At 42.7% G+C, this 72,089-nt stretch overlaps 1 pseudogene; it reads left to right on the top strand.

Annotated features, from left to right (window-relative positions):
• Nucleotides 1-38,878: 38,878 nt before the first annotated feature.
• On the top strand, nt 38,879-57,699 carry LOC131190734 (uncharacterized protein K02A2.6-like; annotated as a pseudogene).
• The last annotated feature ends 14,390 nt before the right edge of the window (nt 57,700-72,089 follow it).

The following is a 72,089-nucleotide window of genomic DNA, read 5'->3' as shown; positions in this document are numbered from 1 at the left end:
ATTTTTATACTTTTTACAGAGTACTTTCAGTTCTCTAATGAACATCTATATGTTGCCTTGTCCAAACAAAGCAGAGAAGGAAACCTGGAAGTGCTTGTTAGAGGGCTTCAGCTATAGGTATGCAGGCCTCATGACATGGATACACAAAACTGAATTGCTGTCAGAATTCACTCTTATTCTGCCTCGGCAAACCAGCAACCAAGTCCAGATTTTCAGTAGCTGCTGCTCTAGAAAACAAGTATTGTTCCAAAACAAATGACGAAAGAGGAATGAAAGTTGCTGTTTCAAAAATAAAATCTATATTATTCATTCATTGGACACACAAATTCCTTGTGTGTCCAACCACACTTGGTCAATAAAGAATTCAATTCAATCCTATCCTATCCTATCCTATCCTATCCTATCCATTAAATTTATCGTCTTAATTGCAGCACTTTTTTAAAAAAGTAAGAAGCAAGACAAGCATAACCCAGCAAGCGATATAGTAACTATCAATGCTGGAGAGCAATAAAACAAAACAATATATATCCAGCAGGATCAGGTGGCCATAAAGGCAGGTCTCTGGGGCCCCACCAGATGCTCCTGCTTCCTGATGAAACTTGGGGGATGTTGTCTCTGCCAAATCTTAGTGGAAGGGCAGAAATAATCTGGGGAAAATTATAACATGAGTATCCAAGCCACAAGCCAAGGATTTTAAGGGTGATGACAAAAATCTTGAAATGCAGCTCAAGTCAGCTTGCTCCCAATGCAGCTTGCAAAGTAGAAGTGTCACATGGACAAAATGAAACAGCTTCATAATTAATGAGCTGTGTGGCTTCCGAGATGCTTTCAAGAGCAGCCCCATATATAGTGCATTGCAGAAGCCCGAAAAATTCATTTAATAAAGTTGCAAGATTCTATCTTTGTTTTATTTAACATATATTGAACAGCACTTTTTACTTTCCAATAAGCCTTAACCAGCTGGTCCTTCCCCGCAACTTCTAAGATAGAGCGAGGTTGGTACTTAAAGATAGTGATGTTGGCTCATGGAAGGAGATTGGTTGTGGCATCAGGGTTTTTTTTTTCTTGCTTTTTTAATGACATTTGGCTTTATACAAACAACTGTTGTGAACCATCCAGAATTGTGTTTCTTAAGATGTGCTGCCATATATAAGCCTTTTTATAATAAATACTAACTAAACCATATTTGACATTCCAGCCATGGTGCTTAGATATGGTTCTTGAAAGTAAACCTAGCTAGAATAATACACAGAAACTTGGCTTCCCATAATAAGATAATCTTACTTGCGGTGGATGTTTTGCCTTCTTGGGTTCTAAAATTAGAGCTATTTTATTCCCCACCCAGCAACTTAACAAATAGCCCATTATATTTTTCTCAGCTGTAATCATTATGTAACCTATGGTAAACATTTTCCTTCTCTTTCTCTTGTAATCTATCGATAAAACAGTAGATTTCTAAATTTTATTATGCTACTTAATCTAATTATTTGTAATAAAAACTTCTTGGGAGAAATAAGTGCTCAGTAAGTATTGTGTTTCATTATACAAAATGAGGTTTGGTAATATTCCAAGAGTTAGTGTTCTAATAATTCTCAGGAAGCAAACACATTGAAGGATGATAATAACCCCCAATCGTATTCTGAATTTTTAGTAGCCAGATTTCCCTTTACTGTAGCCATGTTGTAATAAAAAGCATACTAGGCAACTACTAAGCCAGTTCTAAAAGATGATTATATTGAATGCCCTTAGATCGGGATGCTGATTTTTTAATATGCAGTTGTTGGAAAGATTAGGGATGATATCCACAATAAAGATGGAGAAATAGATCAGGGAAAATTCCTGCTAAAAGTTCTTCAAAACATGCTCCCCAATCAATGTTTAGGCTCTGTGATTGAGGGATTCATCTACATCAGGGGTGTCAAACTGGCAGCCCATGGGCACAATGCGTCATATGCAGGCCACGCCCCCCCAGCTCTGCAAATGGGAAAAATGTCACAAAACATCACGTGCTGGCAATGTGACGCGGCGAGTTTGACTCTGGTGATCTACATGTCTTATTGAATTGCTTCTGACTTATATCACCATAAAGATGGGTGGGATTAAGACAGGAAATTGTTTTAAAAGCAGTTAGTAAATTTAAGATTGTTTGGGGGAACCAAGTCAGAACCAAGTCTATGAAAATCCTTCAGACATTTATGAACTTAGAATAAAGAGTACAGCAAAATTAGTATATTAAAAAATAAAAGAATATAAGGACAAAGATGTACCTACTCACAAAAAAAAAACTGGCCAGGAAAGAAGACTAAACTATATAATGGTTCTCCATCCATCTCTTGTGAAAAGAACCATTGCAGAAAATGGATGTTTCTTGATTGTGGATGTTTTGAAGTTGCATAAGGCAAACCGGCATATAAAAAAATTTCCCCAACTATTCAAATAAATGAATAGTAGCTTTTGTATGGTAAGGATATGAGCTTTTAAAATACATTTTTGCTGGATGGGCAAATTATGTTGTCTTCATTATCTAAAGAGAGATATGCTTCAGCATAATTCAGCTTCTACATTAAAGTATTCCTTGTTCGCTATTATAGCAATGGTTGGTGTGATGGGAAATCAGCCAATTGTTTATAAAGGGAGCCCCAGGCACCCAAGTGCAACTGTGTGGCTGTGAACTGAGCTATTATGGTTTGCATCCAGATAAAAGATTAAAAGCTTGTCACTCACTAAAATCAAACAGGGTTGATGACCTCACTGCTCTGCTTCTACTCCTGCCAGTGCGTATTTGCCCTTGATCCAGAATTCCTGACTGATTAGTGTTTTGAGGAACAAACCAGCAGGTCTGAAATCTTAATTCCTGGGACTTGAACTTTTTAAAGTACAAATCTAAGAAGAAAGGATAGTGTGGTGGGAGGAAAGCAAGTTAAATTGCTGCTGTAATTTAATCAGCATGAAATCAGGTCTGGAACATCTGAAGCACATTGAGAATAGATTGATCACCTGAGGGAAACAGCTTTCATGAGATAAAGTTTGCTCATTTTAGAGCAGCATATATGAACCATGCTTTTGGGATCATAATCTAATGTAGGTAATCTTCAACCTGACACTGAAACAATGATAAAACGCCAGTTCAGGAAGCTTTCAACTCTGATTTAGTAAGAGTTCAAACCCCCAACTTTGATCTACTAATCTCTCTACTTTTAGAAATCTCTAGTAGTTTCCATGTAGGTACTCTGTTCTTCTCGTCACGTCTCTGACTTGGAAAAGTGCTTGTAAATCCCATCACGCAGTAGAGTCTAGTCATTAACACTTAAACGAAGAAATAGAGAACAGTGGACACACTAACCATATACAACTAACTTCCTTGACAGAACTGGTCAAGAGGAAATATATAATAATCATTACTGTCTGTGGCATGTACAATTAAATAAGGAAACTGAGCATCTGTGATGACAGCTTTAGAGATTTTAATGAAATTAGTTAGCAGTATTCTTGTCAAGGGGGACGCGGTGGCTCAGGGGCTAGGACGTTGAGCTTGTTGATTGAAAGGTTGGCAGTTCAGCGGTTCAAATCCCTAGTGCTGCCGTGTAACGGGGTGAGCTCCTGTTACTTGTCCCAGCTTCTGCCAACCTAGCAATTTCGAAAGCACGTAAAAATGCAAGTAGAAAAAATAGGGACCACCTTTGGTGGGAAGGTAACAGCGTTCTGTGCGCCTTTGGCATTGAGTCATGCCAGCCACATGACCACGGAGACGTCTTCGGACAGCGCTGGCTCTTCGGCTTTGAAACGGAAATGAGCACCGCCCCCTAGAGTCGGCAACGACTAGCACGTATGTGCGAGGGGAACCTTTACCTTTACCTTTTATTCTTGTCAAAAAGATCATCTATGCTGATGAGGAGAAAATAATACCCAAAAATGTTAAGCCTTCTAACTTTTGCAGATGGATACTGGAACTATCTAGGTAAATCACCTAACGATGGCATGTTTTACAGTTAAAAAAACAATCAAAATGGTGGCCATGATGGCTCCAATTGACACTTTGCCTGTTTGTATAGGCATTATCTCTGTTTATGTGCAGCCCATAAAATGAGTAGGGTTTCCTTTACAACAGGGTGTCAAACTCGTATCGCCACGGCATTGTCACATGACATATTGCGACTTTCCCCCCTTCACTAAACCAGGCGTGGGCATGATGCATCTGGCCCACAGGCCTTGAGTTGACACCCATGCTTTACAGCCTCAGGGATGCCATATTTTTTTTTAACCATCTCTGTGGGACCCCCACCACCACATGCAGCAACATTAATACAGCAGTTTCCTTTCCTCGGTAAAGTGCTTCTATTGCCTTATTAAGAGATGCAAAAAATAAATCTTCAGGTCCACGGAGATAACATACACAAAAAGTATCATTTCAGCACAGTATTGAGGAATCATGAATCTAAACATAATCCAATAAAACTGACAGAACAATTCTATTCTACTCTAGCAAAATTAGACAAGAATATTAGGACTATGCAGGATTTCATTTTTGATTCCCCAGAGAGATCTGGGACCATACAAGAGCACAAAAGTGGAATCTGTATTTTTTGGAGTTTCTGCATCTCCCCTCCCCCCAATACTCACCCAGCAAAAGAAAGGGCAGGCATTTAAGTGGGAATCTGGAAAGTAAATCCGATGGCTTCCCTGGGAAGAAGGGTGGAGGCTTATGTGGCTGAAAAGAAAATTTAGTGGGAAGAGCTGTGGGTATGTGGGAATACGTTTTTTTTTCCTTTTTAAATAATGTCCCTCTTCTCATTTAAAGTTCTGGGTAATATTCTCTAAAGCAGAGAAAGTATATGCTACATTAAAGGTATAGTCATAGTATGAGGTCTGGTGTGAATCTATTTTCTTGATCCATCTATATATTTTGACTTTACAGCAGCAATGTTGCACCAAATGAGTAAACATACCATGCTGTTATGCTTCCAGAACTATACATGTCCCCCCTTCCCCCCCCCAGAATCAGTTGTTACAAGATACTACAAGTCAAGATCAGTGGTAGAATTTAATTTTTTTTTACTACCAGTTATGTGGACGTAGCAAGGGAAGGATACTGCAAAATCCTCATTCCCTCCCCATTTCAGGGGAAAGATATTGCAAAATCTCTATTCCCACCCCACTCCAGGGGAAGGATACTGCAAAATCCCCACTCCCTCCCCACTCCTGAGGAAAAGATATTGCAAAATCTCCGTTCCCACCCCACTCTAGGGTCAGCCAGAGGTGGTATTTGCCAGTTCTCCGAACTACTCAAAATTTCTGCTACTGGTTCTCCAGAACCTGTCAGAACCTGCTGAATTTCACCCCTGGTCAAGATACATTTGTGGGAGAAATGTGCTGAAATCTGGCTTGCAATTTTTCAACAGTTTTCTTTGTCTGCAAAAGCTACCTGAGAATAAGAATTGTACACTACATAGCTGGAGATGCTTGGGGGATGGGGGAGAGTGCCAGCTACAGCTGACTTTGTATTTTATTCTCTATCTTTAATGACTGATATTCACTTGTCCCCATCTGAAAAAAGCTCAGTTGGACTTTCGTTGTGATGTTTTCCCTTATGATTTATTCTTAGAGCATCTGAGTTTTCAGATTCTGTTTTAAGCTCCCTTTCTTGTTGGAGGTGAAAGAGGCTTTTATTGTGCCTCTGTGTTGTCTGTTACACATAATTCCCTCACTGTGAGCTCTTGCCTGCTCACACCTTCCATAGGTGTTTTACATACTGGAAGATTCCTCCTGTGTTTTCTCTTGGGAATTAATTGAAGTGTAGGAAGCTGTGGAGCTGAAGGCGCTGCAGAGATTATTGTACAATGAACATTCATGACAGGACAGGACTTCCATGCATACTCTTTGCTATTTCATAACTGAATAATTGCAAACACACCTCACTGTATCTATGAAAATTTCTACGAAATTTTGCTTTCATTGGAAAGAAATTTCAAAAGCGAATTCTTTTTTCAAGAAGCTAAATGAAAATCTGTAGGGAAAAAATGCAGAGCAAATGCAATTTCTTTCATGGGGCATTTATGAAGTTCCCACCTGAACACATAATTCATTTGACTCAAAAAATGGATATAATCAGAAGAGTATTTCTAGCTATACAAAGTAGTTAATGCCATGTTTCTCCTCTCCATGCTTCAGGTTTCTATGCCATGTCCAAAGCTGGCACAAGAAATGTTTTCTCTGGTTGGAAACTACAACAAAAAAAACTATTTTTGATTACAGCTTTTCAGATCTTAGCCTTTGAGTTTAAAATATTACAATTTTCCCACATCTACAAGCATTTGATGCCATTTTACACACTTCTAAAAATGGGAGAAATATTGGTATGTTTCTTTTTATTTATTTATTTTTAAAAATACTAACATGTACTTTTGGTTATTTGAAGCTTGCTGAATAATATTTTTAACTGCTGATTGTAAGGAAGACTTCACAATTAACTTTTAAAATTGTATGATACATGCATAATTTCCAAAAGAAGTCACACAAAGAATGACTGTCAAAATTATTAATATTTCAGTTTTCCAGACTTACTTTCCCAAATGCAAATTTTAAGGGTGACTTCTTATTCACCCATCCAGAATCTGTTGCCCCCAGAAGTGTTCGAACATAAACTTTCAGAAGATACCAGCTGGGAATTCTCAAAAATGTTATTCTGAAAGAATTGTAATGGAAAAGGCTAACATCACCCAGAGTAGGTACTACTCATTGTAATGGAATTCACTTTCCTGAGAACATGATAAGATCCTTCAGTTAGGCCTCCAAATATTGGGAATAAGCAGCAGTACTAAGAAAGTTGGATTAATTATAGCTAAGTTTGAGACACAGGGATTTCCTGTTTTGCATATGCTGTGTTACAGTTCAGTAATAGCAGCCTTGTTAAATGTTTAGATTAATGCTGGACTGAAATCTGCCTTGCAATTTCTCATTTTCTTCCCTTGTGAGAAACAAGCTGTACAAAATAAGCTAACAAAACTTGCTTAGGAGTTTTGCTCATAAGAAGATACTGTTTATATTTCATTAACCGTAACTGGAGCGGGATTAGCATAAGGCAAGTGTTAGATCTGCCATTTGAAAATCTCCTTCTACCATATGAAACCACTTTCTGTGGATGCAAGAGCCAAAAAAACAAAAAGAGGGCAAGGAAAGACCTAATCACATGATATGTAAAAGCCAGCCAGGCTACAAAAATGCCCACAATGCTGGCACAATGTTAGACCAGGCTGAAAATAGTTGTAAAAGAATTTCCAACATATTGAATTAATATTGCATGACACTCCATCTTGCAATTTCTCAGAGATTTTCTTCCCGTGTTTCTCCCTTTTCTACCTTATTCTCAAGAGTATTTGAATATTTTCTTCAGTTTATTTTGATGTTGCTTTTTATTACACACCTTTCTCTTGTTCTCAAATTTCCAGGGTGTTTCACACATTGCAGCACAAACAAGCCTCATAAGGAGAAATACTGTTAAGGCATTTGGGAGAATTTACCAAAAGAGTTGGAAGCCATGGAGGCTGCAGATCAGTGAAGATGTAATTGCACAATGTCCTACATCAGGTTAATACCATGTTGTTCTACAGTAGAAATTTTGCTCTAAAATCTGTATGTATTACACACCACCATCTATAACTAAGGTTTAAGAGCACCAGATTTTCCTACTAAAATTATCCAAGTTTTCTTACCCTTAAATTTCAATCAAGATGCCCAAGCAAGTCTTTTAGCATAACTTATCACTGAACTGTCCATCTGTGCACCATCTTTCAACCATCTTTAGGAAGGCTTTCTCTGGAAGTTATGACTTCACATATACTTGAAGGGTTGCCTTATCCAAGACAGATGGTAGGCTTAGGTCTCTGGGTTTAAAGTTCAAGAGAGAAGTTTGTGGGGGATGTTAGAAAAACTTCTAAGCATTAAGTGCTGTTCAATAAAGGAATCAATTACTGAGAAGAGAAATGGACTGTCTTTCCTCAAAGATGTCCACTGAAAAATTGGATAGCCATCTGCTAGGGATGAAAATTGATACCAAATGTTATCTGAAAACTAACACTAGCCTTTTCATCTGTAGTCCTCCAGAATATGAGAACAAATATCAGTTAAAATTGACCCAACCAGGTTATGCTTATTGGGTAATAGGTACAAGTCATGATATCCCATAGTTTATCTTGCTTTACTCAGAATACTCATTGTTCTTATGATGAATAAGAAAACTGTGCTTCATTATACTTGTATTGGTTTCCTCAAAAGATATGCTACATTTTTTATCTGTAGAAATAGGAGTGTGTATTTTTTGTACCAACTAAAATAATTGGATTGGCCTGATTGGTGCTTTAGAAAAAATGATTCAATGCAGGCTAAATCAAAGGCTGCCTTTTTAATACAAAGCCCTGTTCAATATGTGATTTGTGCCTTTGACAGACTAGAACTGGGCTGTCAAACTCCTGGCCCGCGGGCCAGCTGCGTTACATGCTGGCCACGCCCACGCCTGGTGTAGTGAAGGGGAAAAAAGTCCCGATACATCACGTGACACCGCCTTGATGATTGACACCCCTGGACTAGAATGTACAAAACAACAAGTATACCAGTTTTTTACCTATTTTATCAGATTAGGATTAAATTGGTAACCCATGGATAACTGAGACAATGCACTTGTTCAGTTACAAAAAAGATGCTGTCGCTTTGGACTTCTCTAAATTTTAATTTTTTATAAGGAAAGGGCCTGTAATTTTGCTTTATCTGGAGAAAAATCAGATAATTTATCCAAAACACAATCATTGCAAAACCCCGGAAAAAAGGTCATCATCTCCTCCTCCGCCTCCTCCCCCTCCCCTTCCCCTTCCTCCTCCTCCTCTTCCTCCTCTTCTTAACTCCCCTTCCTTACTCTCTCCAGCATTTTATTTAGTTGAAGGTAGTGGTTGAAGGACCCCTAAGCCCCATCATTCACCGTTGCTTTAAATTAGAACAGTTATTGAATGAGCAGTCATTCAAAGAGGACTACATGTTTTCACTGAGTTTCTGCCAGGATTTGAAAGGCAACCAGCATGTTTGAGTTAATGGCACAAAGAGACAGGTTTCAGGTGACAGCAGTCTAATTTTTCTTCAGCTGAAATGCCTCTTTTGGGGACAAATTATAGGGAGATTCGAGACCTCTCTATGAATGTACTTTTTCTTACAACGGTTTGTTACAACAATATTTGATTATTTAAAGAAGGACAGACAAATTCAAGGGGAATAAGGTCAACACAGGCTGCATTCAGACATTTAAATCCATGATTTGTTTTAGCCATTATTTGTTAAACAAAAATTGTTTCCTGGTTCATGTATTCCTGGTACTAGGCAAAAAATAAAATCGTTTTATAAACTTCATTGGTTAAATTCACACTAAATCAGAACCACTGTACTGGTCTATGACCACAATAAGTTAAAAGTGAAAATGAAATCAGAATCAAACAGAAAACAAATTTATTTATTTATTTATTTATTTATTAATCAAATTTCTAGACCGCCCTTCTCCCGAAGGACTCAGGGCGGTGTACAGCCATATTAAAATACATAGATAGACAATGAATTTAAAATAAATTTTAAAATGAAATATTTAGCCGGCCAATTGAACTAAAAATAATAAAACCAATTAAAATCAGTATAAAATTTAAAATTTAAAATTTGAAAGCTAAAAAATCTAATCCAGTCCTGCGCACCTGAATAAGTGTGTTTTAAGTTCACGGCGGAAGGTTCTAAGGTCCGAGAGTTGGCGAAGTCCTGGGGGGAGCTCGTTCCAGAGGGCGGGAGCCCCAGAGAAGGCCCTTCCTGGGTGTCGCCAGGCGACACTGCCTAGGTGACGGCACCCTGAGGAGTCCCTCTCTGTGGGAGCGCACGGGTCGGTGAGAGGTATTCGGTAGCAGAAGGCGGTCCCGTAAATAGCCCGGCCCTATGCCATGGAGCGCTTTAAAGGTGATCACCAACACCTTGAAGCGCACCCGGAAGGCCACAGGTAGCCAGTGCAGTCTGCGCAGGATAGGTGTCACCCGGGAGCCACGAGGGGCTCCTTCTATCACCCGCACTGGGCTAACTGCAGTCTCCGGATGCCCTTCTAGGGGAGCCCCATGTAGAGAGCATTGCAATAATCTAGGCGAGATGTCACGAGGCGTGAGTGACCGTGCATAGGGCATCCCGGTCTAGAAAGGGGCGCAACTGGCGCACCAGGCGAACCTGGTAAAAAGCTCTCCTGGAGAGGGCCGCCAAATGACCTCCAAAAGACACCCGCCCACCCAGGAGGACGCCCAAGTTGCGTACCCTCTCCATTGGGGCCAATGACCCGCCCCAACAGTCAGCCGCGGCTGCAGCTGACTGTACCGGGATGCCGGCATCCACAGCCACTCTGTCTTGGAGGGATTGAGCCTGAGCCTGTTTCTCCCCATCCAGACCCGTCGGCTTCCAGACACCGGGACAGCACTGATAGCTTCATTGGGGTGGCCGGTGTGGGAAAGTACAGCTGGGTGTCATCAGCGTACAGCTGGTACCTCACACCGAAGCCACTGATGATCTCACCCAGCGGCTTCATATAGATGTTGAACAAGAGGGGTGAGAGAATCGACCCCTGCGGCACCCCACAAGTGAGGTGCCTCGGAGCCGACCTCTGCCCCCCCGTCAACACCGTCTGCGACCGATCGGAGAGATAGGAGGAGAACCACCGATAAACGGTGCCTCCCACTCCCAATCCCTCCAACCGGCGCAGCAGGATACCATGGTCGATGGTATCAAAAGCCGCTGAGAGGTCTAATAGGACCAGGGCAGAGGAACAACCCCTATCCCTGGCCCTCCAGAGATCATCCACCAATGCGACCAAAGCCGTCTCAGTGCTGTAACCGGGCCGGAAACCGGACTGGAACGGGTCTAGATAGACAGTTTCATCCAGGTGCAAGGGAAACTGATATGCTACCATACTCTCTACAACCTTCGCCGTGGCGAAGGTTGGAGACCGGACGATAGTTACTTAAAGCAGGCGGGTCCAAGGCAGGCTTCTTGAGGAGGGGTCTCACCACCGCCTCTTTCAAGGCGGCCGGGAAGACTCCCTCCACCAAGGAAGCACTCGTAATTGCCTGGAGCCAGCCTCGTGTCACCTCCTGGGTGGCCAGCACCAACCAGGAGGGCACGGGTCCAGTAAACATGTGGTGGCATTCAACCTACCCAACAACCTGTCCATGTCCTCGGAGCCACAGGGTCAAACTCATCCCATAAAATATCACCAAGACCACCTCGGACGCCTCCCTGAGTCACTGCAATTTTGGTCCAGACCGTCCCGAGCTGAACGATTTTATCGTATAGATAACGTTAAACTCCTCAGCACGTCCCTGCAACGGGTCATCCGCTCCCCTGGTGAAGGAGGGCAGGTCACCCGAAACAGGGCGGCTGGGCGGTTATCTGCCGACGCAATGAGGGAGGAGGCGTAGCAACGCCTCGCATCCCTCAATGCCACTAGGTAAGTCCTAGTATAGGACTTCACTAGTGTCCGATCAGCCTCGGAACGGCTAGACCTCCAAGAACTCTCCAGGCGTCTTCTCTGGCGCTTCATCCCCCTCAGCTCCTCGGAGAACCAAGGAGCCGTTTGGGACCTGCGCCGGGTCAGAGGCCGCAAAGGCACGACACGATCTAAGGCCCCCGCCGCGGCCCGTTCCCAGGCCGCAACCAGTTCCTCAGCCGTGTCGTGGGCCAGACCTTCAGGAAGTGGCCCAAGCTCCGTCCGGAACCTCTCCGGGTCCATCAGGCGCCTGGGACGGAACCAACGTAATGGCTCCGTCTCCCTGCGGTGTTGAATGGCGGTCAGAAAGTCCAGGCGAAGAAGAGAGTGATCTGACCATGACAAAGGTTCAATAGCTAATTCCTTCAAATCCAGATCTCTCAACCACTGACCAGAGATAAAAATCAGATCCAGAGTGCCACCCCCAACGTAAGTAGGGCCATCAACTACTTGAGTCAGGTCCAAGGCCGTCATGGAAGCCATGAACTCCTGAGCAACTGTCGATGACGAGCCGGAAGATGGCAAATGCTTCTACAGTCCGTTTGCCATGTCTGGAATCATAGGCAGTGTGTCTTAAATGCCAGTAAACAAGGAACTTGAAATAGAAGAGAGCTATCATTCTTCTATCCGCTTGTAAATTTCCTGAAATCATCTGGTCAGTACTCTTTTCACTAAGAATGTCAACAAGACATGTCTTAAGACTGCTGCAGCAGAATATTTTTCTAAACTAACCAATTCCCAACAATGAACAACTGCCTACTCTTCAGTAAGTATATTCATCCCATGTATAAAATGAAAATAAGATTGGTCCCACAGTAGAAATGTAAAATCGACTGCAAAGCAAAAAGGGTTTTTTGTAAAGTGAGAAGGAAAATAAAATAGCTTTGGCTGATGGGAAACAGTGCTGCAAATTTGGCACTGGGTTAGTAGTGAAACTTTTGTCTCTATGGTTTTCAGTATCCAAGATCCACTTTCAACTGCCAAGATAGTATGTAACACTGGGAACATTTAACCCATATCTGGATTCCCCCCATCCCCTTTTCTGGCCTCCGATAACACATTGCAATTCAGTGTACATCCAAGGTGAATAGGAGGAAAGGCCAAATGTATGAAATCTTTGGTATTCAGCCCCCTGTATAGCAGATAAGATGTCATTCCAAGTTCACTCAGAATTTTATCAGCAGGCTCGAGGTTCTGATGTCAGCAAAGCCACTGCAATCAACAGAATATTTGTTCACATTTCTAAAGCTGAATGGTTTTAAGTATTTAATTACCGTATATACTCGAGTATAAGCCGATCCGAATATAAGCCGAGGCACCTAATTTTACCACAAAAACTGGGAAAAACTATTGACTCGAGTATAAGCCGAGGGTGGGAAATGAGGCAGCTACTGGTCAATGTAAAAAATAAAGATAGAGCCAAGTAAAATAACATGAATATTTATTTGAACGAAAAACAATAAAAGTGCAAAAGGGGGAAGGAGGATTCCCAGCTTTAGAAAATTTAGAACTACGCCGCCTTTGGTATGACCTGAGCATAGCTCATAAAATTATCTGCTACAATGTACTTCCTATCAATGACTACTTCAGCTTCAACCACAACAATACACGAGAACACAATAGATTCAAACTTAAAAGTGAACCTCTCCAATCTAGATTGCAGAAAATGTGACTTCAGTAACAGAGTTGTTAATGCCTGGAATGTGCTACCTGACTCTGTGGTCTCTTCCCAAAATCCCCAAAGCCTTAACCAAAGACTATCTAGTATTGACCTCACCCCATTCCTAAGAGGTCTGTAAGGCGTGCATAAGAGCACCAGCGTGCCTACCGTCCCTGTCCTAATGTTCCCTTTAGTTGTATTCCTTTTATGTATTCAATTCATGCTTATATTTATATAATTATTTAATATGTATTTGACAAAATAAAATGAATGAATGAATGAATGAATAGAATAGAATAGAATAAATTTTTATTGGCTAAGTGTGATTGGACACACAAGGAATGAATGAATGAATGAATGAGTGAGTGAGTTACTTCAACAACATTGTCTCACAGAAATTGACAATACAACTGCAAGCATGAAAATGAGTCCTCCTTTAGCTTCCAAGGGACCAGGGTGCCTCTGAAGGTCAGTGCTCTAAGCACTAAGAACCCAGCACAAATCTAAGCCTGTATGCACACCAATAGTGAAAATACCCTGCACAGTGTCTCTTGGCAGAGAAGGTTAATTTTCATAGACGTTGGGGTGGCTCTTTTTTTTTTTTGGCAGGGCAATAAGGGTCTCTAATATCATTAAACCCAAGTGTGAGGAAAAAGACAGCAGCTAAAATGTTAAGGCCAGTTGTGTGACCTTCTCCAATACAGTTGGCCTGGCTGTTTGCCAAAACTTAAAACACCCTCCCATCCCCCCTCCCTGCTAAAGCTTCTTTCTTAAAACAATTGTGGTCTTTGCCTTTCATTGTGCCAATCGACTTTAGAAGTCTGTGTGTGTGTGTGTGAGAGAGAGAGAGAGAGAGAGAGAGAGAGAGAGAGAGGGAGGGAGGGAGTGCAAAAGGGGGAAGGAGGATTCCCAGCTCTAAACAAAGGGAAATCCCGGAATGCCAGCGCGAAAGGCTGTGCTCACGTTCCTCCTCCCTTGCTCAAAAGCCCCAACATGATATTGGAATTGGATGCCATTATATACCTGCTGAGGGGATAATTTGAATAACTTGAAAGATATAAAAGCTCTAAACATATTTGTTTAAAAATCTAAAATCTATACTTAAAATAAATGAATATAAAGTAATAAAGTTCTTTAAAGTTGTAATTCACTTTGCTGCTGAAAAAGAAAAGAAGCTTAACACCTTAAATGGTATTTATTAACTGAAATATCATCAAATCAAATATATAATGAGGTATATTATAATGACCTTTGTTTTCAGAAAGAAGCATGATGGAAGTTTTTCAATAAAGGGGGAAATATAGAAAAAACTTAGTGTCATGCTCATATATCATCTTTACAGATGTTGTTAACACTATACTATGGCAGCATATGATGGTACAATGTTTCAATCAATTTCAGGATGAAAAACTCATCAATGAGGAGGAGGAGTATAATTTATTAACCTTGTATGATATCAGTTTCTCAAGGACTCTAGAAGGACCCGAGGAAGAAATCTCTGCCCCCTCCCCACTTTCCCTTTCCAACCCAGCCTTCCAAGGGACCTTTGAGGAGAAATCTCTGCCCCTCCCCACTTTCCCTTCCCAAGGCAGCCTTCCAAGAGGACCTCTCGAAAAGAGCGAAAGCTTTCTCCTGGCCGTTTTATCACCACCACACACTCCACGCCGGCCATCCTAGGCTGGGTTAGAAACAAGGAGGGGGAAGTTCAAGGACCACATCGATGGCACGAGCTCAGATTGCCGGCTGGGGATGATGGGCGCTGCAGTGCGATCTCGGGAGAGACTAGGGGGGAAGAAAGAATGACTGTTTCCCCACACCCTAGGATTGGGGAAAACATTGACCCCCCCCTTAGTTGCGGGAGAAGGGTTGCGCTTCAAAGCGGTCGCCTCCATCCATCAATCCATCCTTCCTTCCTTACTTCCATCCATCCATCCATCCTTTTTTTTCCCCAGCGAGCGGTGCGTGTGTGTGACATGCAAGCAAGACGTCTCACGGGGCGTGTGTGTGTGTGTGTTTGTAGTGGGGGTCTCGTCCCAGCCACCCACCCACTCGCTCCCTTTCCCTCTTCGGAGCGTGGGCTGTTCCCGTTCGCCTGGCCTCCGTCCTCCGATCTCCTGCGCTGGGAGGCGGCGGCGAGCCAGCGGCAACCGGGCACCGCGGACTTTGGCAAGGAGGAAGGTGGGAGGAAACCGAGCTGCCGGCTGTGGGGGTTGAGGCGTGCAAGAGGTGGCGTGGAAAGGCCTTTTTGTGTGTGTGCGTGTGTGTGCGCGCCTGTGTGCCTAGGGAGGAAGCGGAGCTGCCGGCTGTGTGGGGGTTGAGGCGTGCAGAGGCGCGCCTCCTCCTCTTCCTCCACGCCGCTCCTCTTGCACGCCTCAACCCCACCATCCCCACCCTCTCCAGCGTGAAGGTCACCACCTCCCTCTTCCAGGCGGCGGCGGCGGCGGCTCGGCTCCGGCTCGGCGGGCGCCACAGCCGGCAGCTCCGCTTCCTCCCACGGTCCCAGTCCAGCGAGCGGTGGCGACATGCCGGCGCGCTCCGCTTTCACCGCTCGCTTTCACCGTTGAAACCCTCCTCCTCTTCCAGGCGGCGGCGGGCGGGGAGCCGCCAGCCTTCTCGGCCGGCGCTTTCACCGTTGAAACCCTCCTCCTCAGCCGAGAAGGCTGGCGGCTCCCCGCCCGCCGCGACCTGTTAAGCGGTCCCAATCAGCCGAGCGGTGGCGGAGCGGCGCCGCATGTCGCTTTCACCGCTCGCTGACTGGGACCAGTGGGAGGAAGCGGAGCTGCCGGCTGTGGCGCTCCGCTCGGAGCCGGAGCCGGAGCCGGAGCCGCCACCGCCGCCGCCTGGAAGAGGGAGGAGGTGACCTTCACGCGCGGAGGGGGTGGGGGGTGGTGGGGTTGAGGCGTGCAAGAGGAGCGAGCGTGGAGGAAGAGGAGGAGGCGCGCCTCTGCACGCCTCAACCCCCACACAGCCGGCAGCTCCGCTTCCCTCCCTAGGGCACACAGGCGCGCACACACACGCACACACACACAAAAAGGCCTTTCCACGCCACTCCTCTTGCACGCCTCAACCCCCACAGCCGCAGCTCCGCTTCCTCCCACCTTCCTCCTTGCCAAAGTCCGCGGTGCCCGGTTGCTGGCTCGCCGCCGCCTCCCAGCGCAGGAGATCGGAGGACGGAGGCCAGGCGAACGGGAACACTGCACCACCAGGGCTTCCCGCGCCAATGCACAGCCCGCCAAGTTTGCGCCGTCCGCCCACCAGACACGGGAATGGGGGCGGCCTGGGGCGACAAATCATGAGACCTCGGCGGGCCCGCTCCCCGTCCCTCCCATGGGAGTCCGTTCAGTACCCCCTCCTGTGCGGGGTTCCCGAAGACGTAGACTCGAGTATAAGCCGAGGGGACGTTTTTCAGCACAAAAAACGTGCTGAAAAACTCGGCTTATACTCGAGTATATACGGTAGTTAAGATTTCCATCTTAATTTCGTTCCCATTGTTCTCACAAGTGAAGCTGACCCAAGGCTGATCGGTTACCGTAATAGTACTGAAAAATATTCACTACATATCTCAAACTAATCAGTGTTCACAACTCTAAAACTTGAGGTCTCAACACATGACTTTTTAATATAGCTGCTATGTGCTTCACTGCTAGTAGCAATTGCTAAATGGGTCCCATTAAAGGTCCTAGTGTGGGTTAACTATTAATGCAGCCTTCTAGGATCATGCTCAAAGTCAGTCAGTATAAGCCCCATAAACTACTTGTAACCATAGAATCATCATTCAAAAGAAAGCATAGAGGAAAGTATTAGTATATGCTATAGGGTAATGATGGTAAACCTGTGGCACATGTGCCACAGATGGTATGCAGTGCCCCCTCTGTGGGCACACGAGCCGTCACTCCAGTTCAGCTATGCTTCCCGCTGGTCAGCAGCTTGTCAGGTCTCTGCCGCGCATGCTCAGGGGGCATGCAGGAGGCAGGTGTGGGGGAATGGGGCGCCTATGGGGGGGAAATGCACAGTCATGCACAGGGGCAAGGGGCATGCAAGGGGCACACACACATTGCATTTTGGGGGTTTTGGTGCGCGTGTGTGCATTCACATGCGCATGCACGTGCTTTGGGCACTTGGTCCGGAAAAGATTAGTCATCCCTGCTATAGGGGTTTTCACTGAATCATAGAACCATAAGGTTGGAAAGACTTTGGAGGTCTTCTACTTCTACTGGCCAGTGCAAGGATATTCATACCATCCCAGGCAAATGGCTGTCCAATCTTTTCTTGAAAATCTCTAGTGACGGAGCAACTAGAATTTCAGGAAGCAAGCTACTTCACTGTTCAATAGTTCCCATGTTCATGGTTATTTCAAGATTACACTGCTGTCCATCCCACTGGTTCTTGTCTTTTTTATATTAAGAGAACATAGACTCATTAATCACAGCAACACAAGAAAAGGCACTAAGTACCAGATTCATAGAATAGAATAGAATAGAATAGAATAGAATTTTTATTGGCCAAGTGTGATTGGACACACAAGGAATTTGTCTTGGTGCATATGCTCTCAGTGTACATAAAAGAAAAGATACGGTACAACATTTACAACACAATTGATGGTCAATATATCAATATAAATCATAAGAATTGCCAGCAATAAGTTATAGTCATACAGTCATAAATGGAAAGAGATTGGTGATGGGAACTATGAGAAGATTAATAGTAGTGCAGATTCAGTAAATAGTTTGACAGTGTTGATGGAATTATTTGTTTAGCAGAGTGATGGCCTTTGGGAAAAAACTGTTCTTTTGTCTAGTTGTTCTGGTGTGCAGTGCTCTATAGCATCGTTTTGAGGGTAGTAGTTGAAACAGTTTATGTCCAGGATGAGAAGGGACTGTAAATATTTTCACGGCCCTCTTCTTGATTCATGCAGTATACAGGTCCTCAATGGAAGGCAGGTTGGTAGCAATTATTTTTTCTGCAGTTCTAATTATCCTCTTAAGTCTGTGTTTTTCTTGTTGGGTTGCAGAACCGAACCAGACAGTTATAGAGGTGCAAATGACAGACTCAATAATTCCTCTATAGAATTCCTCTATAATTGCTCTAAAAGCAGGGGTCTATCATACTGGAGAGAACCCAAAGTGTATACTGTGCAAAGAGGCCTCAGAGACAGTCCAAAGCATGGGGGTAGGGTATAGGATGCAGGCAGGAACAGCAAACCAAATGGCACAACAAAATAGCTGGCATTAGATGAAAGATGCCATAGATCAGAGGTGTCAAACTCACATCATCATGGTGGTGTCATGTGACGTATGGAGACTTTTTTCCCCTTCCATAAACCAGGTGTGGGCATGGCCAGTATGTGATACAGTCAGCCCGTGGGCCAGGAGTTTGACAGCCCTGCCATAAGATAGTTATGAAGAATAACTGGACTAAGATCCTGTGGGACTTCCAGATATAGATGAATTGGCAGATAGTTGCCAATCAACTAAACCTTGTAATAGTAGACAAGGGCCTGAAGGCAAGGGTGGTGATAGACATCAGAAAGAAAAAATATGAGCATCTGTAGAAGTACCAGAGCCTGAAGGCAAAACTAGAGAGGATGCGGAAAGTGAAGGCCAAAGTGGTCCCTGTCATAGTAGGAGCATTCAGGGCTGTGACTTCTAAGCTGGGAGAGTGGCTCCAACAGCTCCCAGGAATAATATCAGAGCTTTCAGTCCAGAAGACTGCAGTATATACTAGAACAGCTAAGATACTAAGGTACACAAAACCCTCAAACTCCCAGGCAACAACCTGAGATTGAGGAAGACACATTATACAAAGGTATGAAAATCAATTTTTAATTATATACATAAAATTATTATTAAGAATTTTGATTAAGACACCAAAATCTATAAAAGGCCTGAATTTGAAAGTCAAAAACTTTCACATTATTTGTATATTTCCCTCTGTAGTTGTGCACAGAAGCTTTTTTTCTTATTTTGCAATTTGCAAGCTGCATAGAATTCCATAGGCAAAGGTTATGTCTGTCTCAAGTAAGCATAGATTAATGGAAGATGTTGAAATATAGATCAATGCAAGAAGATTGATTTTTGGTGACTGAAGCAATTTTCCACTTACACAGTTTACAGGACTACATTAGGCAAACAAAGAGAACAGAACAAGTACCCATTTGGGGAACAAGAGATCTTTCTCAGAGTATCACCGGCAAGATAATTAAGTTAGTTCTCTGACATTTGTAGGAAAAAAAATATATATCACATCTGTACATTAAAATAGACAATAATTATTTTTATATAGTTGAAAAATCATATGCACCCTCAGTTTACGGAAAAATATAAATGTCCTGGCTATATTCAACATTAACAGTTCTTTTATACCAAAAGACAGAGGTATAATGGGAAATGATAGTTCCATTCTATGCTGCAGTGGTCAGACTGTACTTGGAATACTGCGCTCATTTCTGGTCACCACAATGTGAGAATAATCCTCAGGAAGTAGAAAAAGTATAGAAAAGAGAACACAGATAGTGATGGGCTTAGATGCTATATCCCCATGATGGCGAACCTATGGCATGTGTGCCACAGGTGCCACGCAGCGCCCTCTCTTGGGCATGCAAGACATCAGTTCAGCTCTGCTGCGCATGTGCCCATGCCCCCACTCTGGCCAGCTGGTCATCGGATCTCTGCCGTCTATGTGACAGGGTGCGCATGCATGCGGGTGTGTGTGTGCATGCACATGTGTGGGGGTCCATGTACTTATGCATGGGGGCAGGGATGCACGCACATGCACAGGGACCGCAAGCGCATTGCATTTTGGGACTTCAAGTGTACGCATGCATTTGCACATGCATGCGTGCGCTTTGGGCACTCGGTCCGGAAAAGATTAGCCATCACTGCTATATCCCATGAAGAAGAGTTTTAAAGGAACTGGATATGTTTAGCATGAAGAAGACACAGAAAAGAAAAAGCTAAGGGAAGACAGAGCAGCAGTTTTCTAGTACTTGAATGGTGTGTATTTATTCTCTATAGTACCTGAAGGTAGGACAGGAGCCAATAGACTGAAGCTTTCCAGGGTGTGATTCCAACCGTAAATAAGAGGGAATTTCCTAACTATGAGAGCTGTTAAGCAGCGGAACAGATTCATAGCACTCCATTATGGGAGATTTTCAAGCAAACATTTGAGAGCTAAAGGTCTGGGACAGCATGAAGAATCCTATACTGGGCAGGAGACTGAAATAGATGGTCTTCAAGATCCATTCTAATCCTAAAATGCTATGATTCTATAACATGTATGAGGACTTAAATCTTGGGTTTATGAGACCCTCTTCCTTTTTTATGTGACATGTTTAAGACTGATGAATGCTGAACTTCCTTATAAGTTGTGCTAAACAACATTGGGAGGAAATCCAAATAATAAGCCACAAAGGTTGCTATAAAGCTGTAAATGTTGGCAAGGCTGTTCATTCCTCCATCCATTCAAGCAATTTCTTGGTTTCTTTCACTCCAAATGTCTCTCTCCCCCCCCACAAACTGTTTTGGCCTGTATGGCAATTTAGCTCTTTGCATTTTACAGCGACCACCAACATTGATGTCAGAATTATTTAGGAACCACAGCTGACATTAACTAGTCACACCCCTAGTTCTTAAGGCATAGAGCTTTTAATTTATTTGATTTATCCTAAGAGAACATTGTCATTATTAAACAGTTTTTTGTGGTCCAAGATGAGAGATGTGGGTGGTTCCATTTTTCAAATTTCATAAACTACTTTCTTGTTTCCTTATTCCTTTGCATCTTCACGTTCTCTATTTTTTCCTTCTTAATTCCTTATATTTTATCTTTTGCAGAAATGTAATAAAGCATACAATCATGTAAAAAAGAAAAGAAAGAAACTAGTTATAAATAAATAATCTGGCTAGATGGGCCTTAAACTAGTTCACTGACATTACAACTTGGGTGGCATGAAGTTCCTCTAAGAGGCCGGGAATGTTTTTTCCCCTTTCTTTTATCAAAATAACTGGAATTTAGTGTAATATTCAAAAAGCTGCATATTACAAAACAACTGGACAGAGAAACAAAGCCACACAAACAAACCAAGAAAAAGGTCAAAACACTATTATTATTATTATTATGAGAAAAAAGAATTGTAGGTTATGCAGTACTTCAAAGTGAACAGTTTATTACAGTATATTCAAACAATGTGATTTATTACGCAACAGAGACTGTCTGACAGAGAAGAGGAAATAAAAATGAGATATGAAGAATCATTAAAGTATCCCTCCCTCAGTTTATTATCATTACTTGTACTTTCTCAAGTTTCTTTGCTTTTAATTTTTTAAAAAGTAACCATTCATGTCTCAAGGATCTGGAAGTATCAATTGGTATAAATGTACTTTATATACAATAAAATAACAACAATAAAAACCCCAGTGACTCCTATTCTATTAAGAATTTATCTCAACCTTTAGTTAGACTCCAAAATTATATGTAGGGAATTCAAGAATACTAAAAGTATCTTTTGTGATTATTATAATTGACTCTACCCACCACAAAACAGATTCAACAGAATTGACCATTTATGATAGAGATAAAAAGGGTAATAAATCCAAGCTCTCAATTACATGGGGCTCTCTGACTAACTTCAAAAACTCAATGTAAGCAATCAGTTGTGATCTTCCTGAATACCTAGTGATAGCTTAAGTCAGGGGCGGGCTTTAAATTTTTTAGCAAGGGTTCTCTGCCCAGTTGTTGGGTGGGCCTGGCCATGGTGAACATGGCCCAGTTGACTTCCTGCACCACGGAGGGGGGGCATTTTTCCCCTCCCTGGGCTCTGGAGGTTTTTTTCGAGCCTCCGGGAGGGTGAAAATGGGTTTCCCAAACTCTGGAGGCCAGAAACAGGCCTGTTTCTTCCAGAACCTCCAGTAGACCCATTTTTCACCCTCCCCAAGTCTCCATGTGCACCCAGCACTTACCTGCATCCAAAACAGGCCGCGTGGGACTCCTGGTAAGGGTGGGGTGGGCGGGGCCAGCCAGAAGTGGGATTTGGGGGTTCTCAGAACTGCACAGAATCTTAGCTAGAGGTTCTCCCGAACCCCTGCAAACCCTCAGCAGCCCACCCCTGGCTTAAGTGATTAAATGCAACTGGAAGAATATGGACTGAACAGTCTATGACATCGTCTCTGAATATTGAGTAAAAAATTCATGTTGTGTTCATATGTTTGAAAAAGTTTTTGCAGATGGATCCATTATTATCTGTAAATAATTATGGTAGCCACTGCTTTATTTGAAACTTTTCTGATTGCACAACATGGCATGAATTGAAAAGAGTGTTGTACTAATTAGAAAAGTCAACCCTGAAGAGTTGAACTGAGGGTGATATATATATGTATGTGTATGTGTGTGTGTGTGTGTGTGTGTGTGTATACATACATACACACACATATATATGTATGTATGTATATATGCATATGTTTGTGTATATGTGTGTGTGTGTATGTATATGTGTATATGTATATTAACCCAGTTATACACACATAAACACACAATCAGTAATGGGTGTTTGGATTTTTTCAGCCCAGATAGGAAATAGCTATAGGTTTGAATGCAGAAAAAAAAATGGGGAATGGGGGAGGAGACAAATAATTGGATGAGTCAACAGACATGGTCAATCTGTTTATAGTCTCCAAACACCATATCCAAATATCTGGGAATTAGAAATATAATCTAAAGATCTAGCCTAAGTCCAGAACATTCTTAATACAGTTTGATCAATTAACCAAAGAAACCCCTGTGTGTGTATGGTGGGGACGACCAACTATACCATTTAAAATTATAGGAAGTATGGAAATCTGTCAAATGTGGGTCTGCATTTATGTCCTGCATAAAAGTGCATGGTGCAGGAAATCTCAGAAAAATTGCCTAAACCCGCAACATGGCATGCTTGCTTAGGAAAAAAAGTGACGATATCAGTTCTGGAGTGTAAAAATCTGGATGACTAGATGGAAACAAAAATGGGGAAAGCTAACAACATATTCTTGGCATAGTTATCCAAGTTTAAAATGATGTGTGAATAAAAAGTTATGGTTTTGACTTTGGAAAATGTCTTTGGCTTTGTTTTCTTTTTTCCTTCAAAATAGACAAAATATAAAATGGCTGTACAAGACAATGACCAGCTGCATATAGTGCAGGAGCACACCAGCTGGGACTGACAATGGGTAGGAACTGTGCTGGAGACCGTCTGCTTTGAAGGGCTTAAGAAAGCCGAAGCTGGAAAACAACAGTTTTGGATTGCATCTGGAAAACCTAAAGCCTACTGGCGGGGTGTGTTTATGACCTGAGAATGAGAGGACAACATTATTGGTCCCTGTACTCAAAAATTGGTGGGTCTTCATTGGCAATGGACCAGCACAGAAAGCAGAAAGTGCAGATGTGACCTAGGGAGATGATGCTGATTGCACATGTTTTATGAAACATTTTACTAGTTTTAATCTATAATCTCAGCAGATTTAATAAAAAAATATGAAGTAAGAACATGGGCCAGAGTTTCTTTCAGTAATCAAAGAAACTTCCATTATGCTCTTCTGTCCTTGGGTCCAAGTATTGAAGTAGCACAGGGGAGACCTAGATTCAGGTATCCTATAGCTGTGATGATGAAGCTATGGCACGCGTCCCACCCATTTCTGAGGGCATGCAAGCCATCGCCCTAGGTCAGGCCCACCATGCATGCACATGCGCTTCCCGCCAGACAGCTGATTTTTGGGTCTCTGTCGCGCATGCAGGAGATGTGTGTGCATGCCCATGATGCCCCTTCCCTCCCTGGAGTCTCCACATGGCCTGTTTTGGATGTCAGGTAAGTACAGGGCTTGCGCGAAGGCTCTGGAAGGGCGAAAAAGGAGCCTATTGGAAATCTGGAAACAGGCCATTTCCTGCCTCCGGAGGCTTCAGGGAGGCTTCTAGGCCCAAACTGGAGCGCGGGGTGTGTGTGTGTCATGCGCACCTGCAAGGGGAAGCACGGGGGAGTTGTGTGCGCATGCGTGCAGGGGCGAGTCGTGCATGGAGGGCATTGCATTATGGGTGTGGGCACGTGCATGTGTGCACAATAGCGCGCGTGTGCGCTTTTGGCACCGAAGGAAAAAATGGTTAGCCATCACTCTCCTATAGGAATGGAAGCTACATGCAGATGCTTACTCAACTCTGTTACTGAAGTCATATTTTCTGCAGTCAAGATTGAAACGGTTAACATAAAGTTTAAATCTATTGTGTGCTCGTGTATTGTTGTGATTGAAATTGAAGTAGTCTTCGACAGGAAGGACATTATAGCAGATGATTCTATGAGTTAAACTCAGGTCATGCCGAAGGCGGCGGAGTTCTAAATTTTCTAAACCCAGGATTTCAAGTCTGGTGGCATAAGGTATTTTGTTGTGATCAGAGGAGTGGAGAACTCTTCTTGTAAAATATTTCTGGACACGCTCAATTGTATTAATGTCCAAAATGAGGTGTGGATTCCAGACAGGCGAGCTGTCTGGAGCCCAATCAATCCAACCTATCTCACAGAATTGTTATGGTGGGGATAAAATAGAGAAGCCCACATACAGCAGGCTGCCTCAAAATCTTGAAAGAAAGGTGTGATATATAAATATATTTTAAAAAGAATTCAAAAAATGTAAAATATATTTTTATACATGATTACATTCCATTACTTCTTTAATAGTAACACTGCTTTTGAGTCCTGTTACTTTTGCATCTTGAACCCTTACTAATTTTTTGGGGGTGGGTGGAAACTAAATCTTTGCTTCTTTGATAATGACCTTCAATTGTTTGTAATCTTGTATCAGGGAGTGAAAACAACTCAGACCTTAGATTTCAATAGTGCATTGTGTGGTCTCCTTTCCAACTATACAAAGATCCACATAATATTTAACAGTGGGAACAAGTTCTGCTGTTTAAATATTTTATTAGTTCATCAAAATATAAAATTAAGAAATACAAAGAAAAATGAAGATAATTGGTAAACAAGGGAGGAAAAGGGAAAGATGAAAAAGTGTAGGGTAAGGAAAGAACAAAAAGCATTGATTTCCCACTCTTTTTGGTGCAATTAGAATAAGGTAATAAGATAAAACCTCAACATTTTACTTTTATATAGTAATAAAAACTTGCCATTTTTATAACAACAAACCTATCTAATCAGCAGAAACCAAAATCAAAGTTTCATTTTTTTCCATTGCAAGCCCAAAGTCCAAAAGTAGTTTCCAAATAGAAACAAAATCGTGTTGTTTTTTTCTTTAATCAAAGCAGTCAATTTAGCCATCTCTGCTAATTCCATGAACTTTTGCAGCTATTCATCCATTCTGGGAATCAAAGTATCTTTCCATTTTTATGCATGCAGTACTCTTGCTGCTGTCAGCATATATAACATCAAAGTTCAAGGGTTTTTTCAAGTTCTTTATCCATTAAGTCTAAAAAAAAGTATCCGGTTTTATCTTAACATTCACTTTGAGATTCTTCTGTAAAGATGTGAATCCTACTCCAATATTTCTTTGCTTCGTCACATGTCTACCATAAATGATCAAAAGTTTCTTCGTTACATTTACATTTCCAACATTCATTTGAGGTACTTTTATGCATTCTTGACAATTTGTCTGGTGTTAGATACCACCAGTACATAATCTTATAAAAATCAGATTACCTCTACTCTTGTCTCATTTTATATCTTTCATCATTCAAAATACAAGGAAAGTTAAGCTGGCAATATATTGAAGTAAAATTTATTCACACACAAACACACACACACACACACAACATAAACACATATATTTATGTATGTATTTATATATTTAGTTAACTTTTCAACTAGAGTAAACTAGAACATTACCAATCTTCTTTATGACTGAATTGCTGACATTCCTGAAATAGCAGTTCCTCTGTTCACACCCAGGTAGCATTAAGTTGAATGATAAACGAATGTGGAAGTTGCAAAGGATCGCAAGTTTTCTTGTTACTTTGATTCTTAGCTTATTGCCCTGGAACAGTTTAAAAACTCCATCTATTCTACTTTCCAAATCAAGATTCTGAAAGTCATTACGAATAATAACATATATATATATTTAAATAAATCCAGTTTTGAGATATATATGTAAATCTGAGAGAGTTTATATACATAAATTTTATATAAAAGTTTATATATATAAAGTTTATATAGAGAGAGCTGAGGTGGCACAGTGGTTAGAGTGCAGTACTCCAGGCTACTTCAGCTGACTGCTAGCTGCAGTTCAGCCGTTCAAATCTCACCGGCTCAAGGTTGACTCAGCCTTCCCTCCTTCCGAGATGGGTAAAATGAGGACAGAATTAAATAAAAGTCCCATGGAAAACATTCAGTTTGATGTTATCTGGTCTTGGGAGCTATTTTTCCCCTATCAAGGATCAGCTTCTCTCAAAGGGAATCTGCAGGACAGGTCTAACTCAAATAAAGAGTAGGAAGGACAGTCAAAAATTATTAGGGGGATACTTCTTGACACACTCCCTCATCTTTAATATGTCTCCTTTTCTTTCTCCTTTTCATCCTCTGAAGCAGCAGCTGTAATGAAGAGAGAGATGGATCTGAATTGATCTCTTGCAGAGAGCTCTGAAAGCAAGCAGAGGGCTGTAAGTGCCTAAGGGTGGTAAGTTGCACCCTCTGTCCTCATCACTTAAGATCAAATGAGGATAGTAGATTTGCAGAAAGTAATTGTATTCAGACTGCATGTCTAGATGAGAAATCATATGTGCAGACATGTGTGTATGAAATAGACTTGCTAGGTGAATTCTCTCTCTCTCTCTTTCCCTCTCTTTGAAAGATGAGAACTTGTGACCCTTTAGATCAGGGGTCTCCAACCTTGGTCTCTTTAAGACTTGTGGACTTCAACCCCCAGAGTCCCTCAGCCAGCAAAGCTGGCTGAGGAACTCTGAGAGTTTAAGTCCACAAGTCTTAAAGGGACCAAGGTTGGAGACCTCTGCTTTAGATGTTATTTAGGTATTCTTCCCATCATTCTGCATACCAGAGACTTCAAGGAAGTAAGAACAACAACATAGTGATGGCCATGACTGTGTGATCAATGTTCTGCCTCTTTTTTATGCAGGGTGGTGATCAGGATCACTTCCCTAATGTTCTTGATGTCTCCCCCCAGATTCCCGGATACTGCACCTCTGGCCATCCTCAGAAATACCTATATTAGCATATTTGACTTCTTTTTTAAAATCAGAATAACAGAAAACCTACTTTGATTTATAATTGATGTGCTTTACCAAAAAGTGAAAAAAGGGATAAAATGATCTGTCATATTTCTATGACAGTCTAGGAAATTAGATTGCTGTGTTGTCAATACAGTACTTTAACATCTCAGTCTTTGCTTAAATTCCCAGATTATCTAGCAGCTTAGTGTCATTTTGAAGTCTGATTGAGTTGCAGTTTAAGAAGGTAACCTAAGCATTTAAGAAATAAGGCTCTTACAGGCCAGGTTCAGTGAATCTAACCTTGTTCTCCACCAGGAAACTACTTCTCTGAGTGGAAACTTCATTCTTCTTGAACAGGGTGTCAAGTGAAGAAACAAATGCCCCATCCTCCTCCCTGCAAGCCTACTTCCGCTTTCCAAATTCATTATTCACATTTTAAATAGCCTTTTCTAATAAGATTGATTGGATTGCTACACATTGTGCCATGGGAATATAAATGGAATTTTGGGACCTAGAGGAAGCTTTGTGTCTGCAAAATGAACGCTCTCTTAGGTTGAGCAATGGACTTTTGGTTTCAATCATTCCACCATGATTGCATTCACCAAGTGTTTGATAGTAGGAAAAGCTATTTTCCTCCCACTTCCTCAATTGTTCTCTTTTTATTCTCACACTCCCATTTCTTGCAAGATCCATACCAAGACTTAATTTGAAAATGTCAGGTCTTTAAGCTGATGAAACATACAATTCATGCAGTTACAGGAGCACTATTTAAATAAATGATTATTTCACAGAACATAAATACTTATGTAAAGCCTATATTTGATTAAATTGCATATGAAAGACCTGTTCTATGCAAGTGGCTTGGCTCATGCCCCCAAATTAATGATCAAAGAGATGTTCCATTTGAGATAAATATCCTGAACTTATTTTGAACTTCAAATATTGGAATGGAGAATTGTATCTAAGTAAACCTTGAGATTCCAGATTTCTTCGGTAAAATATAATCAAGAAATAATCACCTTAGGTATTGAAATTTCACAGTGCTTGGAAAGAGAGAGAGAGAGAAAGAGAGAGAGAGAGAGGGAGAGGGAGACAGAGACAGAGACAGAGAAGGAAAGAGAGAAAGAAGGAGAGAAAGAAAGAGGAAAAAGTTCTACATAATGTATCAGCTTTCAGGAACTTTAGATGCAACATATGCAAAGGCCCTCTCACATCATTAGTATTTTCTACAACAACAACAAATAAGTTTCAGTACCAATAATAATAATTTAAAAGAAACACTCAAATATAAGAGCTACGAGTGCCATGTAAGTCTGCTGTCTGCTTGCACCTTTTCTGACTAATATATTTATTTAAAGGCATAACCTTTCATGAGCTGCAGGATTCTCATGTCATGGATCAACTCATCAGGTTCAAATATAAAAACCTCATCAGCCTATTTCAATCCCAATTGGCTGCCAAAGGGTACACCCCAGAGGTGAAATGCTATCGGTTCGGACTGAATCGCCTGATCCAGTAGCGATGGTGGCAGGTGGTTCAGAGAACCGGTAGCAAAAATTCCTGGGACCCCCATGCCCAGCTGAGCCGCGCGATCAGAGTTTTTTTTTTTTACTTTTAAAAGCATTTTTTCTTCAGCCGAAATTTTTTTTAAAAAAATTAAAAAAAAGCCTCTGAGGATCACGCAGCTCAACTGGGATTGTCAGAGGCTTTTAAAAGAATTTTTTTACAACCTCTTTGGCTGAAGAAAAAATGCTTTTAAAAGGCTCCTCTGACGATCCCAGCTGAGTTGCCTGATCGTCAGAGGCTTTTATTTTCATTTAAAGGCAAAAAAAAAAAAAAAGCATTTTTAATGCTTTTAAAAGTCACATTAAACCCCCCCACCAAGTCACATTAACCCCCCCACCAAGCCACGCCCACGGAACCAGTAGTAACAAATTTTACATTTCACCACTGGTACACCCCAAAGCAGTTCTGTCTGCTCTGAAGATGCCACTCAGAAAGAGAAAGAAAAACTAGAGCATGGCCATTCATCCCAAAAGCTCATCATCGCTTAGAGACCTAACAAAATTAAAACATCAAATATGAAACATAAGTAAACCAGAGATTTTAAAACTACAGTTCAGAAAGATATTCAGCATCCAGGCAATAGGGATTTTTTTCTTTTCCATTAACTCTTTGCACTGCAGTTATCATAGGCAGACTGCTAAAATGTTGGTCACAAAAGCCCAGTATTCTGTTTCTCTCAAGAGGCTAACTGGATGTGTCTAGGCAATTTGCAAGTGGAACATCAGAACAACTTTCTCTAGGGGATTCGAAAACATGATTTTGCAGGAAGTACCATATAGTTGCTAGAATCTTATCCTTCATGGCTTTTCCTAATCGCTTAATTCATCTCTAACCGTAGCTACCGTATTTTTCGGAGTATAAGACACACCTTTCCCCCCCCTAAAAGAGGCTGAAAATTTGGGTGCCTCTTATACTCTGAATGTAGCTTTTTTGAAGCTTTTTTTTCAGCCCTAACGAAGCGCTAACTGGTGAGTGAAGTGCTCTTCCCAGCTTTGCCTGCTCCCTCTTCGCTGTGCTTTAACGAGGCACTAGCAAGTGAAGCGATCTCCATGCTTTTCTCCGACTCTCAGCTGTTCTTTAGAAGCTTTTTTTCAGCGCTAACTAGGCACTAGCCGAGTGAAGCGATCTCCCTGTGCTTTGCCTACTTTTCTCATTGCTGCTTCCTCTCAGCTGTGCCTTAGAAGCTTTTTTTTTTATCCCCTAGCAGGGGATAAAAAAGCCAGCAAACTAATGTGCTGAAGCTGACCAGACTAAGGACGCTAGATAGATGAATACCTGGTAGGCAGATTTTTTTCCATATTTTCCTCCCCCAAAACTAAGCTGCGTCTTATACTCCGGTGCGTTTTACACTCCGAAAAATACGCTAATCCATTTCATTTTTGGTCAATGAAATCCATGGTTAAATTCTGCTTAGTAAAAGGAAGAATTTTTAATTTGCCCTTAAATTCCCACCATTGTTCTTTACTGGATGGAATATAGCACCTGTGTGGCTTTTTCATGCTTTCACATTGCTGTACAAATTTGATACCAAACATACAAAACAAAGCTATTATCAAGTCTTTGGCATAGCTGTTCCTGTTAAACGTACAATTTTATCAGTTTGTAAATATTATAACATCTATTACATTTACAAACAAATACCAGACTTACTTCGTGTGAAGGAATTTCAGATGAAGAAAATATCCCTCTTCAACATGCAGAAATAACAGCCAGCTTTTCCCATCTATCCAGATATGTTAGACACGTCTGCAGTTTGGGATAAACATATTATCTACAATTTCACATTTTCTAGAATTTTTGCTATATATTAGGGAAGGTAAGGAAGGGGAGAGATCAGTCGGAAAAGACCGATATAATAACTTTCCAGATACAGAACATAAGACATCTAGAAGAGGGGATATATGCTAACGTTACAAAATAAAAAGAATCATTTAGGAAGAAATCAGGACTCTTGGTAAGAAATTGCTAAAAACTACAGGCCCATTTAACAACAACCTAAAGGCAGCAGGTCAGATATGGGCTGCTGATCACCCATTTGGAAGCAGAGAGGATAAGTCTAAATCCCTACCTAAACTGTATTGTGGTTAATCAACTCCAATGCAAATAAAATGGATTTGGAGACATTTTCTTATTTGGTATAGAGATTGGCAGGGAACGGAACAAATTAATAAGGAAACTAAATTAAGTGATTTTCATGGTTCATGGCTCTATTCTTAAGAACCTTACTGGACACTAAAATGTAATGAATTGCAATAGTCCTGTAGCAAGTTCTAAAATGTTGTCTTAAAGTGTATTTTTGTGTGCGCTTTTATTTTTGTTCCTGGGGGGGATTAAACTTTCTGAAATATTTTAAAAATACTTTTCTGACTGAAGGCTCTTTTACTATATTTCATCAAAAATTTCTTTGCAGTATAACATATAAAACTGCACATAACAATATTTCTTTACTAGAAAATTGAACATGAAGGTAGTAAAAAGAAAATGCTTGCCATGACAAACAATGGAAAAAGAGAATTTATAGATCTTATATTTGCAATGAGATCACTTTAGAGTATTGTTTTTGAAGCAAATAGCTGCATCTGCATATATGAATGCAAAAAAGTGTTAGATTTTTAGTCTGTTTTGCTAGGCAAAGAAGTTCATTTTTGTTCACATTACACATGATTCTGGCCTCCCAGATCATTTGCTTGTTATCAGCTGCAGCAAACATAGTTTAAATGGAAAGAGTAATATTGTCATTGCACACAGGAATGTTTTGCAAGCATTAAACAGACTGAATCATAAGGAAGAATTTAAATTCCTCAATACTACTGCATAACAATAAATTAGCAGCAGACAGATTTGGTCTCACTACATAGTCTGTAAAATCCTTCCTTGAATAAAAATCAAAGTCCATGTAATATATTTATTTAGCAGATGGTGTCTATGTACATATAAGCACCATATTTTTCCAGAGCTATGTGTGTTTTCAAAACCTTGCGTGAAGCCTATACAGTACCATAATTTTCTGCCAGAACATATAAATAAATATGACATGCTTTGAATTTGATTAAAATGTATATATTTAATTGCAGAATTAAATACAATAACATTATTTTTTTGTATGTAGTATGGGTCTCAGCATGCCATTCAAAAGCTATATGTTGCCTGGGGCCAGAATCTCTTGGCAGATGGTTCTTCATTGATCTCATCTGACATTTAATATTAATCAGCAACTGCTTGAGATGGTCACTTTACTTTGCATGATAGCATAACTACCATTCAGCAATAACTCCTGGAGCCCATGTCACGTAGTCCCAGAACACAACATCCCCTTGTATATATCCGAACTAAACTGTGTTGTTTCTCTGTGGCATATAATAACTATGTGGGTATACGCAGAATTTTTTATTTATTTATTTAGTCATGTTTATGTAGTGTGTATTAGAAGTGGTGACCCTTTGAGAGCTGTATGCAACAAAATTTCATGTTGATGTATGTCCTCTGTCTTCTTTCATAGGCTCAGGTTTATTTTTATCAGAACAATTCTTAGAAATTACTTCAGCGGAGAAGAGAATTTCAGAGAACCTTCCACAGATGGAGGGTGCATCAGAGATGGTATTCAGCAGGTTCTGACCAGATCTGGACAACTGGTAGCGGAAATTTTGAGCAGAGAACCAGTAAATACCATCTCTGACTGGCCCTACCCCCATCTATTCTCTGTCTCCCGATCTCAGCTGATCGGGAGGAAATGGGGATTTTGCAGTAACCTTCCCCTGGAGTGGGGAGTAAATAGAGATTTTACAGTATCCTTCCCCACCAAGCCACACCCACCAAGCCATGCCCACAGAGCCAATAGTAAAAAAAAATTGAATCCTACCACTGGAGTGCATGTATATTTCGTTATGAAATGTTCAAGGGACAGGTCCCCTCCTTCACTGTACAATCCGCTGTTCAGTCTTCTGCAGCTTCAACAGAAATGTGAGGGAAAAAGCCACATGAGCCTTTTTTGGTAGTTGTGGTACTGTCAACACTTTAATGAAACTATTGGAGAAATTCCCTGGAAAAATTTCTAGAGAATTTCAATATTCCACTTGTACCCAATGAATAGGTAAAAATTCATTTCTAATTCTTCCAAAAGACTAAATTAGGGGTCTAAATCAGGAATTGAAGTCCACAAGTCGTAAAGTGGTCAAGGTTGGAGACCCCTGGACTAAATGGTTCACAAAGGGAGAAGAAAATCACAAAGCTGAAGGAGGTCCAGCCGCTCCAAATCTGATCAAACACAGGTAAGGTCTTTTATTCAGACCTACTTAGTGGCAATAAGAGCGGCAAAACGTAATTATTTTTCCGCTCTTATTGCATCGGCAGATAATCACCCAGCCGCCTTGTTTAGGGTGACCCGCTCCCTACTTGAACAGGGATCTTACAGGGTCGCACTGAGGACTTTGGTCAGAATCTGTCCGATAAAATTGCTCGGATCCGGGACGGTCTGGACACTGATTGGGTGGATCCGAGTGGGATCACAGAGGCTGGTCTTGAGAATGTTATCTGGGGAGAGTTTGATGCTGTGATTCCTGACGACATGGACAGGATACTGAGGAGGCTGAATGCGACCACATGTTTATTGGACCCGTGTCCCTCCTGGTTGGTACTGGCCACACAGGCGGTTATGCGAGGCTGGCTCCTGGGAATTATCAATGCCTCCTTAATGGAGGGCGTCTTTCCTACTGCCTTGAAAGAGGTGGTGGTGAGGCCCCTCCTTAAGAAGCCCTCCCTGGACCTGGCTATTATGGCAAATTATCATCCTGTCTCCAACCTTCGCTTTGTGGCGAAGGTTGTTGAGAGTGTGGTGGCATGTCAGCTTCCTCGGTACCTGGATGAAACCGTCTATCTGGACCTGTTCCAGTCCAGCTTCAGGCCTGGTTACAGCACGGAGACGACTTTGGTCGCGTTGATGGATGATCTCTGGAGGTCTCGGGACAGGGGTTGTTCCTCTGTCTGGTCCTGTTAGATCTCTCAGCGGCTTTTGATACCATCGACCATGGTATCCTGCTGCGGCGGTTGGGGGGTTTGCGAGTGGGGGGCACAGTTTTTTGGTGGTTCGCCTCCTACCTCTCCGGCCGATCGCAGATGGTGTTGGCAGGGGGGCAGAGATCGACCTCTAGGCACCTCATTTGTGGGGTGCCACAAGGGTCGGTTCTCTCGCCTCTCCTGTTCAACATCTATATGAAGCCGCTGAGTGAGATCATCCGTGGTTTCGGGGTGGAATACCATCTGTACGCTGATGACACTCAGCTGTACATTTCCACCCCTAACCACCCCAATGAAGCCGTCAACGTGATGTCCCAGTGTCTGGAAGCCGTGCGGGTCTGGGTGGGGAAGAACAAGCTTCAGCTGAACCCATCCAAGACAGAGTGGCTGTGGATGCCGGCATCCCTATACAGCCAGCTTACACCATTGCTGACTGTTGGGGGCAAATCATTGGCCCCCCTGAGGGAAGGTTCATAACTTAGGTGTTCTCCTGGATGATCGGCTGTCCTTAGAAGAACATTTGACGGCCGCCGCCAGGGGAGCTTTTTATCAGGTCCGCCTGATTCGCCAGTTGCGTCCCTTTCTCGACCGGGATTCCCTTCGCACGGTCACTCATGCCCTTGTCACTTCCCGCCTGGACTACTGCAATGCTCTCTACATGGAGCTCCCCTTGAAGAGCACCAGGAGGCTCCAACTGGTCCAGAATGCGGCTGCGCGGGTAATAGAAGGGGCACCGCGATGCTCCCATATAACACCGCTCCTGCGCAGCCTGCACTGGTTACCGGTGGTCTTCTGGGTGCAATTCAAGGTCCTGGTTATCACCTTTAAAGCGCTTCATGGCACAGGACCGGGTTACCTTTGGGAGCGCCTACTGCCACCTATAGCCTCCCATAGACCTGTGCGCTCCCATAGGGAGGGCCTCCTCAGGGTGCCGTCAGTCAAACAATGTCGACTGGCGGCCCCCAGGGGGAGGGCCTTTTCTGTGGGGGCTTCAGCCCTATGGAATGAGTTGCCTCCGGGGCTGCATCAACTCCCCGACCTCCAGTCTTTTAAACACGAGCTCAAGACTTTTCTATTCCACCCTGCGGGGCTAGATTGAGGGAATTTTAAGATGGGTTTTAGGACTGTTTATTTTAGTGCTAATTTTAAATTTGGCTTGTTTATAATTAGTTTTAATATGTTTTTAAGCTTATTTATGTACTAGTTGTTTTATTTGGCTGTTCACCGCCCTGAGTCCTTCGGGAAAAGGGCGGTATAAAAATCTAATTAATTAATTAATTAAATAAATAAATATATGGGAAAAATATTAGAAATATAATATAAATTAATAATAAAGAAACCATAAGCTGGATTCAGATTTAGTCATATTATTCTAAATAATAAATCAGTTAAAATCAGAATAAATCAGTTAAAGTCAAATGGCCTATTCAAAGCACAATTACCTTCTCAAACCTCCTCATTATGTTTAAATCCTGGCTTTGATGAATTTCCAGTGCATTCTTATCTGCTCAGAGGCTTATCTTTACTTCTGGATAAGTCAGTATAATATTGAATTCTTAACTTAGTGTGTTTTTTAAAAACTTATCTGCATTTTTAGCTGTTTTAACCATATTGGAAAATGTAATTGGAAAAGAAGCCTCTAAATATTAATATACATACATATTTTTAAAAAGTATAATTTGCAGCAATAAAAGGTTGTTTCCCCCCCCACACACACCTCATGCTCATATTTTATATGATTTTACTTCACAAAGATTATAAAATAGTTGAGAAACTCAGTAGGAGCTGCCTGGATCAGTTACACAACATTTTATAATAGATTATCTGTTTAGCCAGAGGCTCTTCTTTATAGAGAAGAGGAGAAAATAAGGCAATTAGAAAGTGTCATGAACCAAGTCCAAACTAAAGATCATTCTATAGATGGCTTACTGTTCCAAACTGAGGTAAACTTAAACCCTGTGCAAGTGCATAGTTTCACGGAATGTAATAAAAGGGGAAAAAAGAAGATCCCTGATCTTCATAAGAAAAAAAGATCATCATAAGGTTTCAGCTTGTATGACACTTGCATTTATACAAGTTAAGTATCCGTATGACTAATACTTTCTATTTAAAAATTTTGATCCATAGCATATCAATTCAAACACAATGGCATGCAGGAACTACTAGAAAAATTATAAAGGAACTGCAGTCAAGCCATACCTGTTTTATTTACTTTTTTAGTGACTGAAGAATTTCTTGCGTTGAAATAGCAATGTGCACAATACAAACATGATTTTTTTAAAAGAGTTATCCATATCCTGTGTTCTAGTAGACCTTATTTGTTATGGATCAGACATTTACCTATTTGATTTCACATGCAAGTGAAATCTAGGCTCAATCTATACTGTACTTTTTAAAATAACAACAATAAAAATTAATACAAGTTAAAAAAGAATGAAAAGAAAAAAATGGAACATGTGGAAAAGAAAAAAGAAAAGAAAGAAAAATAATGTAGTAAAGAAAAAGAAAAGAAATATAAAAAGAAATATATACTTCTTTATATATTTCTTTTTATATTTCTTTTCTTTTTCTTCATCACAAATATAAATTTTAGTAACTTTCGTCTTCTCTTAAAATACAAATAGAAGGAGTAGAAGGGGAACTCATCAAATTTCCAGATGACACTAAACTGGAATACTCCCAACTCCCCAGAAGATAGGCTCATAATCCAGATGGATATTGACAGACTTGAACAAGGATCCTATATAACAAAATCAAATTCAGTGTATAGAAAAGTAAGATTTTACACTTAGGTGAGAAAAACCAAACATACAGGTACAGATTAGGTGAAACCTGTCTCAATAGCAGTAGCTGTGAGAGGGAACTTGGAGTCCTAGTCAGAGGTGGGTTTCTGGAGTTCTGGAGAACTGGTAGCGGACATTTTGAGTAGTCTGGAGATCTGGTAGTAAAAATTCTGACTGGCCCCGCCCCCATCTATTCTCTGCCTTCCAAATCCCAACTGATTGGGAGGAAATGGGGATTTTACAGTATCCTTCCACTGCCACGCCCACAAAGCCACACCCACAGAACCAATAGTAAAAAAATTTGAAATCCACCACTGGTCCTAGTGGTCAATCACTTAAATATGAGCCAGCAGTGTGTGGCAGCAGCCAAAAAAGCCAATGCAATCCTAGGCTGCATTGACAGAGGGACAGAATCAAGATTATGAGAAGTAATACCAGTAGTACCACTTTACTACTTATTAAACCTTAGTAAGACCACACTTAGAATAATGCATTGAGTTTTGATCACTATATTATAAAAAAGATGTAAAGACTCTAGAAAGAGTGCAGAAAAGAACAACAAAAATGATTGGGGGCTGGAGACTAAAACATGAAGAATGGTTGCAGGAATTAGATACTGTATGTCTAGTCTAGTGAAAAAAAGGACTCAGGAATGACATGATAGCAGTGTTCCAATATTTGAGGGGCTGTCACAAAGAAGAGGGGATCAACCTATTTTCCAAAGCATCAGAAGGCAAGACAAGAAACAATGGATAGAAATGAATCGGAGGGAAGCAACCTAGAACTAAAAAGAAATTTCCCAACAGTGAAAACTGTTATGTATCTTTAAATGTTTTGGCGGGAAACAAGCACGTTGCTGATTGGTTGAAGCCGCCGGTGGAACAGTATATAAGGAGAGGTTTTTCCCCAGCCAGGTTGCTGGGTTCACCCTATATTAAAGAGCTGTTGTCACTACCCTGGTCTCCAGCCTCGTTACTTCCCGAACTTAACACTGGCGACGAAGGTGGGATCTCGAGGCTAAGGAGCACCAGAACCGAGCTGAAGCACGGAAGAACCGAACCCAGCAAACTCAGGGCAGAAACGCGGAGATGGCCAGTTACACTCCGCCCGCGCCGTTTGACCCAGCCAGAGAGAAATGGGGAACGTACATGACCCGTTTCGAAAGCTTCCTAGAAGCAAACGAACTGCAAGGAGTTCCAGACAACCGCAAAAGGGCATACTTCTTGAGCCACTGCGGTCCCGAGGTCATCGACATCGCGGAAGCCCTGGCAGAACCAACGCCGGTACAATCGGTATCGTGGCAAACTCTGCAAACCCTACTAAAAAACCATTTCGCGCCAACGCCGTCCAAATACGTGCGGCGTTTTGAATTTGGAGAGCGCCGACAGCTAGAGGGAGAATCCATCGGCGACTACATGGCCGCCCTGCGGAAAGCCTCCAAAGACTGTGGGTACCGAGACCTGGACGAGGCGCTGCTGGAGCAACTCATCCGTGGGGTCAGAGACATGCGTTTGCGGAGGCGACTGCTATCGAAAAGCAATCTAACGCTGGCAAACGCCCTGGACGAAGCCAGAGCGCATGAAATGTCCACCCAAGCGGCGGAGACCCTGCAACAGCCACTCACACCGAAGGCGAGCACAAAATCAACCCCGGTACACCAAGAAGAGGTCCAAACCGAATCCGACGGTGAGGATGAGGAAGGGGTTTGTCGAACCGAGAAACGCGGCAAAGAAGACCGGGACGAATGCGGAAGTTGCGGAGGTCAACACCAGCGTCAACACTGCAAGTTCAAGGACGCTACATGTCGGCGGTGCGAGAAGAAGGGGCACCTAGCTCAAGTCTGTCGAGCTCCCCAACCTTCCCGCCGAAAATTCAAATCGGCCAATCAGAGCGCGGGATCGGCAAGGCGACCCGTGATTGGCTCAAACAAAAAGGGCGCGAACTCGAACCAAACGACGGTGATCATAGGTCCACACGACCCGGGTGGAGAAGAAGATCTTCACCAAGCCCAAAATAGAAGGAGTACCGTGCCGACTAGAAGTGGACACCGGGTCAGCGATCACCATCATGTCCTGGGACACTTTGGCGAAAGCGTTGCCATCAGTCGCAAAGCGCCACCTGCAAACACAACGGCTACGAGTCCACGACTACCAAGGGAATCGCATCCCTGTTCGAGGGACCACCTCTGTCCGAGTCGAGTATGGACCACACAAGAAGACCCTGCCCATCACGATCGTCGAAGGGACCCTGCCTAGTTTGTTGGGACTCGACTGGTTCCGTGCATTGGGCATGGGAGTGACTGGCATCTACAGAAGTGACTGTAATCTAAAAGACATACTCATGAACGAGTTCGAAGATGTCTTCAAGGACTGCCTGGGCAAGTACAAGGGGACCCCTATTTCCTTCAACTTAGACCCCCAGGTAGCCCCCATTAGGTTAAAGGCAAGGAGAGTCCCTTTTGCCCTGAAACCTAAGATTGACAAGGAGATAGATAAGCTCATAAATCAGGGGATTCTGGTGCCAGTCGATCACGCAAAGTGGGAGACACCAATCGTCACCCCAGTCAAACCAGATGGGTCAGTTAGAATCTGCGCTGACTACAAGGCGACGTTAAACAAAGCCTTACAGAAAAGCGCTTACCCGGTTCCCGTGGTGCAACACTTGCTGCACTCGTTGGGGCAAGGGCAAGTCTTTGCAAAGTTAGACTTGGCTCAAGCCTATCAACAACTGCCCGTAGACGCCAACACAGCCGAAGCCCAAACGATTGTAACTCACAGAGGTGCTTTCAAGTGTACCAGATTACAATTTGGGGTGAGTGTGGCACCGGGGCTGTTCCAAAATTTAATGGAACGACTTCTGCAAGGGCTCCCAGGGGTAGTCCCCTACTTCGATGATGTATTGATATCAGCCGAAAATTTAGAGGAATTGGGGGAGCGTTTGAGAAAAGTTCTGGGCATTTTCCGGTCAGCCGGACTAAAGGTTAAAGTGAACAAATGCCAGATAGGGGTAGAATCCGTCGAGTTCTTGGGCTACCGAATAGACAAGAAAGGAATTCACCCCACTGAGAGCAAGGTCAAGGCAATCAGAAAGGCTCCAGCGCCCAAAAACAAAGCAGAGCTACAGGCATTCCTGGGGCTAGTGAATTTTTACGCGGTCTTTTTAAAAAACAAAGCGACCGTTGCTGAGCCGCTGCATAAGCTTCTGGGAAAGAATACTGTTTGGTCTTGGGGAAAGTCGGAAGCTAGGGCTTTCGAAGCAGTAAAAAACCTACTCTCGAGCGATAGCCTATTGATTCAGTATCATAGCTCATTGCCATTATTACTGGTTTGCGATGCCTCCCCTTACGGGGTGGGGGCTGTGCTCAGCCACAGACTTCCAAACGGCACAGAAGCCCCAATAGCCTTCTACTCCAGAACGATGTCCTCGACAGAGAGGAACTATAGCCAGTTGGATAAGGAAGCGCTAGCAATTGTGTCAGGGGTAAAAAAGTTTCACGAATACGTTTTTGGTAGAGACTTTGAAATTGTTACTGACCATAGACCGCTGTTAGGGATACTGGCTGGCGACCGCCCAACGCCTGTGGCACTTTCGCCACGATTGACCCGATGGACTATCTTCTTAGCCGCTTATTCCTACAAGCTGCAGCATCGACCCGGAAAAGAAGTGGGGCATGCGGACGCCTTAAGCAGATGCCCACTACCAGGGCGATCAAGACCCCACTCCGGGGACGCCCATCCTGCTAATTGACTCTTTGGACTCTGGCCCAGTCACATCTAAGGAGGTGGCTCGGGCATCATACCGGGACATTATTTTGAGGACTGTACTCGGTTGGGTACAAAGAGGGTGGCCCGCTGCGCCGGGCGAGCGTTTTAAGGAATTTGTAAAAAAACGTGGGGAACTATCGGCTCAAGGGGGGTGCCTGCTATGGGGAGATCGAGTGGTGATCCCGGAGAAATTGAGGGAAAAGGTATTGGACCTTCTCCACGAGGGTCACCCAGGGATCGTAAGGATGAAGGGGCTAGCGAGAAGCTATGTGTGGTGGCCCTTAATGGACTCAGAAATTGCTGAAAGGGTAGGGAAATGCCAGGCGTGCCAAGAGTCCAGACCTCTACCCCCAACGGCCCCAGTCAGGGAATGGGAAAAACCCCAAGGGCCCTGGTCGAGAATCCACATTGATTTTGCTGGCCCTTTCCACGGCCAAACCTTCCTAGTGGTAGTCGACGCTTTCTCTAAATGGTTGGAAATCATTCTCATGAGATCCATGACAGCCGAGGCAGTAATCGCAGCACTGCGGCATCTCTTCGCAACCCACGGGTTGCCCGACACGCTAGTATCCGATAACGGCCCGCAATTCACGGCAACCCAGTTTGAGGAATACTTGGCAGATGAGGGCATCCGACATGCCCTCTCTGCGCCTTTCCACCCTGCGTCGAATGGCCTTGCAGAGCGTTCCGTCCGGAGCGCTAAAGAGGCATTGTCCAGACTCAAGCCAGGCGACTGGCAAACAAAGATAGATTTCTTTCTGGCCGTTCAGCATAGAACCCCCAGCACTGCCACAGGCAGAAGCCCAGCCGAATTATTGATGGGACGGAAGCTCCGGTGCCCACTCGACCGGTTAAATCCCCATTACACACCAGAGGTTTACAAGGGGGAACGGGAAAAAACGAGAGAAATGGGCATAGGCGACTGAGTGTGGGCCCGCAACTATGGGGATGGCCCAAGTTGGCTAGCAGGGCAAATCATAAAAGCAACCGGTCCAAAGTCATACTTGGTTGAGTTAAAAGACAACCGAGTATGGAGGCGCCACATAGATCAAATCAGAAAAAGAATAACCGAACAATCCGAACTCAATGAAACAGACCCTGACCACACATTATTTGACCCCACAACTGATTTAAACCCGGGAGAGGCGCAAGACTTAGCTGAGTCCCCGGAGGTCCAGCGACGCCATCGGGTTCCCCTTGGAAACAGCAGGGACGACTCTGCAGGTGATCCAGGGCCGGATGGCCTAGAAGAAGAGCCGGCGGGTAATCCAGGGCCGGATGGCCTGGAGAAAGAGCTGGGAGGAGCAAACAGCCCCTCCGACCAGCTCAACCCACTCCCAAGGACTGAACCGCGCAGGTCCGAAAGAATCAGGAGACGCCCAGGTTATTTGCGTGACTACGTCGAAAAATAACATGTAAATAATATGTAAATAATAGGTAAAGTGTTTTCTGGGAGGGGAGGAGTGTTATGTATCTTTAAATGTTTTGGCGGGAAACAAGCACGTTGCTGATTGGTTGAAGCCGCCGGTGGAACAGTATATAAGGAGAGGTTTTTCCCCAGCCAGGTTGCTGGGTTTACCCTATATTAAAGAGCTGTTGTCACTACCCTGGTCTCCAGCCTCGTTACTTCCCGAACTTAACAAAAACAATTAACCAGTGGAACGGCTTGCCTTCAGAAGTTGTGAGTGGTCCATCACTGGAGGCTTTTAAAAAGAGACTGGACAATCACTTGTCTGGAATGGTATCATGCTTGAGCATAGGGTTAGACTAGAAGACCTTCAAAGTCCCTTCCAACTCTGTTATTCTTTTATTTTATTCTTTTATTTCTCATTTCACAACAATTTCTTCTTCCATATCCCATCACTTATCTATAAATAAATCCATAAAGCATCATCATTTCAGTCTTGATGTCAGTAAAAGTCCATTAAGGGTTACTACAAATAATTTATCTATTTAACTCTGATTATATTTCTTTCTTTTACTTCTAACAACTTTGATTTTTTTTTTAGTTCCATCAAATAATATTCCAGAACTTGATTTCTCTTTATTTTTTTCTTTGTTCCTTCTCACAAAATTCTTCAAAACTTTAACAAGTCCCTTTGTATATTCAATATAGGAAAATATTCAGGTCACCTTTCTTGGTTTGTTATTTTTATATCCCTTTTAATTATTAATACATCAGTTGTTTCTTTTGTACATACAGTATAACATACGTTTCCTGGCATTCTTGTAGCCTGCCATTTTTAAATCCACTTTCAAATCAGTCTCAATCTGGTAAAACTTGTTCCTCTTCCATAATATCTTTTAAACACATTCTATCTGCAGTGGCAGATATTCTTTAAATTAGCTTCTAGATCCATTGCTCAAAAATATCCTTCAGTATGTCCAGTGTTAAAATATTTTGCTTCGTTTTATAATTGCTAGTTGTGTTTGAATGTTCCCCTTTAATTATAATCTTCAATTCCTTCTAGTTCCCATTATCTATTTTTTTAAGTATTATTATTTTATGAATTGAAAATAAACACATTTTCACACAAGATATTTTTCTTCCCTCTTTTCAGTATATTTAATAATAAAAATGAACTTTCTGAGTTAGCAGCAATATATTCAGCCTATATATTAATATTGATAATTGAACTGCAGGTTAAAAATTGAAGATGGACGTGTATAGTATATATAAATTTTTTGTTCCTTATTGTGTGTGTGTGTGTGTGTGTGTAATGATAACAAATAATGCCACCCAAGCCAAATAAGCATCTGAAATATGTCTTAGAGAATGTATGTGTAATCTCTATGTATATTGGGAAAAGTTTTCTGTCTTAGGAAAAACTGAACAGAGATATATACACAAATTATTTTACAAATCTTTTAAAAAATCAATGAAGTCAGATGAAATACTGATTTAATAAAGTGAGCAAGAACATGGAATAAATTTACAGTGAATAGTATACTGCTATGAATAAGAAACCCTGCTTGTAAGCATAAAACTATCAAAGCAAGTACCAAGTTAGGCTGAAAGTTAAAAACATACACATGGATTCTACATACCTAAAATAAAAAACCATAGGACTAAAACCATGATGAACAATATGGATGATAGCAAAAGCCTTTAGTGCATTCCAAGAACAGAACTTTTATGTTTGCAGGTAGTCTTTAACTTACATTCATTCATTTAGTGACCATTTGAAGTTACAATGGCACTGAATAAAGTGATTTATAACTGGTCCTTGGACTTATAACCATTGCAGCATCCCCATTGCCACATGATAAAAATTTGGGGACTTGGCAAGTGGCATGTGTTTACAGTGGTTGCAGCATCCTGGGGTCACATGGTTGTCATTTGCAACCTTCCCAGTCCGCTTCCTATGAGCAAAGTCAATGGGGAAAACCAGATTCACTTAACGACTGCCTTGATTCACTTAACAACTGCAGTGACTAGCTGAACAATCTGTGTGGGGGCTCCCACACTCTGGAACGAACTTCCCCCGGGTTTACGCCAAATACCTGACCTTCGGACATTCCGTCGCGAACTGAAGACGCATCTTTTTATTTGCGCGGGGCTGTCTTAAATTGAATTTTATCTTTTATCAATTTTTAAACGGGGTTTTTAGTATTGAAATTTTTAATTGTAGGCTAATTTAAATAAGTTTTTTAAATAGTATTTTAATCTGTATATTGTATTGTTTTATCTTGCCTGTACACCGCCCTGAGTCCTTCGGGAGAAGGGCGGTATAAAAATCAAATAAATAAATAAATAAATAAATAAACAATCATGGTAAAAAAAAGATAATAAAACTGAGAATGATTCACTTAACAGCCACCTTGCTAAGCAATTAAAAATTTGGCCGCAATTATTGTTCTAAGTCACCACAATTGTTGTCAGAAGACCCATACAGTCTTTAGCACGTAGAATTTATTTTTCCTGTTCACCCTGAAGCAGGAGATCAAAAGTACACCCAAGAAACCATTTCCTTCCAACTATGCAAGCCACTGACTGATATCTAAATTTTACCCTTACATTGGAAAAATGGACTGCATTCTAAAACAGATTCAAATGAATGAATTCTTTACAGACACATAGCTTTATAGGTGGATGGATATTTATTAACCTAAATAATATTTACTACACGTTCTTTCCTTTTTGTTGATGAAGTGAACTGGGACAAAGTGAAGGCTAAAAAAAGCACTGTGAAAGCGGCCCCAAGATACAAAAAGGCTTTATTATATTCCTACTTCATTTCTGAAATTTGAAATTATTTGAATTAAAGCTCCCCTAATATCCATCTAATTTAGATTTAATAAGGAACTTTGAATCCCTTGATAAAATAGGTTATTAAAAGTATACTTCTTGTAGTTCAAACAGCAGCCAGTTCTTCGGAGCAAGAGACTGTTAAGCTGTTTTCATGACCAGCTGGAATTGCCATCACAGAAAATAATCATTTTAATAAGTCAAGAACTTGCTATTTACAAACATGAAATTTAGAGAAGAAAGAAAGCTGGGAAACCCTGCAGGAATCAATCATTAGCATAAACACAAAACAATCACACTAATTTTGTACAAGTTATCAGGGAAGTTGATGTGAATGAATGACAATCTCTGTTGATGCTACTATATATTCTTATGTCACAAATGTGGATGCTTGTCCAAATTTCATTTCATTCTCTTGCTTTGGAGTAAATGCAACTTCCATAGTAATACTGCCAGTAGACAAGTAATTAGTTGCACAATCTTGATTAGCAAAATTGGGGTTTGGGGGACAAATGCAAGCTCATAGAATAACATCTGGCTACCTGTATCTGGACTCACTGGAGAAGAGCCACATGCTGGGAAAGATTAGGGCAAAAGAAGAAGGGGATGACAGAGGATGGCTGAAGCAGTAGGCATGAGCTTAAATGGACTCCAGAGGATGGTAGAGGACAGGAAGGCCTGCAGGAACGTTGTCCATGGGGTCATGATGGGTCAGACACGACTTCGCAACTAACAACAACAACCCGTATCTGAAGAGTCTCAATAAAGGACAAAACAGAATATGAGGTGCCTTCCAGTCAATGCAACTGGAAATACACATAGGATATACATTGTTTAAAAAATAGACAAATTTTCCTTCTCCAAGGGTAGAGGATTGAAAATCTCATCCATAGGGACATGACCTGACGTAACATCTAAATCCTTCTGGTCTGAAAGCTTAAAGGAAGATGGACTGTATTGTGTACATCAGTCTAAGACATATAGACTGTATATAAGACTAATATACCTCCTGTGGTGCCTGATCAGGTTCTTTACTTTCTAAATAGCAATAGCGCTTATTTACCGCTTTATAGTGCTTTACAGACCTTTCTAAGCAGTTTACAGAGTCAGCATATTGCTCTCCAACAATTTGGGTCCTCTTTTTACCGACCTCGGAAGGATGGAAGGCTGAGTCAACCTTGAGCCTAGTGAAATTTGAAGTGCCAAACTGCAGTCAGCCGGCAGTCAGCAGAAGCAGCCTGCAGTACTGCATTCTAACCACTGCACCACCGTGGCTCATAAATGATTTTTTAAATAAAATAAGGTGCTGCAAAACAAAATGATAGTTTCCAGCATAATGTTTATTTTCAATATCTATCTGCCTAGAAAAGAAAAAAAAAAGACTTGGCAATAGGGATCAGCTATTCAACTCTATGCCAATAGAGATCAACTAGGAGAGATGGCAGCGCTGGCTGCTTCATTAAAGAGCAGTGATAATGATGTTTTGAATTGGCGAATCCCTCCCTTTAGCAATCATTGTCACCTGCTTTCAACACTGCACAAATGCCCATTGAGTCAAAAAGATACATTTGAGCCAGAAAGATGCCTTCATCAAGTTACAACAGCATTGGCTAAGAATGGCTGAATATGTGCTTTTTTTTTCTTTTTTCAAATCCAGTTTTGTTCCCTTCATTTACATTTTTTTGGGTTACCTAGAAAAGTACATATTTTGTACACATGTTGATATTTATTTATTTATTTATTTATTTATTTATTTATTTATTTAATCACATTTTTATACCGCCCTATCTCCCGAGGGACTCAGGGCAGTTTACAGCCTATTAAAAACACAAATACACAAATATAAATACAAGATAAAACACTAATTAAAAAACTTATTGAATAAGGCCGAATTTAAAATTATAATTAAAATGATAAAACCCCATTAAAAACTAAATTAAAATTAAAATCCTAGCCCAGTCCTGCGCAAATAAATAGATGTGTCTTAAGCTCGCGGCGAAAGGTTCAAAGGTCGGGAAGTTGACGGAGTCCCGGGGGAAGTTCGTTCCAGAGAGTGGGAGCCCCCACAGAGAAGGCCCTTCCCCTGGGTGTCGCCAGTCGGCACTGCCTGGCGGACGGCACCCCAAGGAGTCCCTCCCTGTGAGAGCGCACGGGTCGGTGGGAGGCAGTCGGTGGCAGCAGACGGTCCCGTAAGTAACCCGACCCTAAGCCATGGAAAACTTCAAAGCGTTGAAGATGGTTACCAAGACCTTGAAGCGCACCCGGAAGGCCACAGGTAGCCAGTGCAGTCTGCGCAGGAGTGGTGTCACATGGGAGCCACGAGGGGCTCCCTCTATCACCCGCGCAGCCGCATTCTGGACTAACTGGAGCCTCCGGGTGCTCCTCAAGGAAAGCCCCATGTAGAGAGCATTGCAGTAATCCAGGCGAGATGTCACGAGAGCATGAGTGACTGTGCATAGGGCATCCCAGTCTAGGAAGGGGCGCAACTGGCGAACCAGGCAAACCTGATAAAAAGCTCTCCTGGAGACGGCCGTCAAATGGTCTTCAAAAGACAGCCGTCCATCCAGGAGAACGCCCAAGTTGCGCACCCTTTCCATTGGGGCCAATGACTCGCCCCCAACAGTCAGCCGCGGTTGCAGCTGACTTACCGGGGTGCCGGCATCCACAGCCACTCTGTCTTGGGGGGATTGAGCTTGAGCCTGTTTCTCCCCATCCAGACCTGTACGGCCTCCAGACACCGGGACAGCACTTCGACAGCTTCGTTGGGGTGGCCCGTTGTGGAAAAGTACAGCTGAGTATCATCAGCATTTATTTATGCCTTTTTGGCACGATTTCCTTTAATATGTACATATTTTGACCCAGTTACATCATAACTTTTGAAGAACTGCAAAAATCTGTAGGATAAATGAATTACAGTTGCTGAAATGCCTAATAAATTTTATTTATTATTTTATTTTATTTTATTTGAATTTATATTCTGCCCTTCTCTGAAGACTCAGGGCGGCTTACATTGTGTAAGGCAATAGTCTCATCCATTTGTATATTATATGCAGAGTCAACTTGTATTGCCCCCCCCCACAATCTGGGTCCTCATTTTACCTACCTTATAAAGGATGGAAGGCTGAGTCAACTTTGGGCCTGGTGGGACTCGAGCCTGGAGTAATTGTAATTGCAGGCAGCTGTGTGTTAATAACAGGCTGCATTAGCCTGTTGAGCCACTTCCCAGCCCTTCCGTCTGCCATCCTCAGTCTCTCTTGTAATTGGCAACTTTCCTTCTCTATAAAATCCTAGAAGAAGAAAGCAACTGGCTCATCTGAAAGAGAATAACTGAGGGCTTTTCTTGTCTTCCTCCCTTGTTGTTTTTAAACTGCCACCTTCAATCTAGTTCTCCACAGGGGAAAAAAATCAGAAATTGTATAGCTGAGATTGATCCATAAGTGGCAATAGAGGAAATGTGATGATTGATTCAGATATTAAAAAATCATGGACACATAATACAATGGGATTTATTGGCCAATTGCTCTATGTTAAAGATAAAAATGACAATATTTTGTTACTCTAATTTGTTTAGCAATGACACTAAGAAAAAACCCCTGTTTCTTTCCAGGGAGGCTGTTAGATTATTTACAATGGATGTAAATAATTAGATACTGTAAATAACTGACTCCAATCCATGCTGCACTATTCTACATATGGCTGTACTCCTGAACCAATATTCTGCTTCACAGAGTGTTTTTTCCTTGGAGCATAGAAATATGGACCTGTATCCAATATTAAGCCATCGCTCTAATGAAGATTTCCATGAAAGCAAAGGAGAAGGCAATCGCTGCTAATTCACCTCTGCAATTTCTTGAATCTATATATAATTATCTCTATCTGATGCTCTCCAGAGATGTTGAGAATATAGATGCTGACTTTCAAAATATCGATATAGCCTTTTGCAAGTCCATAATAGGAATTGTAATCTCCAAAGATCTAGAAAAAACATGTGTTCACTAAATTTGTATAAACCTTAAACCTTGAGCTGAAATGGGATATTCAGAATGGACATTCATTTCTCCAAGAAGGAGCAAGTAGTTCTGAATCTACTCCATCAAGACACAGTGGTTAGAGTGCAGTACAGCAGGCTACTTCTGCTGACTGCTGACTGCCTGCAATTTAGCAGCTCGAATCTCACTAGGCTCAAGGTTGACTCAGCCTTCCATCCTTCCGAGGTGGGTAAAATGAGGACCCAGATTGTTGGGGGCAATAGGCTGACTCTGTAAACCGCTTAGAGAGGGCTGTAAAGCACTGTGAAGCGGTATATAAGTCTAAGTGCTATTTCTATAATGATTATGGATTTTCATAAAACTCCAATTCATAAAACTCTACTTCTACTCCTTCTGATATTAAGGTACTTATACAAATCATAAAAATGACATTTCTTGCCTCCTTATGATAATATGCAAATGACATAATTAATGGAAATAATGCAAATATTTTAATATTTTAAAATACTAGATGACTTAGCTATCTGGCCTAGTAAGTTATCTGTTTTGTGCAAAAATTCAATAGTTTTTCCTTATGCTACTGCCTGAGCCCCATTTTTCCTTACTAACCCAGTTTCCATTTGCAAAAAAAATATTATCAACTAGCTACCCAACCTTTGGCAGGGGAGTTTCCCAGACAAAAGAACATTGTCAGTGAAAATGTAATTCTATTACAAAACAGGAAGTTTTCTGTCCCCATCAATCTCCACCATCTTATCTTAATGAAAAACAAAGCAGTTAGGACCAGCTAAAATCTTGTTCCAAATCTAGATACTGAATCAGACTATTACATAATTGATGTGTTTCTGAAGTTCTGGACTGAACTGGGCGGTTACTTTTAAGCAATGGACAAAACTGATGAATCAGCTAATTAATAGGGAAGACTATTTTAACCCTCTTTAATATACTGCACTAGCACTTCTCAGTTGCTTTTTAACACTGTGATTAGAGGACTTAATAAACTGACAATTTTCTTCAAAATGTGTTTTTTGGAGATCTGTCTGTCCCTTCTGTTAGGTGGACCATTTGTTTAGTATGCACAAATTAGCTAAACTGAATTTGGATTGGAAAAATAAGGGAAAAAATGCCCTAAATGATGAACCTAGTAGTTAATCAGTATGTTTATTTCACCTGCTAAGTGATACTGCATCATTCAGTACCCTGGGGTGCTTCGCACCATTTCTTCAGTGGTGTTTATCAATTTGCATAAAATTACATTCAGAAATATAGGTCATCCCTATATTCACTAGCAACAGATCAGTTTAATAATATTATAGAAATTAATCATGTTTATATGACTGAAGGCAAAAGGTTTAGAAGTATGAGGCAATAAGCAAATCCCTCACCTCTCATAGTTGCAGCAGTGCATCACTATGCTTACAACACAATTATGTGCCACTTTGTGTACATATGAACAGATCCATAGAAAGGGAAATCCCTCACGGTCAGGGTTCTGTCTTATGTGTTCATGTAATCATTATGGTTTATCCTAAACTTTGTGCTAAACTTTGTGTACATATGAACAGATCCTTATCCTAAACTTTGTGTACATATGAACAGATCCATAGAAAGGGAAATCCCTCACGGTCAGGGTTCTGTCTTATGTGTTCATGTAATCATTATGGTTTATCCTAAACTTGACATGCAGAAGAACCCCAGATAGTTCCCAACAAGACCATCCAACCTTCACACACTTTCTTTAAAAAGGTGCCAGGCTTTGAACTTCCACATCAGCAATGGATAATCCTGAATAGGCTTCACACCTCACACAGCATCTGTCAGGAATCTCTGTAGAAATGGGGCATAGTATCTTTCCCTCAGTGTGACTGTGGGGTCCTGCATCAAACTGTAGATCACATAGTGACCAGCTGTAATCTCAGGGTATATACTGGTCCAGAATCAGATTTTTTTTAATATAAATAATGCTGTGTTTAAGTTTAAGTTTACTTTATTGTCATTGCACCCCATACAATGAAATGCCATCTTCAGTGTACATCATACATAAGAAAACTATAAAAAAAAAAATCAAAAACACACATCCTTCACATTCTACACAATTGAATTGAAAACCCCTGATACTGCATTAATATTGCACTATACAGTAGAATTCAACAAAGTTACTGCTCTGGGATAGAAGCTGCTTTTCAGCCTATTTCTCCTTGTTTTTATTATCCTGTACCATCTGCCAGATGGTAATAGTTAAAAAAAAAGGGTTCCCAGGATGAGAGGGATCTTTAAGAACCTTTTGAACTTTCTTAAGGCAGTGGGAGCTATAAAGCTCTTCCAAGGAGGGGAGAGGGCAACCAATGATCCTCTGGGCAATGATGTTAACCTTCTGTGTTAGATTCGGGCAATAACGAGGCAGGAGACCAGATGAGTAACAACAGCTCTTTAGTTTATAGTGAACCCAGCAAAAGCAACGGTAAAAAACCCCTCCTTATATACAGTTCAGCTGGAGGCTTCAGCCAATTAGCAACGTGCTATTTCCCGCTCTATTTTCCCTCCAAAACCCTTAAAGATACATTACACTCCTCCCCTCCCAGAAAACTTTTTACCCCTATTTACATAAAATGAATAATTATTTTCTCGTAGTCACGTAAATGCAGGCGTCTCCTAACTCTTCGGACCTGCGCAGTTCATTTTCTGGGAGTGAGTCGAGCTGGCCGGAGGGACTGTTCGTTCCTCTCAGCTCCTCCTCCAGGCCATCCGGCCTTGGATTACTTGCAGCGTCGTTCCTGCTTTCCTTCGGAGGGACCGGTTGGTGTCGCTGGAACTCAGATAAGTCCTGCGGTTTTGTCGGGTTTGAGTTAGCTGTGGATTCAATCATTGGATAGTCAGGGCCTGTTTCGTCTGTTTCTAGACTTGTGGCTATTCTTTTTCTTAACTGGTCTATGTGGCGTTTCCAAACCCGGCCATCCTCTATTTCTACGAGATATGATTTTGGCCCGGTTGTTTCTAGTATTGTTCCCTTTTGCCAGTTTGGGCCTTCACCATAATTGTGTGCCCATACGGAACTCCCTACTGTCAATTCTCTTGTTTTGCCCGGTGTTGTTTTGTACCCGTCTGGTGTATAGTTCGGGTTTAACCGGTCTAACGGGCATCTAAGCTTTCTCCCCATCAGTAGCTCGGCTGGGCTGCGGCCAGTCGCTACACAAGGGGTTCTGTGTTGTACCGCTAAGAAGGTGTCAATTTTTAATTGCCAATCCCCGGGTCTGAGTCTGGACAATGCTTCTTTCGCACTCCGGACGAAACGCTCTGCAAGGCCGTTCGTCGCAGGGTGGAAAGGCGCCGAGAGGACATGCCGGATGCCCTCTTCCGCCAAGTACCCCTCAAAAAGGGTCGCCGTGAACTGTGGCCCGTTGTCTGAAACGAGTGTGTCTGGTAACCCGTGTGTTACAAAAAGGTGCCGCAGGACTGAAATTACAGCCTCTGCGGTCATGGATTTCATTAGAATGATTTCCAGCCATTTGGAAAATGCGTCTACCACCACTAAGAATGTTTGGCCGTGGAAGGGGCCGGCAAAATCGATATGGATTCGGGACCATGGGCCCTGGGGTTTCTCCCACTCTCGGATTGGGGCCGTTGGTGGTAGTGGTCTGGATTCCTGGCATGCTTGGCATTTCCCAACCCTATCGCTAATCTCCATGTCCATCAAGGGCCACCACACATAGCTCCTGGCTAAACCCTTCATTCTCACGATCCCAGGATGGCCTTCGTGCAGAAGTTCCAGAACTTTTTTCCGCAATTTCTTTGGGACCACCACTCTATCCCCCCAGAGCAAACACCCCCCTTGCACCGACAATTCCCCGCGCTTTTTTACATATTCCCTAAAACGCTCACCCAGCGCAGCGGGCCATCCTCTTTGCACCCAACCCATTACAGTCCTTAATGTAATGTCCTTGTAAGAAGCCCGAGCCACCTCCTTGGAAGTGACTGGACCAGAGTCCAAAGAGTCAGTTAACAAGACGGGTGTGCCCGGAGTGGGGTCTTCGACAGTCGCGGGTAAAGGGCATCTGCTCAAGGCGTCTGCATGCCCTAACTCCTTTCCTGGCCGATGTAGCAGTTTGTAAGAATATGCGGCCAGAAAGATAGTCCATCAGGTCAATCTGGGCGAAAGTGCCACGGGCGTTGGGCGGTCGCCAGCCAGCAACCCTAGTAATGGTCTATGGTCTGTGACGATTTAGAAGTCGCGACCAAACACATATTCATGGAACTTCTTTACCCCGGAGACTATGGCCAAGGCTTCCCTATCCAACTGACTATAGTTCCTTTCAGCTGAGGACATTGTTCGGGAGTAAAACGCTATAGGGGCTTCTGTGCCATTTGGCAGCCTGTGGCTGAGCACAGCCCCCACCCCGTAGGGGGATGCATCACAAACTAGCACCAATGGTAGTGTGCTATTGTATTGGATCAATAGGCTATCACTAGACAGGAGGGTTTTATTGCTTGAATGCTCTAGCTTCTGCCTTTCCCCAAGACCATGCAGCATTTTTCCCTAGTAATTTGTGTAGCGGCTCGGCTATAGTTGCTTTGTTTTTTAAAAAAACCGCGTAAAAGTTTACTAGACCCAAAAACGCCTGCAACTCTGTTTTGTTTTGGGGTGCTGGGGCCTTTCTGATTGCCCTAACCTTGCTCTCAGTGGGGTGGATCCCCTCCCTGTCTATCCGATAGCCCAGGAATTCTACGGATCCTACCCCGATCTGGCATTTGTTTAATTTGACTTTTAGACCGGCGGACCGGAAAATACTTAAAACTTTTCTCAGTCGCACCCCAAGTTCTTCCATATTGTCGGCGGATACCAGTCGTCATCAAAATGCAGTACCACCCGGGAGCCCTGCAGAAGCCGCTCCATTAAATTTTGAAATAATCCTGGTGCCACACTGACCCCAAATTGTAACCTGGTGCATTTGAAAGCACCCTGTGCGTTACGATTGTTTGTGCTTGGCCGTGCTGCTATCTACGGGTAACTGCTGATAGGCTTGGGCCAAATCTAGTTTGGCAAAACCTGCCCCTGCCCTAACGAGTGTAGCAAATGTTGCACCACTGGGACGGGTAAGCGCTCTTTGCAAAGCTTTGTTTAGCGTCGCCTTGTAATCGGCGCAAATCCTGACTGACCCGTCTGGTTTCACTGGGGTGACTATGGCGTCTCCCACTGCATGGTCGACTGGCACTAGTATCCCTGGCTTACTAGTTTGTCCAGTTCCCGGTCAATCTTGGGCTTCAGGCGAGGAACCCTCCTAGCCTTTAAATGGATAGGGGCAACCTGAGGGTCTAGGTTGAAGGAGATAGGGGTCCCCTTGTACTTGCCCAGGCAGTCTTTGAAAACGTCCTCAAACTCTTTCATGAGTTCGTCCTTGAGGTTGACTTCATTTCGGAAGACTCCGGTCACTCCCATGCCCAATGCCCGGAACCAGTCTAGTCCCAACAAACTCGGCAGAGTCCCATCGACGATGGTGATGGGCAGAGTTTTTTCGAACTGTCCATACTTGACGTGGACGGTCGTCGCCCCTCGAACAGGGATCCTGTTCCCTTGATAGTCCTGCACTCGTAGTTTCTGTGGCTGCAGTTTGCGTTTCGCGATAGCCGGCAAGTTTTTTTCTAAATTGCTCCAGGACATGATCGTAATTGAAGATCCAGTGTCCACTTCCATTCGGCACGGCACTCCTTCGATGAGTGTTTTAATAAAGATTTTTTTTTCTAGGCGCGTTGATGCCTGGCCCACTCTCACGGCGGTCTGATTCAACTTCGCGCCTTTTTTACATTGACCAATCCCGGGCCGTTTCGCGGTTCCCACGCTTTGATTGGTCGGTTTGAATTTTTGGCGGGAAGGTTGGGGCGCTCGGCAGGCTTTCGTGATGTGCCCTTTTTTTTCACATCGCCGACATGTGGCATCCTTAAATTTGCAATGCTGCCGTTGGTGTTGGCCCCCGCAACTCGCGCATTCACCCCGGTCTTCCCTCTCCGGCCTCCCGGTGTGGAAGACTTCTTCCTCTTCCTCCTCTTCCGACTCGGCCTGGACTTCCTCGTTGTGGACCGGGGTTGTTTTCGCTGCCGCCCCTGGCGCAACCGGCTTTTGTAGTGTTTCTGCTGCTTGGGTAGACATCTCGTGAGCCCTTGCCTCGTCCAGGGCGATTGCGAGCGTTAGGTTGCTTCTGGACAGCAGCCGCCGTCGCAAACGGATGTCCCTGACCCCGCAAATTAGCTGGTCGAGCAAGGCGTCTTCCAAGTCTCGGTACTCACAATGGTTCGCGGCTTTCCTCAGTGCTGCCATGTACACACTGATGGACTCGCCCTCTTGCTGCATGCGCTGCCTTAATTCGAACCGTTGAACGAACTTGGAAGGCGTTGGTGCATAGTGGGCTTTCAAAACAGTCTGCAGAGTTTGCCACGGTACCGCTTGTACTGGCATTGGCTCCGAAAGCGATTCCGCGGTGTCGAAAACCTCTGGACCGCAGTGACTCAGGAAATACGCCCGTTTCCTGTTGTCCGAGACTCCTTGGAGCTCGTTGGCTTCGAGGAAACACTCGAAGCGAGCCATGTATGACCCCCATTTTTCTTTGGCTGGGTCGAATGGCGCTGGCGGTGTATAGCTGGACATCGTTGCTAACTGCCCTTATTTTGCTGGGTTCGTTCCTGGTGCTCTTTTGCCCCGAAATCCCACCTTCGTCGCCAGTGTTAGATTCGGGCAATAACGAGGCAGGAGACCAGATGAGTAACAACAGCTCTTTAGTTTATAGTGAACCCAGCAAAAGCAACGGTAAAAAACCCCTCCTTATATACAGTTCAGCTGGAGGCTTCAGCCAATTAGCAACGTGCTATTTCCCGCTCTATTTTCCCTCCAAAACCCTTAAAGATACATTACATTCTGCAGCACTGTCCTATCTGCCACTGTGCAGTTAGCAAACCATACACAGGTGCAGTAAGTTACGATACGCTCTATAGTGCAGTGGTAGAAAGTCACCAGCAATTTTTCATTCAGTTGTTGTTTCCTGAGAAGTCTCAGGTAGTATAATCTCTGCTGGGCCCTTTTGACCAGTGCTGCAATGTGTGCTTCCATGGTTAGGTTCCATGGCCTAGACTTTGATATTTGAATATAGACCTTTTTAACATTTATATTTTATTGTGCTTTACTAATCTAGGTAAAATGTTAATATATATTTCTAGGACTTGTATGATACGCCATACATTAAATAATATTTACCGTATATACTCGAGTATAAGCCGAGTTTTTCAGCACGTTTTTTGTGCTGAAAAACGTCCCCTCGGCTTATACTCGGGTCTATACGGCTTATACTCGAGTTTTTTTTTTTTTTAAGCCCCTCGGCTTATACTCGAGTATATACGGCTTATACTCGAGTTTTTTTTTTTCTTTTTTTCACATTTTACCGGACGGCGCGGGGAAGCCCTGCCGGTGCAGTGAGAGGGCTGGGCGGGGGAGCCGCCAGCCTTCTCAGCTGAGGGAGGGAGGGTTCAACCGTAGGTGCCTCATTTCCCACCCTCGGCTTATACTCGAGTCCCCAGTTTACCCCAGTTTTTGGGGTAAAATTGGGGACCTCGGCTTATACTCGGATCGGCTTATATTCGAGTATATACGGTATTTAAAATAAATAAATTTTAAAAGTGTGATTTTTAGAGCTTTTAATTTAATTAATTTAATTTAATTAATATTTTTAATATTTATTTAAAATAAATAAAATTTAAAAGTGTGATTTTTAGAGCTCTACAGTCTATTTGTGAGAACATAGCCCCTCATCTTAGGAGAGACAAAGCAACCAAGTACTAACAAAAAAAAATAGGAAAATAAAATTAATATTTGAAATAAAATTGTATATCATATGAACATCATTATTAAAAAAATCACAATCTTATAAAATTTGATTTATCCGCCTTAACTTGAAATATTTCAGATAGCATTGAAATTGTTCAGTTGTGAATATCAAGAATGCCCAGAAAACTTCCTTATTTAGGCAGACTCATTTGTTTCTGTCTCATTCTTTCTGCATAATTTCTCTCAGGAATGGTACTATAAATGATACCGTCTTTGGCTGTAATCTCTTGTAAATAAACCTGGATTTTTCTTATCTGTTTGCACTGGGTTGTGCCCTGGATTCCTGCACTGTGAACTGTAGTTTCTAGGCAATGCCACAACAAACAGAAATTCTCAATTAGAAAATGTTCCAGATATGTCACTGAAGTTAGGAAGTTATCTGTCATAAAAGTGTGCTAATGTATCTCCAGCATCTGAATGTTAATGTGAATCAATTTGTAGACTCAGTTCTTTCATGTTTTCTGCCTAATAGATGTTGCCCAAGAACAGAAAAATGCAATATAATGAACAGTTTTGATTACGACATTCAGCAGTATATGCAGATTACTTGAAGTCAACTCCCAAAGAGCCTGGAGCTGAGTGCCTGAGTTGTCCATTTGTCCGGGAAGGAGGCCATTATTTCAGAAAAATAATGGCCTCCTGCACAGTAAGACACCTGCTACAAATTTACTGGGGATGCCTTTGAGCAAAATGCTTCTGGGTTCATAGCCACATGTGCAGGGCAACATGGTCTCTTTATTGCAAGGGTTCTTCTGTTTGAAAAACTGAATGTTTAGCTAAAACAAAAGAAAAATCTACCTTGAATATTCAGTTTTATGTGATACTGATATTTGAGGGGGATGCTTTAAAGCTATACCAGGGGTGTCAAACTCATGTTGTCACAGCAGCATCTTGTGACATATCGTGACTATTTTTTGCACTTTGCTAAAACAGCCGTGGGCGTGGCCAGCATGGGAGTTAATCTGGCCCGCAGGCCGCGAGTTTAACAGGCCTGAGCTATACTGTATAACACTCATTCTAGATGTTTTAGCTCTATGGTGTTTGTTGTTTATAGGTGTTCTTACTTACTGAATTAAGGCACCTTTCTCCAACTGGTGCTTTCTAGGCACATTGAACAATCCCAATCATTTCATTAACTAACATAGCCAGCCAGACTGGCTGGAGATTATTCTAACAACTGGAGACTCTCAGTTAATAACATGCTGCTTCCCCCCTCTCTTCTTGGTCTGAGAATAATTATGTAGCAATTTATAAAAGGAATAAATACATAACTTCAAAATAAACTTTAGGTATTACAATTATACATTTTCATAAGACATCTCTCTCACTCAACTAGTTCTACTAGAAATGCTTCTTCATTCTGCAGATTCCATTATTATTCCATTATGTTAATGTCATGTTAACACATGCATTTATTCACAAGTTAAATGTTGGTAAGCAGTAGCTTGCTCATCAATATTTCTGTAAGTATACTAATATGGTTTGCTGTGACTCTGCTAGAGAATTTCTATAAAAGTGAAAACTGGGTTGTAAAAGTTTCTCACTGACCTTTGTGCAAGATAAGGAGAACACAAAGCCATATAACTTGCAGATCAAAGACACCAGCTGAGACACAAAGTATATTTATTCTGGAGGAAAGGACACTCATTAAAGCCCAGAGGTCACAGTTGTTGATAGTGCTTGGCATCAAAGTAATTCATTAGGAAGTAAAAGAAAATAAGGACAACAAAACCAAACAAGAGGGAAAGAAATATAGGGAAAAATGTAAAATGTAAATCACAATCAAAGGTTCTGTTCCAAAAGGAAATTATTTGAAAACAGTTCAAAAGGATGAAGATCTTAGCTATTCTGTCCTCTCACTGAAAGTTGCAGGACTCCTTTGAAATTCTGTGTTATTTGTTTTTATGGAAAAGGGTTATGATTGAATGAATTGTTTTGGTTATGGTTGAATGAATCTGGTTGAATAATGAAGCCATCGTTGCAAATAACTCTTTAAAAATTAACATTTAAAGTATAATAACTATACAATGATTTCATATTCTTAATCATATTTATTAAATACCTTCATTGCTGGCTATGAACTGAGATCATTTGGTTTTTGCCTTTGACTGCTTGTGGAAGGAGAATTCAAGAACCTGTATCTCTTAAATGAATTAGAGATGCCTTCAAGATTCTCCTCTCTCTCAAGCTATATTAAGCTATGGAAATATCACCCAACAGTGGGATTCTCTGATTTTCTCCTTTAACCAGAAATGACCAAGACACCAGACCTTTTGCAATGTGAGTTCTTAGACTTAAATAACGCAGCATCAGACATTGTGCAGAGTTGTTGTTATAAATTTAAAAGTGTTCTTGTTCATACTTAATGTTAAACCATTATTTGCCTTTAGCTAAATCTCCTTGCTTCTTTGAGGATCAGCTTTGAGCAAAATAAATTAATTATTTCTATATTGTTTAATCAGTATTCTTTCTATGTACTGAGATTGGCATTTCATTCTAACTTTGCACTTTATATAGACTTCAGAAACAGGGCATCTGGGCCATGCCCAATATGATTTTACAGGTAATCCTCGACTTACAACAGTTCATTTAGCAATCGTTCAAAGTTACATCACTTTAAAAAAAGTGTCTTATGACCAGTTTTTACACTTATGACCATTGCAGCATCCCCGTAGTCATATGATCAAAATTCAGACACTGGGCAATTAACTCACATTTATGACCTTTGCAGTGTCCTGGGATCATGTGATCACCTTTTATGACCTTCTGACAAGCAAAGTCAATGGGGAAGCCAAATTCACTTAACAATTGTGCTATTAACTTAACAACTGAAGTGAGTCCCATAACAACTGTGGCAAGAAAGGTCCTAAAATGGGGCAAAACTCACTTAACAAATGTCTCACTTAGCAACAATCGTGGTCGTAAGCCAAGGACTGTATTAAGCATCATAGTTAAGGCATACAATTCCATTTATTATGGAAAACTCTTCTAAACAATGGATCCAAGCTGAAACTATATTACAGCCAATCAAATTAACTGGAAACCCTGGTTTACATATCCATCTCTTCACTTCTCCTCTCTGTCTCATTGGAGAATAGGATTTTGTCACAGATAGATTTCCTCTCAAACGCAATGAACAGAATCATGCCAAGTATGGGAACAGCCAGATACTGATGATAACATGCATTCTTCCTGTGAAGAATTGTGAAGAACTGTGAAGAATTGTGAAGAACTGTGAAGAATTCTAGGCATTGGGCTGTTCAATCATATGGAAGTCCATATGCATCTTCAGCTGCATGTCTAATAGCACTTTTCAAGAACTTGACTTTCTGCAAGATATTGAGAGCATAGTGATGAGAAGTTTTGGTGACTTCTTCCTGAAATATTTCTATGTTTCCTGATAATTTTTCCCCCCTGCATATACTTTCATAGCAGCATACTGCTTGTATACATATTGCAGTATACTCTGCAATAACTGCATGTCTTATGAATAAACTGTCAAAGACTAGTTTGAAGTATGATGCAACTCTTTACGTTTTAGGAAATTGCAGCTGATGATTCACACATTCCAACTTTGAACAGCAGATAACAATCAAGAAAAGATGAAGTTATATAGCTGTGAGAAGAGACTATGTGGAATTTTTTAATAGGTGTGGATTAAAATAAACTCAACAGAAATTTGGGATGGCTCCCAAAAGATTCCTCTCAGATAAGAGCAACATGACCTTCACATTTAAGGGACAAATTAGACATTGCCTGGGAGTTGTATAGCTAGAATTCTCCACAATGTCTTTTTTTTTTTATTGTGAACCAAAGTCTGTGTTTCTCTCTCTTTCCCTTCCTCTCCCCTTCCTCCCGCTTTGTGTGGTCTTTAAGTTTGGTCATTTTCTCATTTCCCCCGTATTGTTCATTTTAGACTATGAATTTGAAAAAGGAAAAAAAAACATTGGCATTACATTTTTGAATTGAGTATGATTGAACTTTTGAAAGGCTATCCTAATTTATATGCAACTACTTTGTTATTTGATTTTGAAAGTCAAGAAAACCTCGGAAAGAACAGTATTCTTGTCATATGCCAAATTGAACTATCTTATAGCTTTTTTACCTGAAATTTATTTATTTTATTTATTTATTTCAATTTTTATACCGCCCTTCTCCCGAAGGACTCAGGGCGGTGTACAGCCTAGTAAAAATACAATATATAAACATTAAAAAGAAGTTAAAAAGAAATATTATAACGTGGCCAAAATTTTTAAAACCATTTAAAATCATAAGACATAAATACCCCAATAAAATATCAATCCAGTCCTACTTGAATAAATAGGTGCGTTTTCAGCTCACGGCGGAAGGTCTGAAGATCAGGCACTTGACGTAAACCAGGGGGAAGTTCATTCCAGAGCGTAGGAGCTCCAACAGAGAAGGCCCTTCCCCTGGGGGCTGCCAGCCGGCATTGCTTGGCGGACGGCACCCTGAGAAGGCCCTCTCTGTGTGAGCGTACGGATCGGTGGGAGGCAAAAGGTAACAGCAGGCAGTCCCGTAAGTACCCGGGTCCTAAGCCATGGAGCGCTTTGAAGGTGGTAACCAAAAACTTGAAGCGCACCCGAAAGACCACAGGAAGCCAGTGCAAGCTGCGCAGGATTGGTGTTACATGGGAGCAACGAGTCGCTCCCACTATTACCCGTGCAGCTGCATTCTGAACTAGCTGCAGCTTCCGGGTGCACTTCAAGGGCAGCCCCATGTAGAGAGCATTGCAATAGTCCAAGCGGGAAGTGACAAGGGCATGAGTGACCGTGCATAAGGCATCCCGGTCAAGAAAGGGGCACAACTGGCGCACCAAGCATACTTGGTGGAAGGCCCTCCTGGAGACGGCCGCCAAATGATCGTCAAACGACAGCCGCCCATCCAAGAGGACACCCAAGTTGCGCACCCTCTCCATTGGGGCCAATAGCTCGCTCCCCACAGCCAGCTGCGGCTGCAGCTGACTGTACCGGGGTGCGGCATCCACAGCCACTCCGTCTTGGAGGGATTGAGCTTGAGTCTGTTTCTCCCCATCCAGACCCGTACGGCTTCCAGACACCTGGACAGCACTTCGACAGCTTCATTGGGGTGGTCCGGGGTGGAAAAGTACAGCTGAGTATCATCAGCGTACAGATGATAACTCACCCTGAAACCACTGATGACCTCACCCAGCGGCTTCATGTAGATGTTGAACAGGAGGGGCGAGAGAATCGACCCCTGAGGCACCCCACAAGTAAGGTGCCTTGCGGTCGACCTCTGCCCCTGTCAACACCGTCTGCGACCGGTGGGAGAGATAGGAGGAGAACCATCGATAAACGGTGCCTCCCACTCCCAACCCCTCCAACCGGTGCAGCAAGATACCATGGTCGATGGTATCAAAAGCCGCTGAGAGATCTAATAGGACCAGGGCAGAGGAACATCCCCTATCCCTGGCCCTCCAGAGGTCATCCACCAACGCAACCAAAGCTGTCTCCGTACTGTGACCGGTCTGGAAGCCGGACTGGAACGGGTCTAGATAGACAGCTTCATCCAGGTACCGGGGAAGCTGCCATGCAACCACACTCTCTACAACCTTCGCCACAAAGCGAAGGTTGGAGACTGGACGATAATTACCCAAAACAGCTGGGTCCAGGGAAGGCTTCTTGAGGAGGGGTCTCACCACCGCCTCTTTCAAGGCAGCGGGGAAAACCCCTTCCAACAATGAAGCATTTATAATTCCCTGGAGCCAGCCTCGTGTCACATCCTGAGTAGCCAGCACCAGCCAGGAAGGACACGGGTCCAGTAAACACGTGGTCGCATGTAGCCTCCCCAGTAACCTGTCCACGTCCTCGGGAGCCACAGTCTCAAACTCATCCCAAATAACCTCAACAAGACGTGCCTCTGCCATCCCACTTGGATCATCGCAATTTTGGTCTAAACTATCCCGAAGCTGAACGATTTTATCGTATAGATAACCGTTAAACTCCTCGGCACGTCCCTGTAGGGGGTCATCCCGCCCCCCCTGTTGAAGGAGGGAGCGAGTCACCCGAAACAGGGCGGCTGGGCGGTTATCTGCCGATGCAATGAGGGTGGAAACGTAGGAACGTTTCGCCTCCCTCATTGCCACTAGGTAGGTCTTAGTAAAAGAACTCACTAGTGTCCAATCAGCCTCAGAACGGCTAGACCTCCAGGTACTCTCTAGGCGTCTTCTCCGGCGTTTCATCTCCCTCAGCTCCTCAGAGAACCAGGGAGCCAAGTGAGATCTACGCTGGGTCAGAGGCCGCAAAGGCACGACACGGTCCAAAGCCCCAGCCGCGGCCCGCTCCCAGGCCGCAACTAGTTCTTCAGTCGTGCCATGGGCCAGATCCTCAGGAAATGGCCCAAGCTCCGTCCGGAACCTCTCAGGGTCCATCAGGCGCCTGGGACGGAACCAACGCATTGGCTCCGTCTCCCTGCAGTGGTGAGTGGCGGTCCGAAAGTCCAGGCGAAGGAGAAAATGATCCGACCATGACACTGGTTCCGTCACTAAATCTCCTAATACCAGATCATTAATCCACTGTCCAGAGATAAAAATCAAATCTAGTGTGCCTCCCCCCATGTGTGTAGGGCCATCAATTACTTGAATCAGGTCCATGGCCGTCATGGAAGCCTGGAACTCCTGAGCTACCGTTGATGACAAGCCAGCCGATGGCAAGTTGAAATCCCCCATGACCAAAAGTCTGGGAGTCTCAACTGCCACCCCGGCAAGCACCTCCAGCAGCTCAGGCAGGGCTGTAGTCACGCAGCAAGGAGCCAGGTACGCGATCAACAGACCCATCTGATTCCTATGGCCCCACTTCACAAGGAGGGATTCACAGCCCTCCTGTGGCGAGGGAGGCACAGTGGACTCCCTCGGCTCTAGACTTTCTTTAATCACAACCACCACCCCGCCACCCCTACCTTGGGCCCTCGGCTGATGAAATGCACGGAAACCCGGAGGGCACAGTTCGACCAGGGGAACACCCCCCTCTGTGCCCAACCAGGTCTCCGTAATGCCCATAAAGTCCGCGGACTCCCTCTGTATAAGATCATGAATCAAGGGAGCCTTATTTACCACGGACCGGGCATTGCATAGCATCAGCCGAAGACCCAAGCTCTGAGGATCTTGGCCATCCTGGAGATAGCATAGTAATATAGGAAATGCATTTTGTAGAATAGTCCAACAATTTTAAAAAATACTCATAAAGGTGCTTCTACAGTTTTGTGGATTTAAATAAAAAGAAGCAATTGTAGTGGAAATTTGCTTCTCTCCATGTCCCTATCTTCTAATCCATAAATACTTAAATGAATACAAAGCAGTGTCTAATCAGTCATTAAATAAGATTTATTAACTCAGCCTTGGAGAAACTGTGGGAAAAGCAAACTTTGTAAAGCCTCCAGTAGTGGAGAAAAGAGTACAGTTGGCAAAGAAAAAAAATCATGTTTCATATCAAAGTTGCCAGATCATTTAAGAACATATGAAACTTCTTCAGGAGTTTAGCATCCAGCTTTCACTTCTGAATTACAAATAAACATTTGGGAGGACAAGTGAGGGATAATTTGGCTGATTATTGTGATTGCTCAGGAAAAAATATAGTATAAACGTCATGCAAAGTAGATGAGAATCAAAGATGGAATAGGAATGTTTATTTTAGTATATATTTTAAAAAGCTATCTGTAATTGTCCATGGTCTTTAAGGGAATTTTAGCTTTTTAACATAATCATCATTTAAACAGAATGATTTTATTATTTTGATAATAGAAGAGATACTATGCCACCTCTGTAAGTTTCCATAAGCTATGGGCAGAATTGCATCCCATACTTTAGGAGATTTTATTGGAAATTGTATTGCACTTTGATTTATTGCAAAATAAGCCAGGAGGTGATTTTTAACAGAGCAATCTTAGGAATTGCTTGGAGCATTCTGATGATGGAATACTGTATCATAAATCTTTCTGGTCTATGGCCTGAAGAGGACAGTGTCTTTCTTTTTGGTTATTTCTTGTTTATATTTCATACTCCCTTATGGTAAAGAATAATCAATTTGTGCATGGAATTTACCATATGAAAAGGGTTGGGGTATCTTACCTCTTACAATATTTAGAATGTTAGTCCTGCCATATTGGCTCTGACCAATCTCCCAAACTTCTCCTGGAGGGTACCAGCCTCTTGAGTCACAAAAGAAAGAGTTCATGGCAGGGGTGAAATCTACTTACCTTCCCTACTGGCTCGGAAGTGTGTGCACAGAAGTAATGACACCCAGGAAGTAATGACACCCAGGTGGGTGGGTGCTCTGCCATCGCTACCAGATCGCCGAACTACCAGCCACAATCACTAACAGATCGCACAATCCAGTCTGATCCAGTAGCATTTCACCCCTGGTTCAAGGCCACAATTCTCTCTCCAAGATCAACTTTTCAGTGAAGTGAGGAAAAAATCAGACTTACACTCTCAGGGAACAAAGGATTCACTTCATCTATTTCTCTCTTGCAAAAAATAATTGAACAGTCATTTTATAGGACCATGATGGCAAACCTTTGCCAGAGGTGGCATGCAGCAATGTATCTGTGGGCACGTGAGTTGTCACACCAGTTCAGCTCTGCCGTGCCTGCGTGCACGCCTCCCACCTACCAGCTGGTCTTTGGATCTCTGCTGTGCAGGGGACGGGGCACATGCGGGGGCCATGTATGCATGTGCAAGGGGGGGTGGGACACATGCGTAGGGCCTACACACACACACACAGGGGCTGGCGTGCATGCACGGAGGTTCATTACATTTTGGGGGTTCAGGCAAGTTTACATGCATTCAGCCACCCAAGCTTTGGGCACTCGGTCTGGAAAAGGTTAGCCATCACTGTTTTAGGAGATCCTCAATTTAACAGACACACATTGATTTCCCAGATTAATTAGTCCCAGCCTTTTCCTTTATACAAGGGTCATTGCTTCATCAGCTAAAGCAGGGGTCTGCAAACTTGGCTCTTTTAAGACTTGTGGACTTCAGCTCCCAGAGTTCCTCAGCCAGCTTTGCTTTGCAAGTCTTAAAAGAGCCAAGTTTGCAGACCCCTGAGCTAAAGCTTAAATCATCAGCTTTTAGGGTTCACTACACAAACCAGAGTTTGGTAATAAGATTTCTATGGCTTTCATGATTGTCCCTCTGATATCCAGGAGACCAAGATTCTTACCTATGTAGGCACAAACATCTCTCTGTCAAGAGATCACCACATCTCATTAAAGTTTCCTTTTTTCCTTTTGAATTTTGGCAAGAATGCCAAAATCTCATAAACAGCAACAACTTGCAAGAAGTGGTGAACCTTCCTCCCTCCCTCCCTCCCTCCCTCCCTTCCAATCAACATTTGCAGCAACTTCAAGAATTACTGTTGATAGCTAGATGATATGCAGATGATATATCGGGAACTTAGATAAAGCATTAAATCAGAAATAGGATATTAGACTATATATAGACTACCAACTTTCTTTCTGCCAACATCTACAGATGTAACTTGTCCTTGAGCAAACTGGTCTGGGAAAAGGGTGTTTTTTTTCTTCCCTTAAGGTTTTTTCTGCCTAATTGGCCAAATCTGGCCTACAGGCTTTCCATTGCATTGTCTTTATATTAAAGCTAAGGTTGTTTACTATCTTTACCACCACCATGGATGGAACTGAAATCTGTTTATTTTAGGGTAAAAAAAAACCACTTCATCTTTATGATAGTTTCTTTTTGTGAGTTTCTGGAACAAATGTCAGTTCAGATAAAACAGAAGTTTCTAATGAAAACAAGTGAGGTGGACTGGTGGGGGGAAAATAAACAAATTTTCTATCCTTACCACCCGCAGAAAAATGGGAAGAACTAAGTCAGTTTTCTTTCTCGTTGCAGACCCCATGTTAAAGTTTCAAAACACAAGAGAAAAGTAACAATGGAAGAACTATTTGAAAACACAAGTAGGCAGCTTGGTTTTATCTGTTTTTTCTCCTGCGGAAGGAAGGGAACGGCAAGATCGAAACATTCTAAATAAAAGATTACTAATTAAATACCTGAAACAAGTGGAAATGTACATATGGTTTGTGTTTGGATTAAAGCAGAAAGAAGAATGCTAGAAAATGCCCCTTTCAGACTACAAACATGTTTTCTATTTGCAGTATTTCCCCTCCCTATTTACAAATTTCCTTTGCCAAAGCAGCATTTTGTGTAGTTATATAATTACTGAAAATTCAACAGCAAAGTTGATTCCATACAAGAATCCCAGCTGTAGGAGGGCTGTCATGTTAATCAGAAGAGATGATTACTTGCCAATTCCTGCATTTGTTTCACAACAGACTATTCTGTCTCCCTAAAAATAAAGAGAGAAAAAAATATCATACCAAATGAATGGATCCAGATTCACATGTTGGTGCTAGAAATGACTTCGGGGGGGGGGTCATCCTTTTGTATAAACAGGAACTCTCTCTGTGTGTCTATGTTTGTGTTTGTATGCTGCATGGCCTTTAGAATCCTGTATACATTGTAGAGCCTTGCATGCTTTAAAAATGATTAGGAAGAAGTGGTTCACACTTCATGCGAGTGCAGCACTTCTCTGCTATTCATTAAATCATCCCATTTTTTTTTGGTTCATATTTTCCCATAAGGATGAAGAAAAAAGATGCTGCTTTAAGGAATTTGCTCATTATACTGTAGTTAATTCAGTAACAAAAGCAGGGGCTGCTTTTTTTCAGGCTTTGGGGAGACTGAAAAAAAGAGGGGTCTGCTTTAATGAACTTAGCTTCCAAAGTTGCCATAGACTACAGGAAAGCTTTTAGTAATGTGATGAAAACGTTGAGCCTATTTTGACTTGATTTTAAGGGGAAGAGCTTGTATTTTGCTTCAGAAGGCCATTGGACCCTTTGTTTTCAAAAGTGTACCTCAAACTCAAACATCACCCTCATTTCCCTCAAATCAATCATTTTACCATTAAAGTACAATTATACAATATTTAGGCCACAGGCTGGTCATGGGGGTCATGCTATCAAACAGGGAGTGATGCAGTTAAGGCCCAACTTGGTCTGGGGTATCCATGACACCAGTGGTGGGATAAAAAAAAACTACTGGTTCTGTGGGCGTGGCTTGATGGGCATGGCATGGCTTGGTGGGTGTGGCTTGGTGGGTGTGGCAGGGGAAGGATACTGTAAAATCTCCATTCCCTCCCCACTCCAGGGGAAGGTTACTACAAAATCCCCATTTCCTCCCAATCAGCTGGGACTCGGGAGGCAGAGAATAGATGGGGGCGGGACCAGTCAGACTACTCAAAATTTCTGCTACCAGTTCTCCAGAACTGGTCAGAACCTGCTGAATACTACCTCTACAAGAGACCCATAAAAAAGGAACAGGGTTTTAATTTCTGTCATGACTATCAGTAATACACACATTCACACACACACCTTTGGGTTTAATACATACAGTCTGTGTATGTATGTGATGAAAACAAACATTTACTCACCATCTGTGGCATTAGTAGTGAATCTTTGGGGACTGCAACTCAGTCTCAAGGCTGGAGGAGACCATCTAGCATGCGCTAACATCACCAGAAGAAGCAAGATTAGAAAACTTCTGCCTGATTTTTCAGTTCATTTTTGGATTTGGGGGGTTGGTTGTGGTGGAAAAGAAATAGAAGGCCTTTCACAGCCAAAATGCTCCTACTTCCAACCTTGAAATCTGTTGTGACCTAGGCCCAAGTAGTTATTACCAGACACAACCAGTCCTAAACAAACATATTTTATTAGAACATCTGAGAATTACCCAGGGGTGAAATCTAAAATTTTTTGCTACCTATTCTGTGGGTGTGGCTTGGTGGGTGGGTGTGTCCTGTGACTGAGTGGGTGTGGTCAACTCAATGTCACTCACAGCCATGTCCACTCAGTCACAACGCCCCCACCAAGCCACGCCCACAGAACCCAGTAGGGAAAAAAAATAATTTCTATTCTGCCTTTTCCCTTTCCCTCGCCACCTGTTCTCCCTTCACCTAGGCCCCGAAGCCACCACCTGCCTCAACAGGTTGGGAAATGCACCATTCCCCAACTCCGGCCTTTCTCCGGAGCTGCCGCCCACTCACCGTCCAACTCCGGCATTTCTCGCTGCCTGCTCGCCCTTCGCCTTTGGTCAGGGGCTGGGGCCCAGGGACGCCCCATTCCCTGAGGCCCCGGAGTCACCCCCAGCTCGCCGCTTCCTCAACTGCATTCCCCGACACTAGCCTTGTCCTGGAGCCACCACCCGCTCTTCCTTCGCCATGCGGCATATGCTTACTTTCCTCCAGCAGCTGGCTGCCAGGAAAGGCAAGCGTCCAAAAGTTACCGGAGTTGCTCTCCTTGAATATGCCGCCTTGTTCTATGCGCCAGCTGCGCAAGCGCACACCCAACCTGCCGCTGATAAATAAATGAAATAAATGGTGTGCGCTTGTGCAGCCGGTGCATGGAACAAGCAGCAATGGCGGCGGCATATTCAAGGAGAGGGACTCCAGTAACTTTTGGACGCTTGCCTTTCCGGGCAGCCAGCCACTGGAAGAAAGTAAGTATACGCTGCGTGGTGAACGAAGACCGGGCGGTGGCTCGGGGACAAGGCTGGTGTCGGGGAATGGTGCATTCCCTGACCCGGTTGAGGCAGACGGCGAGCAGGGGGTGGCTCTGGGGTTTCAGGGGAATGAGGTATCCCTGGGCCCTGACCAAAGGCGAAGGGAGAACAGGCAGCGAGCGGGCAGCAAGTGGGTGAAGGAAGAGTGGGCGGCAAGAGTGTCGGGGAATGGTGCATTCCCTGACCCAGTTGGGACAGGCGGCGGCTCCAGAGCCTCGGGGAATGGGCCCCGGCCCCTGACCGAAGGGCAAGCAGGTGGCGAGCTGCCTTCCCGGTGTTCAGCTTGCGAAGGCTGGACTGTGGGCCATGGACTGGTTCGGGGGCATGGCCAGCCAGCAATTGCTATCGGATCGGCGAACCAGAACCAATGTCCGCTACCTATTCGTCCGATCTGGTCCTACCAGTAGCATTTCACTCCTGGAATTATCTCATTCTCATCTTAATCCAAATTAATTCCAAAACAAGTCCTTCATAAAAAGTCCTTTGGCCTTATCACAAACCTTTATCTTCTTTGGCACCCTGCCAAAGGCTAATCTTGGCAAAGCCCCATGAAGTTCAGAAACAAGATATGCTGACAAGAAACAATTATAGCAATGTTGCTTTCCTACAAAGAGCCCAAGAGCTGTTGCTGCTCTTTTAAGCCTTATGCGAGGGGCCAATCATCTCCTGGCCTTACTCTTGAGTCATCCTTTTTGCTTTAGCTGCTCTTGCTGGCAGGTCTTCCCATGTGTGCACTAGGAACAGGCTCCTCCTGTTCCTCTGCCTCTCTGCTGTCCACCTCTGGAGGCTCTGGAGTCCGCGCATTGCTCCCAGATGGCCCTGGCCCCATCTCTGCCCTCGTTCCAGACCTTCCCCTGACTCCAGGACTGGCCCACTGTCCCCCTCAGTCTCCTCACTATCCGACTCCGCTGCCAGCTCCTCAGGCTGCTGGTGGACCACAACAAAATCATCCCCAAATCTGGAGAATATCCTGAATTTGCACCATGAACAATTGGCCATTTGACATTGTCTTTGAAGGCAGGATGCCTTCAGTTGGAATCATGGCCCTGGGGGCTGCATGTTACTTAAAGTCACAGGGTGCTCATCCTGCCCTTGATATTAAAAAGAAGCCTGGCATGGGTCTTGCTGTGAGCATATTAGGTTATGTACTGAGCCAGAGAAGACTTGTATTCATTCTGTAAATTTTATGAGACTGCCAGATTTTTTTTCTTTGTAAACAAAAGCAGTAGTGGGTTCTTTGAAGAAAAGAGGCTTTTTTCCCCCCTTGGTGCAGCCGCAATTAGTCATCTGACCATTTAGTATTATGTTATGGCAAATTTTCTTCCAGATTTCTAATTAGTAATTGGAACAAAAATGTGTCAGCTTATATATCTGACCCCCCACCCCAAAGCAGGCTGTTAAATAGAACCAACCTACTTTGATTTACTAATCCCTAACTGCCACGTGCAGCAATTCAGTTGGATGTTTGCAATGCATTGTTCTAACCTGAATTAAGGTAGCTGGATAATACTGGCACTGAAAGGGACCATTATCATTGCCCCACCATTCTTGGCCTTCTTGCAAATAGCATGATCACAAGTCAACTCCTTGAGTTTGCAAAGCACCTTTTGTGATCTATGAAGAATTTCTAAAGACAAGTTTTTGTCTTGTATAGTTATCTCTTCATCGCTAACTTCCCAGCTGATGACATATTTGGGAGTGTCTGACACCTTGCATTTTCAAAACCATTTTATCTAAGTTGCTAAAAAATGCAAGCCATGGATGCTCTTATCATCCTGTGGCTCTCAATAGCTAAATGTGCCAGAGATTATAGGGAAGCCATTCAATTCTTTCCTTTTATACGCTCATGATTATTCTAAAGGAAAATCCTCTGAAAGGCATTATTTTCTCTTGGCTGGGTGATCATTCTAGCTGGCATTTTGAGAATAATGTAGAAAAAGGACAGAATAGTGCAGTGGTGTTTTAAGATCACTAATCTGGAATCGCATAAATTCTTGGCAAGGATATTTTCCAATTTTTGGAATGGGAAAGTGGATTTTGAGACCTATCCTCGTATATTTCAAAATGTGTGAGTGCAGTTATGTAGCTTACTCATTCATGTTTTTGGCAGCTATTGTTGTCCATTCAGTGTATATGAGAAAAAGTTCTATAGTAATGTTCCTCATCCCTGTCAACTTTAAGGTGTGTGAACTTCAACTCCCCGGCACATATGGTTGTCGAGGTTGAGAAGCAGTCATATTGTACAGTCATATTGACCTATGCAACTCATATATAGCTCTTCCTTTCCTTTACAACATATTCTCTGATTAAAAGGGTATTAGAGAAAAATCTCTTCCCAGGTCAGGTACCCACAAAGTAGGCAGAAAACCAAACTTGATGGTTGCAGGACCATGGAAAGCTCCAAATGATGAATTCAAACAAAAACAGGAAGTGGTCTGAAACAGGGGTCTCCAACCTTGGTCACTTTAAGACTTGTGGACTTCAACTCCCAGAGTTCCTCAGCCAGCTTTGCTGACTGAGGAACTCTGGGAGTTGAAGTCCACAAGTCTTAAAGTGACCAAGGTTGGAGACCCCTGGTCTGAAAAGTCCCTTTATCTTAAGAGTAGGCAACCTAGCACCTTCTAGATCAGGGGTGTCAAACTGGCAGCCCATGGGCCGGATGCATCATGTGCAGGCCACGTCCACCCCAGCTCCGTGAATGGGAAAAACACGTCAAAATGTCATGTGACAGCAATGTGACACAGTGTGTTTGACACCTGTGTCCTCGATGCTTTGGACTTTAACTCCAAGGCAAAATAACTTTTATTTTCACAAGTTCCTGATCAGTATGTTTTTGAACTTCATAACACATAT

Source organism: Ahaetulla prasina, chromosome 2, assembly GCF_028640845.1.
Source record: "Ahaetulla prasina isolate Xishuangbanna chromosome 2, ASM2864084v1, whole genome shotgun sequence".
NCBI classification, from domain to species: domain Eukaryota; kingdom Metazoa; phylum Chordata; class Lepidosauria; order Squamata; family Colubridae; genus Ahaetulla; species Ahaetulla prasina.
The sequence above is the reverse complement of the archived record's forward strand: the minus strand, read 5'-3'. Positions and strand labels throughout refer to the sequence as shown.